Raw genomic sequence first — 72,089 nt, 5'->3', positions numbered from 1 at the left:
CAACACTTGACGTTCATAAGAACTCCCTGATGACATCATCCTAGAACACCTCAAATATGTTGATTTCACGGTTAAAAGTGGAATTTGAAAGATAGAAAGGTGGGGGAATGCATATAGATCAAGGAAGTACAAGATTTGAGGTAGAAACTTACAAGAATCACAAGAAATTGAGAGGAAAGAGCCCCAAAGTGTGCTGGTGGAGTGAGAGCTCCACATCAAGGCTATTGATGTGAAAGTGGAGGTATTTATAGGCAAGAGAGGAGAGGAGGTGGTGCAGTGAGTCGGATAGGTCGGCTGTCCGATCGAACAGGACGGTTGTTCGATCGAACAGGGCGGCGCCTCGACAGGACGGCGCTCCAACAGGACGGCTGTCCGATCGAACAGGACGGCTGTCCGATCGAACACGACGGCTGTCCGATCGAAGTGCCATTCGATCAAACGCCTCCGGCGCTTTAAGTTTTGGCGTTTCGTTTCAATCGTTAAGCGTTGCGATAGTTTGGTTACACATTTTCATATATTTATATTATTATTTATTTATTTATTATAATTAATCACAAAAAGGGTCGTATATACGTATCCATATATCCAATATTCGGTGCGATGATCGAGTTACGCGTGCATTCGAGTGTGTTCTTCGATGTGATGTGCCACAAGGATTATCGGGGCACTACTTACTCGTATTGCCGTCATCGTCACGATAACTGGAGTCATGGTACTCACCCGAAAGTCCTTGCTAGCGTTGATGGTTTATATTTTGATACCTCACGGTTATCGAGGAGGGTAGATTAAGTCCTCACTCAACACCATCGTGAGTGTTATTATTTACGAAAAAAATAGCTTGTAATAGTGATAGAATATGCGTAATTATTCGGTTATACTTCGATTTAGCGATGTATCCGATATAGTTACATTATGATCCGAATCTCTGGTGCTAGGCGTAACGAGTATAACGACTAGTAACAACGCACAAAAGTGCGGGTTGTTACAGTCTCCCCTGCTTTAGGAAATTTCGTCCCGAAATTAATCCAGTAGTAGGGTCGTAAGAGTTGATGCGAATGAAGGTAGCGATTAAAAGCGTCTAGATGAGCGAGCGATCGATTAAGATTTGACGAGCGAGAGCGGTGAGAAGATACAATTCGGACAACCAAAGGCGATAACACACACAAAAGCGATTCCATAGCGTTTTAAACTTACCGATAATCGATTAATCTTCGAAGATATTTAGGAAAATCCCCTCATGGCACGGCGCTAACTGCATCAATGTCCACACCAGCGCTATGGGAAGGGTTTTTGTTAGTTTGATAACAGATTTTGAGTCATACATTTTAAAAGAATTCGGCGACAAATTAAGTTTTAAGAAAGCTTTCCTACAACGTGGGTTCGAGCTGAAACTCGATTGTCGAACCATCGTTTTCGGGAAGATTTCTTTTTGTCATTGAAAAAGTTTTAAGGAAATACTGGACTTATGAAACTTCCATTGGGCACAGAGCTGAACTGATTTGATGTTCCCTCCATGTCGTAAGAAAATTTCACTTGTCCAACAGTTTTAATCAAAATTTTATAAAAATTGGTTTTCTTTAACAGTACAAAAAAATAATTTACATCGAGCCCCTACGTGGCACTTTCCCACGAAAGTTTGTTAATATGATTAAAACACTTATATATAGGAAGTACCAGCAGCATATCCACCATGTTTTGCCCATATTACCTCTGTTTCGTGAGGCGGTGTCACGCGCGCCGATAAGACACAGATAGAATTTCGTTCCCTCGGTCCAATCGATAGGATGCTAGATCGAGTCGTGAATAGATGCGGGTCGGATGCAAACAAAGCATAGATAGTGAGTGCGAGTAGTTCGATCATATGAAACATTGATATGGCACACTGGGTTAGACGAAGATTGATAAGCGATGCCGAATGACGCGATTTTTGATTCGATTCCACATAAAACCCACATGGCATGTTTCCACGAGAGTTGCTAATACGCCAAACACCACGTTTCCCATATTAGTTTTGTCTCGTGAAGCGATGTCATGTACCCTAATACTACACAACTGCGACGACTCCCAAGCGATGAGCGATGATTTGTATATCGATAAGCAATTCGACCCCAAATAATTGATAAGTGACGATTGTTGCGTTGCGAGTGATATGCGATTCGATTGAGTTGAATACACCACAACCATTAACTAATATTAGCCCGCATGGCCTTTTTCCATGAAAGTCTGCCAATATGGTTAAAACATCACCATGTTTTAGCCTTATTAGTTTTGGTCTCGTGAAGCGAGGTCGTGCGTTCTAACATAACATAGAAAACACGTACATCGATAAGTGGTAGCGACATGCGATAAGAGTGTCGAGTTGATGAAATAGGCGTGAAATGCGTTTAAGCGAAAAGTGGCAAGTGATTTTCGATACTTGTCTAGCGATCCACAATAAGTGATCCACACCAGGTGGTAGGAGTTCACACAATGGTTGATAACCAGCGGTAGAGATTGCGACATAAACACAAGATGCGATTGCGATTTCGAGCCATATATCGAGTGATTTAGATTGCGAGATAGATCTAACAAAACTGCGATCGAGTTGCGTTATAGACTTACGACCAGTCTTGCGTTGCTCCAATTGCTCTTCGGGGTGAACTTACCCAAGTCCATCGATGTGGCAATTGCGTTGCGTACGCAGACTTGCGTGAAGTCTCGCAGTGATGCGACTTAGTTTTGTTACGCCTTGCGATCGATTTGTATTGTGTCAAAATAATCATAATATTATAATAGGTCTAATAACGTCCAACCCCACATGGCACTTTCTTCATGAAACTTCGGTAGTATGGTAAAGCACACCTTGCGTTACCCCTACTACTTATGTCTCGTGGTTTGGTGTCATGCTTTGTTGACATGGCCAAGACGCTTATACCTTGGAGGTACCACGCTTGACCATGCTTTTAAACGTTATGTCACCATTAGAATTTCACTACGATCTCCGTGCACTGACCAAAATAATCCTGTGTGCACCCGCGATTAGTTGTTCCTTGCACGTCTATCGTACCTCGTTCTAAGAGTGTTGTAAGGGAAAAATACACTGTATAGTACATAGTGCTAGCGTTTAGATGGTGCGCGAGTATAAGAGAAATAGAATCCACATGCGACGATAGATGAAATAAGTCCCACACATAAAAGAAAATGACGGCGATAAGTCGTATTATTACAACAACATTAGAAGCAAAATAACGTTGCTGTGGAGGCCTTCTGGGGGGGACTGCGGTCGTTGCTGAAATTCCTCAAGGCTGCGGTCCTGTGCGGCAGTGCTGTGTATGATGACCATACCAGTTGCAATTTGTGCAATAACGACAATTTGCTTCTGGCGGGTGATGATACGTGCACGTGAAACACAGGGGATGAGGCCCATTGTAAGCACGCTTCTGTTGAACCGGGACTGCTCGGAGAGGTTCTGGTTGCAACAGTACAGTTGTTGCAGAGTCTGGGCTCACGGTCTTTCATTTGCGGTCGGGTTGATCTTCTCGGGATGATGCGGTGTTGTCGGCGGATTCGTCTGGTGATTCGACGGAAACATTGTCAGAGCAATCCTCAGAAGAATATTCAGAAAAGTTGTCAGACGAACCATCGACTGATTCGCCAGAGGAATCGTCGGATGAGTTGATGATGATTGCTTGATGAGCTTGTTTGACAGGCTTCTTAGAGAAAAATCCGTCCAGGACTCGTTTGTTGTTGATCTCTGCGGCTAAACGGTAGGCTTCTTCGATGGTAGCAGGTCTTGCAGCTTCGACAAAATCACCCACACACTCAGGTAAGCCGCGGATGTACTTTGGAATGCCTTTTTCTGAAGTGTCGACTTGACTTGGGCAGATTGCACTAAGCTGCTTGAACCTTGCAGTATAGCCAGCATTGTCACCTTCGGTTTGCTTGATTTCCCAAAATTCGTTTTCTAGCTTCTGGACTTCGTGAGGGGGACAATATTCTTCCTTCATGAGTTCCTTCAGCTCGTCCCAAGAGAGGGCGTAAGCTGCGGAGATCCCATGTTTGTTGCGTTCGGCGGTCCACCAGTCGAGTGCTCGCGATTGAAATACTCCGGTAGCACAAGTAGTACGGAAACTATCGGGACACCCACATTGTCGAAGGGTGACTTCGATAGAATCGAACCACTAGAGCAGTTGGGTCACACCTCCTTCACCTGTGAATTCCATCGGGTCACAAGCTTTGAAGTGTTTGTAGAGAAAAGTCGGTTGCGGCGATTCCGTCTTAGAGTCCTTCGTGGCTCGAGAGTTACTGAGAGAGTGCACTTGAGCGACAATTTGAGGAATGAGCTTGACCACTTCCCTGGTCACAAGTGAGGCAATCCTCTTATCGGCGCTTCGTTTGGCTCTTCTCCTAGCTGTTCGTCTCGAGGCAGAGTTATTGGAAGGCATCTAGACAGATAGATTTGGAATGAGGTTCGATCATAATGATTTTTTTTGAGTTTACGATGCGATGAAGCGCGATCAAAACTTGTAACGTGCAATATAAATAGACTTCACCTAGGAGCCACATAGGAGATACGAAACTTCCTAGATTCTCACACAATGTTTTGATTGTACTTAGATATCGATAGTTGTAGTTTATATTTATACACATTTATTACGGTTTAGAATGCGCGAGGGCGCGTTGAGAGAGAGAGAGTATGCGGGAGGAATTTGGACAATTTAGACATTAGTTTTGTTGCAAACATTCGGTCTTTGTTTTGGATTGCGGTGGCTGTGCGAGTTGTGCGTTTTGTAAAATAGGGAGCGAAAAATCGTAGTTAAACACACAAATGTGGCTAAGTTCATCGAAATGTAAGGCCAGTGAATCGTAGGCTTAGTAAAGTACTCGGAGTGCCTCGGGTGTTTAGGCGTCGACTGCCCAAGGTAACCCAATCATGCCCAACAAGTTTGTGTACACGCGTTGACTTTGAAGATTTATGCTTCCACTGGGATGCAGCTCATGGCATTCGTCCTCCTAGTCATCGCGTGGCCCAAGTCATTGTGATGGTCGAGTCCCTGGTGAGAACTTTTTGAAAAATATTTTAGGGAGTGGAACGGCTCATTAAGGTACGGGTTTCACCCCTGACTTAACGGTTTCGTTCCCAGTTGTGGTTGTGCTCATCGAATTAATCCGAGAGCTCCACTATAATTTCGAAATGGAGGCTTTCGTCGAGGTATGGATGTCAGTCCTAACTCAACGAAAGATTCTCGTGCTAGAAAAATGCGTTGAGTGAGCAATCCTATCGAGAGTTGTTGGTTTTCACACCTGGTCTCGACTGGATCACTCGGTTGTGAGATGCGAGTATTTTCGAAAACATTTGTATTGTGTCAGCCTTAGGAAAGGCTAGGTAGTATTTCAGCCTTAGGAAAGGCTTCTTTGTGTGAAATTGTAGTATGCGGGGTTCACACAAAGTCATAGTCTTTGCAATTCCGATCGAAAGCATTAGGTAGGCGCAATACAAACCCCACTGGGTTCGTACGCGGCAACCTGTGGGTGCTTAGACTATAGACTAGGTCATTCTCAAAGACCTCGACCCGGACTAGGTCGAGTCTTGCCTAATTCCTATAGTTATGGCTCTGATACCAATCTGTCACACCCCAACCGATGGCGGAATCATCGGGGCGCGTCACTAGGCGAATCAGATTGCTCAAGAGAATCCATAACAACTATATTGCGATAATATTTATTACATTTGTTATCCCATACTAACAAACAATACAGTCACATAAGTTATCACAGATTTCTTGTCCTCTCGAACAATTCAAATCCGACAACCTAGCTTTTAGGTGAGTTTCTAGACTTCCTAGCTTGATTTGATGTAGACTTCAACTAAACCTGCAACATACGTTAAAATATTGTCAATACAAAAGTATTGGCGAGTATACAGGTTTGATATGTAATAGTATAGTAGATTAAAAGTGCTGCGAATTTCCACATGCATAAACGTAATACACGACATATATACTCACAAAACTGATACTACCAGCTAGTCCTTGATGCTCGATTCTTCGATGGCATAACTAGACCCCGTCGGGCGCAATAGTACTATACTAGTCGTGGTGGGACGTCACGAGTATAAGTCCTAGCATACATGCAACTAGCATCACGTATATCTATGCAAACAGTTATTCGCAAGTGAAAAGTTTACTAATTAAATCATTCGTTTGATAGGTTTGATTTATACAGAACGTATGTTACACCCCAAAATTCGATAAAAAGGGGTCAAGTATACTCACCGTGCGTATTTGGTTGGATTGACGGGATAATGCCTGAGAATTGCCTGATTTCAGACTAATTTCATGAGTATTGGATAGCGCGTCAAATGATAACGGAATACACGAAAACGAGTGGTAATTAGATCAAAGGCTGGCCCGTTCGGAGGGGTTGTCCAATCGGCTAGCTTGTCCGATCGGCTGGCCTGTCCGATAGGCTGGCCTGTCCTGTCCGATAGGCTGGCCTGTTCTGCTGTATTCGACAATTTGCAAGTTTTTCGGTGGTTTTGGTCGAGAAGTTTGCTGGGACGCGTTAAACAACTGAAATTCCACCAAAACCGGCTTGTTCTATTGGCCGAGAATCACCCCGTTCCATCAGAACTCGCCGTTCTTGGCGGTTTTCCCTTGTTTAACCCGAAATTGGTTGTTTCATCGCTAGGAATCAGATCTTTGACCAACACGACACTAAGAATGAGTAGAAGGTCGGTTTAAGCTCCGATTCCACCGTTTTTGAATACTCTGAGAGTAAAAGAGTTGAAAGAAAGTTGGAAAACCATCCTTCAATTGTTTTATTCGCGTTTAGGTGTAGATCTGATGTGAAAATCTTGTTGATTCTTGTGGAAATCCTTTAGATCTGAGTTGTTCTTGGTGGAATGAGGCCAACACTTGAAGTTCATAAGAACTCCCTGATGACATCATCCTAGAACACCTCAAATCTGTTGATTTCACGGTTAAAAGTTGGAATTTGAAAGATAGAAAGGTGGGGGAATGCATATAGATCAAGGAAGTACAAGATTTGAGGTAGAAACTTACAAGAATCACGAGAAATTGAGAGGAAAGAGCCCCAAAGTGTGCTGGTCAAGTGAGAGCTCCACATCAAGGCTATTGATGTGAAAGTGGAGGTATTTATAGGCAAGAGAGGAGAGGAGGTGGTGCAGTGAGTCGGATAGGTCGGCTGTCCGATCGAACAGGACGACTGTTCGATCGAACAGGGCGGCGCCCCGACAGGACGGCGCTCCGACAGGATGGCGCTCCGACAGGACGGCGGTCCGATCGAACAGGACGGTTGTCCGATCGAACAGGACGGTTGTCCGATCGAAGTGCCATTCGATCAAACGCCTCCGGCGTTTTAAGTTTTGGCGTTTCGTTTCAATCGTTAAGCGTTGCGATAGTTTGGTTACACATTTTCATATATTTATATTATTATTTACTTATTTATTATAATTAATCACAAAAAGGGTCGTATATACGTATCCATATATCCAATATTCGGTGCGATGATCGAGTTACGCGTGCCTTCGAGTGCATTCTTCGATGTGATGTGCCACAAGGATTATCGGGGCACTACTTGCTCGTATTGCCGTCATCGTCACGATGGCTGGAGTCATGGTACTCACCCGAAAGTCCTTGCTAGCGTTGATGGTTTATATTTTGACACCTCACAGTTATCGAGGAGGGTAGATTAAGTCCTCACTCAACACCATCGTGAGTGTTATTATTTACGAAAAAAATAGCTTGTAATAGCGATAGAATATGCGTAATTATTCGGTTATACTTCGATTTAGCGATGTATCCGATATAGTTACATTATGATCCGAATCTCTGGTGCTAGGCGTAACGAGTATAACGAGTAGTAACAACGCACAAAAGTGCGGGTTGTTACACGTGCCCAAGTGTCTGCAGAAAAGACAAAGCTTTAGAAGCTTCTATCACCCACCACGGGGGCGTGCCCAGTGGACACGGGGTCGTGGTCAACTCTAAGATTCGCAGAATCTAAGGAAATCTTGATAGTACAGATACACTTCTGCACACGGGGTCGTGCCCAGGGGACACGGGGGCGTGGTCAACTAATGCAGACAAACTGGAATTAATGAAGAAAGAGAAGATGGGTGGACACGGGGTCGTGCCCAATGGACACGGGGCCGTGTCCGGGCTTGTGTGCAGGTTATAAATAGGGGTGCTTTGCTCACTAGCAAATCATCCCTTGGCAAACCACCTCTCTCACACTTCACCCACACTCCACCACCACCACAACACCATCATCCAATATCCATCATAGCGTGTGTGAGTAGTCTTGGGATCCAAGATTGATCGTAAGAGTTCTTGACAATCAAAGGCCATGTTTGCCTAAGTCTCTTACATCACTTGGTGAAGACAAGCATTTAGTGTAATACTTTTTATTTTTAATCTTTTCGCACTTTTTATTTGGTTATGTATTAATGACTTTAATAACTAGTTTCTGATGTTGAAGGTGAATCTTCCTTATCATTTGTCCGTGGTGTCTTGGCATCATTTTAATGTCTATATAAAATAAAAGATTTACACCATTCATATCTCCACGGTCTATATGGAGATATGTTGGCTACCTGGTCGGGGGTTAAGGGAATGGTTTGGTAAGAGTCTTGCCTTGTTCAGTGTATAGATCCTGCAAGAACCTGGTCAAATTTAGTAGGACCTCCTTCAATACCCACTGGTATTGGATGGCGAGGGTCCAAACTCTTTGATCCCCTCATATGTAAGCTACTATTAAAACTTTAACCCGGCTACTTAGGCCTGTATCCCTACTGACTCAGACTACTTAGCCGAGGGTAACGTCACATTCAAAAGAGGGGCCTACCACATTACGCATTAATAACTTAATTAATTATCTTTCAATAATCCGACCATTTAGGATTGTATCCTTGCTGACTCAATCTACTGGGTTGAGGGTAACGTCACCTTCAAAAGAGGGGCCTACTACAATAACTAAGATAATCTCTTAAAAAGTGCAAAAGTGCGGAAATAATCAAAGGTTACACTAAAGGTGAGTCGGATCCAAGTGATTCATCTTGTATATCTGTTTTTATTTTATTTTTATTTTCAACATTTTAGTTTTTATTTTCTAGTTTAAAAACATTTTTCTAAATTTTTGATTTGATTAGACGTTGAGGATAAACCGGTATTAAAAGCTCTTGTGTCCTTGGACGACCTCGGTATCTTACCAACACTATACTACGCTCACGATGGGTGCATTTGCCCATATGTGTGTCTGGTGTTAGTAAATATCATGTTTTATAAATTTAAAACTTGACTAAAGTGGTTAAAAAGGGCTAAAAATATACATAAAAATCTATAACACCACATGCGCATCACCTTCCATCTTCTCTTTCTTCATTAAATGCAGTTTGTCTGCATTAGTTGACCACGCCCCTGTGTCCGCTGGGCACGGCCCCGTGTGCAGAAGCGTAGCTGTACTATCAAGATTTGCTTGGATTCTGCGAATTTTTGCGTTGACCAAGGCCCCGTGTCCCGTGGACACGCCTCCGTGTTGGGTGATAGAAGCTTCTACAACTTTGTCTTTTCTGCAGACACTTGGGCACGCCCGTGCTCATTGAACACGGGGCGTGTTCAGCCTCCGGTTCTCTTGTTTTTGCTTGGGAAGATGCTGTCGAGGGGTCGGGCATGCCATGTTTATTCCTTTTCTTGTATTATTGTTAGATTTGGCTGCATTTTTGCTTCTTTTGTTCATTTGAGCTAATTTAATCCTGAAAATACAAAAGGAAGACAAAAGCACACTTTTTCCAACATTAGTACTAAAAAGGGTTAGTTTTATGCCTCATTTGATGTAATTTATATGTTGCATTTTACACACATCAAATACCACCACGCTTGAATCTTGGCTTGTCCTCAAGCAAAACTCTTTACAATGTGGCTTACACTCCCAAATGGAATGGGTAGAAGAGAAGGTTTTGGGCTTGTCTTGAGTGTCGGGATTCCAAGATCTTTATTAGGCTTTATTTTTATGTTATTTACAATCCTATTCTTTGTGATTTATTTAGAACAATTACATAAGAGAAATTATTTAGTTGGGCATAACATGCCTCTTTAAAATTCCATTTATATACAAGTTCACATACCTCACGGGAGATCACTCAACACTCGGCCGAAGAAGTATTTTTATGAAACACTCGAGAGCGGCATGGAACTTACTTCTACCATATGTTTGCCAAGCAATCAATCCTCCTCCTTTTTAACTATAAACCTTTGTAGATATCAAGAGGACTTTTGGGGAAGGGTTAGGCTTGGGTTAAAGGTAGGTGATTTTGGGTTAGTGGTTAGTAGAAAAGGGCGAAAAGCGTAAAAAGCGTCGGTTTTCGTAAAACTTTTTGTTTTTGTGACTTTATTTAAATGAAGCATTTTCAAACAAAGTTTCTTTTTGATGAACTTGTTTGTTTATTGCTAGGCTTCATAACACTATATATATTTTTTTATAAGGCATATCACAAGAAAACCGAGCTTGTTACTAAAATAAAGGGTTAAAATAAAAAGGGTTTTGGTGGGTAAATGGTGTTTATTTTGTGGGTTTAGAAATGAAAAGGTTTAGGCTCAAAGGGGGTAACTAGGGGGATTTTGGGTAGGTGGTAAAATAATAATAATAATAATAATAATAATAATAATAATAATAATAATAATAATAATAATAATAATGGTGTTGAAAGAAAAATGGTTAGTCCTAATGCCTCCATCATTTAATTGGGTTTAAGTTGGTAAGGACCGGGAATGTATCATCATGGCAAGTTCTAGAGTTGTAAGAAACCAAGCGGCTATTCACACAAAAAACGAAAAATGAGTATTTAGTTTAAAGATGTGTATTTGTATGCTCAATAAAGGCTCAAAACTCACTTTTTGTGGGAATGGGTTTTTAATGTGATCAAGTATATATTATCAAATTTTAACTAGATTTGTTATGCCGTTTCATAATCTTCTTATGTTGGTTCTTTTTACTCAACGTTGTTAGTTGTAAATTTATAAAGATAAAACCTTTCTAGAACTTGTTATTCCCAATTTAAACCAATAAAAGTAAAAAATAAAAGATTTTTGAAAAAAATTGGGGTGTTTAGCAATTCCAATAAGGTTTTGTGTAAGGCTTGTAATTAGGACTTGCAAAATTCAAGGTTTTAGCATCCCCCCACACTTAAATTACACACTGTCCTCAATGTGTCCCAAAAATAAGTTTTTAGGCTGATTGAATGTGTAAAAAGGTGTGAAAAAGCAAAAATTTATGTTACTGGGCGTCTGGACACGGCCCCGTGGTGACCGGGCACGGCACCGTGTTCAGATTGGCAGTAACAGAAAATAACATAAAGTAACAGAAGGCTGGGCACGGGGGCGTGTTCAGTGACCACGCCCCGTGTCCAGGTACCTAAACTGGGCATTTTTCTGCAGATGGTTGAGCACGGGGCGTGTTGGCTGGGCACGGCCCCGTGCGAAAACTACACTCACGACATTTTTTTTTTTGAATTTTTTTAACAAATGTGTATATAATACACGCATCTACGTTTATGAAAAACAATTTTGTTCCAACTCGCCCCGGATCAAAAAGTTCTCATGGTTCTTACAACTGGAGGTGGTTTTTATTTTAGCGGTCCCCTATATATATATATATATATATATATATATATATATATATATATATATATATATATATATATATATTTAGCCCCATCCTCCACCCCCTTGGTCATCCCCTTTAGGCCCATCTCCACTTTCGGTGACGTGGCAGGTGACATGGCGGCCCATCCTCCGTCACCATACCTTCCAGTCTAATAAAAATAATAATAAAAAATATAGAACTAGGTTATTTTTAATGACGAACTATAGACAAGTGTCTACAATATTAAAAGTATACTACTCCTACACCACTACAAATATGCTAAAATTACTCTAAGCCTAAATATTAAACCTAAGACCTCTCACCAAGAAGCAAAAGCCTCTATTAAGTGAGATATCCTCATATAGGTTGATGTGCGTTAGGTGTAATATAATTTAGATGTATATTTTAAGCTCTTTTTACACTTTTAGTCAAGTTTTAAATTTATAAAACACGATATTTACTAACACTAAACACACATATGGGCAAGTGCACCCATCGCGGACGTAGTATAGTGTTGGTAAGATACCGAGGTCGTCCAAGGACACAAGAGCTTTTAGTACCGGTTTATCCTCAACGTCTAATCAAATCAAAAAGTTAGAAAAGGTTTTTAAACTAAGAAAATAAAAACTAACTAAATGCTGAAAAATAAAATGAAAACAGATAGACAAGATGAATCACTTGGATCCGACTCGTGTATTAGTATAACCTTTGATTATTTTCGCACTTTTGCACTTGTTTAATAGATTATCTTAGTTATTGTAGTAGGCCCCTCTTTTGAAGGCGACGTTACCCTCAACCCAGTAGTTTGAGTCAGCAAGGATACAATCCTAAAGGGTTGGATTATTGGAAGATAATGAATTAAGTTATTAATGCAAATTATGGTAGGCCCCGCTTTTAGCAGTGACGTTACCCTCGGCTAAGTAGTCTGAGTCAGCAGGGATACAGTCCTAAATAGCCGGGTTATAGTATTAATAGTAGTTAACTTATGAGGGGGTCAAAGAGTTTGGATCCCCGCCATCCAATACCTATGGGCATTGAAGGAGATCCTACTAAATTTGACCCAGGTCCCTTGCATGACCTCTAAACGCTGAACAAGGGCAAGACCCTTACCAAACCGTTCCCTTAACCCCCGACCAGGTAGCCAACATACCTCCATATAGACCGTGGAGATATGAATGGTGAAAATCTTTTATTTTATATAGACAGTAAAATAATGCCAAGACACCACGGACAAACGATAAGGAAAGATCACCTTCAACATAAGCAACTAGTTATTAAAGTCATTAATACAAAACCAAATAAAAAGTGCAAAAGATTAAAAATAAAAAGTATTATACTAAACACTTGTCTTCACCAAGTGATGTAAGAGACTTAGGCAAACATGGCCTTGATTGTCAAGAACTCTTACGATCAATCTTGGATCCCGAGACGACTCACACACTCTATGATGGACAATGGGTGATGGTGGTGGATGATGATGTTGTGATGGTGGTGGGTGGTGGATGAAATGTGAGAGAGGTGGTGTGCCAAGGGATGAGTTGAAATGAAACCAAGCACTCCTATTTATAGGCTGAACAGAAGGCTGGGCACGGCCCCGTGTCCGCTGGACACGCCCCCGTGCCCGTCTGACACTCTCTCTCCTCATTAATTGTAATTCGCAATTACAATTAATGCGCCTGCTGTACTTTCGCCACGCCCCCGTGCTCACTGGACACGGCCCCGTGGTGGGCAATAGAAGCTTCTATAGGTTTGTCTTTTCTGCTGCTTCTTGGGCACGGCCCCGTGCTGGCTGAGCACGGGGCGTGTTCAGTCTTCTGACTTCTCTTTTCTGCTTGGGAGGATGCCGTTGAGGGGTCGGGCAATCCACTTTTGTTCCTTTTCTTGTATATATGTTAGAATTAGCTGTCTTTTTGCTTCTTTTGTGAATTTGAGCTCATTTCATCCTGAAAATACAAAAGGAAGACAAAAACACTCTTTTTCCAACATTAGTACTTAAAAAGGGTTAGTTTTATGCCTCAATTGATGTAATTTATATGTTGCATTTTACACACATCAAATACCCCCACACTTGAACTTTTGCTTGTCCTCAAGCAAAACTCTTTAATATGTGGCTTACACTCCCAAATGGAATGGGTAGAAGAGAAGGTTTTTGGCTTGTCATAGAGTGTCGGGAATCCAAGATCTTTTTGGGTTTTATTTACAATTCTATTTGTTATGATTTATTTAGAACGTTTCATAAGAGAAATTACTTATTTGGGCATAGCATGCCTTTTTAAAATTTCATTTATATACAAGTTCACATACCTCACGGGGGATCACTCAACACTCGGCCGAAGGTGTATTTTCAGTGAATCACTCGAGAGCGGCATGGAACTTATTCCTACCATAAGCTTGCCAAGCAATCAATCCTCCTCCTTTTTAACTATATACCTTTGTAAATATCAAGAGGACTTTTTGGGTTAAGGGTTAGGCTTGGGCTAAAGGTGGGTGGTTGGGTTAGTGGTTAGAAAAAGGGCGAAAATGCGTAAAAAGCGTCGGTTTTCGTAAAACACTTTGTTTTAGTGACTTTTTATTTCGAAGTATTTCTCCAAACAAGCTTTTTGTTTTAATAGCTTTGTTTGTTTATTTCTAACTTCATCATCATTTTTTTTTAGTCACACGAAAAACCGAGCTTGTTACTAAAATAAAGGGTGAAAATAAAAAGGGTTTTTGGTGGGTAAAAAGGTTTTAGGGTAAAGAAATGAAAAGTTTATGCTCAAAGGGGTTAACTAGGGGGATTTTGGGTAGGTGATAAAAAAAAATTGAAAAATAATGGTGTAGAAAGAAAAATGGTTAGTCCTAATGCCTCCATCATTTACTTACTTGGGTTTAAGTTGGTAAGGACCGGGAATGAATCGTCGTGGCAAGTTCTAGAGTCGTAAGAACCAAGCGGCTATTCACACAAGAAACGAAAAATGAGCATTTAGTCTTAAAGATGTAAATTTTGTATGCTCAATAAAGGCTCAAAACTCACTTTTGTGGGAATGGGTTTTTATATGATCAAGTATATATAATCAAATTTTAACCAAGCTTGTCATGCCGTTTCATAATTTTCTTATGTTGGTTCTTGTTATCACGACGCTCTCGGTTGTAAAATTGTAAAAATATAACCTTATTAATCTTAGGATTCCAAACTTAAACTTTAGACAAGTAAAAAAAATGAAAATTTTTGAAAAAATTTGGGGTGTTTAGCGGTTCCAATAGAGTTTTGTGTAAGGCTTGTTATTAGGACTTGCAAAATTTCAAGGTTTTAGCTTCCCCCCCACACTTAAATTACACATTGTCCTCAATGTGTCCCATAAATAAATTTTTAGGTTGATTGGATGTGTAATGTGGTGTTAAAAAGAAAAAAATTATGTTACTGGTAGTCTGGACACGGCCCCGTGTCCGCTGGACACGACCCCGTGGTGAACTGCCAGTAACGAAAATTTACAGAAGGCGAACACGGGGGCGTGTTGGTTAGACACGGCCCCGTGTCTGGCAAAAATTTGCAGGACAGTAACCAAACAGCAGGTCTGGGAGGTGAACAGGGGGGGTGTCGGCTGGACACGTCCCCGTGTGGACAGTCTGTAAGCCTGAAAACAGGTTTCTTCCCCTGGTTTCTTCATTTTGGGCCTATAAGTGCTAAGGTTTAGCACTCCTTAGCACTCCAAGCCTTGGTTTGTACCTGTTTCATCACTTAATACCACACCAAGCAACATAAACATCCTACATTACCACAGTTAATTGTCTTCAAGCATAAAGTAAAAGAAAAATAAAACGGAAAATAAAAGTAGTCAAGGAAAGTAAATTGTTCAACACTTGGCACGCAGGCCATAAACTGTTTGATAGAAAAAGGGACTTAAACCTGTGGGCTTGCCATCAACCCGCTTCTGTTCCTCCAAACCTCCTACTCCATGTCTTCATCGCTATCATCACCTCCATCCCCATGCCCCGCCATATACTCTCGGATGCTGCTGATATCGTCTTGTATATCATTGATGTTGCGTTCAACAGCTCCAACCCGGTGGTATGTGTTGTTGGCGAGGTTGTAGGTGTTCCTGGTACACATGAGGTTTTCCTGCAAAAGATCATGTAAGCTTTGGAAGTTAGGAAAACCGCCTCCTTGTGAGGAGGATTGACCCGGATCGCCATGGGGTTGGTACTGGTAGTGAGGAGGTGGTGTATGAAGAACTAGGGCCTCCTGTGGGTTCCATGCATAGCCTTGTGCCCTTTGGAAGCTCACCGTCCCGTCTTCCGCCTCATAAAGTAAGTTCATGGCTCGGCAAATGTGGTAGTCAACTCGTCCCGACCATGGACTTCTTTCAAAGGACCTCGGAATTCTCGTGAAATGCTTGAAAAGACGGTACACCCACCCCCCAAAGAAGATAGGTGTTAGAGCTCGAGCAAGGCGATTGAGATGCATGTTTCGTAACAGGAGATATGGAACATCGAGAGGCTTCTGGTTGTGGATACAGTGAAGGACAACCAAATCTTTCAACCCTACAACGCCACTACTGTTGTGACGTTGGTTAAGAGAGTAGGTGAGGAGCCTGTGAATGTAGCGGTAGAGCGGGTCCCTCAGCTTAGTACTCTTGGTGCTGCTAGGGTTGTAGATTCCTTCACCGATTTGCGCCCATGCGGCTTGACGTTCATTTTCATCCAAGTCTCGTAATCCCCCGGTATTTTCCTCATTTCTCGATTCCTCTTCCCCGTACAGTCCTATTATAGCTCCAAACTGTGCCATGGAGATCGAGTACTTTGTCCCGCCACACCGGAATGCGACCCCTTCATTGTCGAACGGGACACACCTCGAAGTGAAAGTGAAGGTACTGTAGAACTCCATGGTGCATTGATGCACCGACCGAAGCCGAGTGTTCAATGCAACTGCTAGTGGTCTCGTACCGATGTTGTTGAATCGGTCCAGCTGGTTCACCATGGTTAACAGGTCCGTGCATGCTCGCCTGGGGTACTCCTCGGGTCTTGTTTGAAGTACTTCGTATCTTGCCCGAGCATCGAGTTCGCTTGCATTGAACCTTGTGAACCTTGCCATCTGAAAGAATACACCAAAAAATTAGCACGAAACAATGAGATTTTTAAAGAAACTGCAAACAGTAGGCTGGACACGGCCCCGTGTTCAGTGGGCACGGCCCCGTGTCCAGGCGTCTGTAACCCAAAAACTTCATTTTTCGTCCCGGTCCTGAAAATCTGAAAATTTTTAGCCAAGTAGTTGCGGTTTCCCCCGAAAATGAAACCCTAAGTGTCGTTTTTCCCAAAACAACCCGTTTACCCTTCCAATTTTATCTTTTTCGGTTCAAAAACAAGGGTTTGAGGTTTTAGTGAGAAATCGGACAAATCTATCAACAATACAAGTGTATTTACTTCCTATTATACTAATCTAAACTAATACTAACAGATTGCATCAAAAATTTGAAGTTCGATCGGGATGAACTTGAAGAACCCTAGATTTTTCCCCAAATTTTTGATGTTTAACTACATGCAAGTAACTAATCTAACTACTAATGATGATAGAATCATACCTTGATGTTGTTAAACGTGGAGGTAACGTCGAAAATCTGCGGAAAATCGCCTGGAACCAGAGCGTTTTCGGCAAAACGGGGCGTGTGGAATGAGGTAACTGTTATGAAAAGAAGGTTTTATCCCGACAGTTGTCTCGACACGGCCCCGTGTCCAATGGACACGGCCTCGTGACGAGCAAAATTTTTTTTTTTGTTTTTTTTTGTGCTCGTGTGCATGCCCCTTTTTCCGAAAAATGGTTAGAAGACTTACCGGTTTTTTTGATGTACACTCGCTTGTTCGTAACATGTCGGGTATGATGTGGATGCTTTTCATTCGTTAACCGTTTGAAGTGAGATCTCCTCTTCTTCATCCTCAATGGATCCTCGGTAGAGTTTTAGCCGTTGGCCATTGACTTTAAATGGTATCCCATTTCGAGCTTTAATTTCTACTGCACCGTGAGGAAAAACATGGGTGACGGAAAAAGGTCCTGACCACCTAGATTTTAGTTTACCAGGAAATAATCGAAGTCGCGAATTAAACAACAGAACTTGATCTCCTACCCGAAATTCATTAGACTTAATATATTTATCATGTAAATTTTTCATTCTTTCTTTATAAATTTCGGAGTTAGAATATGCGTAGTTCCTTAATTCGTCTAATTCATTCATTTGACAAAATCGATTTTTACCGGTAGTTTCTAAGTCTAAGTTTACATTTTTTATTTCCCAGTAGGCTCTGTGAGCTATTTCTACCGGCAAATGACAGCTTTTTCCATAGACGAGCTTATACGGGGTTGTGCCTATAGTGGTTTTATAAGCAGTTCGAAAGGCCCATAAAGCATCGTCCAATTTGTCAGCCCATTCCTTTTTATTTAAACCTACGGTTTTTTCAAGTATTCGTTTTAAACCTCAGTTAGTCACTTCGGCTTGCCCATTTGTTTGAGGGTGATACGCTGTTGAGACCCGGTGATAAACCCCATACCTTGTTAATATTTTTTCGAGTTGATGATTGCAAAAATGGGTACCTCTATCACTTATCAAAGCTTTTGGTGTTCCAAAACGAGAAAATAATTTTTTCAGAAATTTTACCACTACTCTTCCATCATTCGTTGGAAGAGCTTTGGCCTCTGCCCATTTAGACAAGTAATCGACTGCCACAAGTATATATTTGTTTCCTTTTGACGGTGGGAAAGGTCCCATAAAATCGAGTCCCCATACATCAAAAATTTCACAAACGAGAATGTCGTTTTGAGGCATTTCGTTTTTGGAAGAAATATTACCTGATATTTGGCAAGCATCACATGCCTTTACAAGGTTTTGTGCATCCTTGTAAATGGTTGGCCAATAAAATCCTGAATCAAATACCTTTCGTGCGGTACTAGTGGCACCATGATGTCCTCCGTATGGACCTTCATGACAATGACGGAGAATTCGTCGTGCTTCATTACCATGGACGCACCTTCGGATGAGCTGGCCGGCACACATTTTGAAAAGATAAGGGTCTTCCCAAAAGTAATGCTTTACATCAGCAAAGAATTTCTTTCTTTGGTGATGCGGCCATCCTTTGGTGACTATACCGCTAGCTAGATAATTAGCATAGTTGGCATACCATGGTTCTTGTCTACTCTCCATCATCTCCAAGGACTCTGTGGGAAATTTCTCGTTGATTTGCTCGTCCCTGGTCGCCTCCAAAGCTGGGTCTTCTAGGCGTGAAAGATGATCTGCAGCAGTGTTTTCTGCTCCTCTTTTGTCCTTAATTTCGATGTCGAACTCTTGGAGGAGTAGAATCCATCTGATCAAACGGGGTTTTGCGTCTTGTTTCTTGAAGAGGTATCTGATGGCTGCATGATCTGTATAGACTACAGTTTTAGAAAGAACCAAGGTAAGAACGGAATTTATCAAAAGCAAATACCACAGCTAGTAATTCTTTTTCTGTAGTTGTGTAATTTTCTTGTGCATCGTTAAGCGTTTTACTAGCGTAATAAATTGGGTGGAAATGCTTTTCTTTTCTTTGTCCCAAGACTGTTCCAACGGCAAAGTCATTTGCCTCACACATGATTTCGAAAGGAAATTTCCAATCGGGCGCTATCATGATAAGTGCATTGACTAGCATTTCCTTGAGGGTTAGAAATGCTTGATTGCATTCCTTGTCAAAGATGAAAGGTGCATCTTTTTTAAGTAATTTTGTTAGAGGTCTTGAAATTTTTGAAAAGTCTTTGATAAACCTTCTATAAAATCCGGCATGCCCTAAGAAACTTCTGATTGCTCTAACGGAGGATGGTGGAGGTAATCGAGAAATAGTTTCTATTTTTGCTCGATCAACTTCCATACCTTCGCTTGAGATTTTGTGACCGAGTACTATTCCCTCTGTTACCATGAAATGGCATTTTTCCCAGTTAAGGGCGATGTTAGTTTCCTCACATCGGGATAGCATTCGTTCGAGGTTATCGAGGCATTGGTCATATGAGTCTCCAAAGATAGAAAAGTCGTCCATGAAGACTTCCATTGTCTTTTCTATCATGTCATGGAAAATGGCTACCATACAACGTTGGAATGTTGCAGGTGCATTACATAGACCGAATGGCATGCGTCGATAGGCGAAAGTTCCGTAGGGGCATGTGAAAGCTGTTTTCTCTTGGTCTTCTGGTGCTATTGGTATTTGAAAGTACCCTGAAAAACCATCCAATAAACAATAAAATTTATGACCGGATAGTCGTTCTAACATTTGATCAATGAAGGGCAAAGGAAAGTGGTCTTTCCTTGTTACTTCATTTAATCGCCTATAGTCTATACAAACTCTCCATCCTGTGACGGTCCTTGTTGGTATTAATTCATTTTTCTCGTTAGTTATTACGGTCATACCTCCTTTCTTTGGGACTACTTGGACGGGACTTACCCATGGACTATCGGAGATAGGATAGATTAGTCCGGCGTCAAGTAGCTTGATGACTTCATTTTTAACCACTTCTTGTACATTGGGATTTACTCTTCGTTGTGGTTGAATTACTGTTTTGTAATCATCATTCATTAAAATTTTGTGCGTGCACATGGAAGGACTTATTCCCTTAATATCCACAAGCTTCCAAGCGATCGCGTTTTTGTGTTTTTTTAAGGAGACTAACTAATTTCTCTTTTTCTATGCTACTTAATTTAGAAGAAATAATTACAGGTAAACTACCATCTTTGTCTAGAAAAGCATATTCCAAACCTTTAGGAAGTTCTTTGAGCTCAATGGGTGGGTCTTTAGGAGACACCTTATTTTGTGGCTCATTTAGATCAAGAACCTTAAAGGTTTGTTCTACGGCAATTTCTTCTTCAACAAAGTGGTTATCTTCTTCAATTGTATCAGGTGGTTCATCTTCATCTTCAATTAGGGGGTCATTATTGCCAAAAGGATATTTCATTGAACGCTCAAGATCTATGCTCCTTTTGAATGCCACTAACTGAAGAGGTAGATTGTTGAATTTCCGGTTTTTCAAAGCTTTATAAGTTTGTACAAAAGGTTTTCCCAAGACTAAAGGAGCGTCATCGAGGATGACAAAGTCGGTTGGGATTACCATTTGATTTGCTTGAACCAAGACATCCTCAACTACACCGATTGATTTTATAACTTTCCGATCGGATAGAAAAATGGGTATTTGAAGTGGAGAAAAATCACTAATACTTAATTTTTCAAAAATGTAGTTAGGCATTATGTTAACACAAAGATCTTTATCAATGGTGATATTACTAATAAATGAATTTTGAAAGAAACATGGAACCGGTGTAATGTTAATTTCAAAAGGATCTTCTTTTATTAGTGAGGTTTGATCATTAGTTAACTTAACACTTACCATTTCTTTGATTTTAGCACTAGTGTTTAACTCTTTTAAAAACTTTGCATGAGGGGTTACTAAACAATGATTTTTGAAAGTAGGTGACAAGACATCAATTTTTTCAAAATTAGACTCTTCTTGTAGTTTAACATTATCGGCCTCACCTTTTTCGTTGTTTAACTCATGTGTCGGTTTTTCACTTTCTTGTTCTTCCATTTTTACATTTTCAACTATCTCTACGTTATTATTACAATTTAATTCTTCTCTTGCGCGGGATTCCTCTTCCCTTGCGCGAGATTCTTTTATGCAACGTTCGATAGTTTTAATGTGTTCTAATATCCTATTGGTCACTTCGGTGAGAGAAAAAGAATTGGGATCCTCAAAGCTTGAATCCGGTTGTTCGATCATTGGTTCCTCATAGTACTCATATGAAGTAGATGGTTCATACCATTGTTCTTCATTGTAAGTATATAATGGATAAGGGTCGAAACTTTGTTCTTCATAGTACTCATATGAGGTGGGTTGTTCACGCCATGGTTCCTCTTAATAAGTGTATGAAGGTGGTGGCTCATATCTTGAGTCATCAAAGTATGAGTATGAAGGCTCATACCTTGGTTCATCAAAATATGAGTATGAGGGAGGAGGTTCATACCTTTGGTCTTCATAGGATGTATATGAAGTTGATGGCTCGTACCTGGGCTCCTCATAATGGTTGTATGAATTGGATGGTTGATATGAGTTACTATATTGAACCGAGCGTGTGTTACGACAATTAGTGCAATAATTACCCCTATAATCATCCTCATCATAGGTGTAGTTGTAACCTCCTGAGTATTGATCCATAAGAATCACTCAGCAGACCACAACTGAGTCTCGGGACCAGAAAACAAAAATAAAGACGGAAACAGAGGCTGGACACGGCCCCGTGTCTGGTGAACACGACCCCGTGTTCAGACTCTGTATCTGGGTATCTAACTAAAAATATGCAGCACGGGGGCGTGTTCAGCGAGCACGGCCCCGTGTTCAGGCTACTGTAAATGCAAACTAAACTAAAATGCAGAAAAATGTGCGCGCGTTTTTTTTATAAAGTTTTGAAAAACTGATTAGGCCGTCGATTTTAAGCTTTCTTAAAATCCTTGTGTCCCCGGCAACGGCGCCAAAAACTTGATGTGCGTTAGGTGTAATATAATTTAGATGTATATTTTAAGCCCTTTTTACACTTTTAGCCAAGTTTTAAATTTATAGAACACGATATTTACTAACACTAAACACACATATGGGCAAGTGCACCCATCGCGGACGTAGTATAGTGTTGGTAAGATACCGAGGTCGTCCAAGGACACAAGAGCTTTTAGTACCAGTTTATCCTCAACGTCTAATCAAATCAAAAAGTTAGAAAAGGTTTTTAAACTAAGAAAATAAAAACTAACTAAATGCTGAAAAATAAAATAAAAACTGATAGACAAGATGAATCACTTGGATCCGACTCGTGTATTAGTATAACCTTTGATTATTTTCGCACTTTTGCACTTGTTTAAGAGATTATCTTAGTTATTGTAGTAGGCCCCTCTTTTGAAGGCGACGTTACCCTCAACCCAGTAGTTTGAGTCGGCAAGGATACAATCCTAAAGGGTTGGATTATTGGAAGATAATGAATTAAGTTATTAATGCAAATTATGGTAGGCCCCACTTTTGGCGGTGACGTTACCCTCGGCTAAGTAGTTTGAGTCAGCAGGGATACAGTCCCAAATAGCCGGATTATAGTATTAATAGTAGTTAACTTATGAGGGGGTCAAAGAGTTTGGATCCCCGCCATCCAATACCTATGGGCATTGAAGGAGATCCTACTAAATTTGACCCAGGTCCCTTGCATGACCTCTAAACGCTGAACAAGGGCAAGACCCTTACCAAACCGTTCCCTTAACCCCCGACCAGGAGCCAACATACCTCCATATAGACCGTGGAGATATGAATGGTGAAAATCTTTTATTTTATATAGACAGTAAAATAATGCCAAGACACCACGGACAAACGATAAGGAAAGATCACCTTCAACATAAGCAACTAGTTATTAAAGTCATTAATACAAAACCAAATAAAAAGTGCAAAAGATTAAAAATAAAAAGTATTATACTAAACACTTGTCTTCACCAAGTGATGTAAGAGACTTAGGCAAACATGGCCTTGATTGTCAAGAACTCTTACGATCAATCTTGGATCCCGAGACGACTCACACACTCTATGATGGACAATGGATGATGGTGGTGGATGATGGTGTTGTGATGGTGTTGTGATGGTGGTGGGTGGTGGATGAAGTGTGAGAGAGGTGGTGTGCCAAGGGATGAGTTGAAATGAAACCAAGCACTCCTATTTATAGGCTGAACAGAAGGCTGGGCACGGCCCCGTGTCCGCTGGACACGCCCCCGTGCCCGTCTGACACTCTCTCTCCTCATTAATTGTAATTCATAATTACAATTAATGCGCCTGTTGTACTTTCGCCACGCCCCCGTGCTCACTGGACACGGCCCCGTGGTGGGCAATAGAAGCTTCTATAGGTTTGTCTTTTTTGCTGCTTCTTGGGCACGGCCCCGTGCTGGCTGAGCACGGGGCGTGTTCAGTCTTCTGACTTCTCTTTTCTGCTTGGGAGGATGTCGTTGAGGGGTCGGGCAATCCACTTTTGTTCCTTTTCTTGTATTTATGTTAGAATTAGCTGTCTTTTTTGCTTGTTTTGTGAATTTGAGCTCATTTCATCCTGAAAATACAAAAGGAAGACAAAAACACTCTTTTTCCAACATTAGTACTTAAAAAGGGTTAGTTTTATGCCTCAGTTGATGTAATTTATATGTTGCATTTTACACACATAATAGGTAATGAAATAGATTATTATCATGTGAAAATGAAATGAATCGTTACTTCATGTTGTTTGATAGGTAGGAAAAGACAAGAAATCAAATCGGTGGTGAGTGATGATGGTGGTGGTGGGTGGTAGTGGCGGGTATCGGGAGATGGTGGTAATGAAAGGTGAAAAGGGAATGCAGTGAAAAAATAGCGGGGATGGATGGAATGAATGAATTTGGGTATAATTTCTTGTGCAATAGGTGATTCAATTTAATTGACTAACCAAACACCTTTTTTTTATTTCCTTACAATGGTTTATTTTATTCCGTCACCTAATTATGCATACCAAACATTACCATAGAAATAGATACGAGAAATTGGATGTGAAGATTTTTTAATTTAAAGAAACTTTTTCCTATAATAATGGTTTTTTGTTAAATTATATCAAAAGGATATTAATCCTCTAATAATGCTATTAGTAACTGCGTGATTAACTCCACTTACGCATTTTTTTAACTTTTTACTCCTTCAAGCAAGTTTTTTATATTGCTACTTGAGAGAATAATATAAAACTGCAAATCATGTTCGTTTGTTGAAGTCTAATTGAACGAGCACGATTTAAACATATAAAAATATTTGTTCAGGTTCATTCGTTAAGAAAATAAGTGTGTTTGTTCACTCATTTGTATAACTAAACATAAATGAACTTTTCATTGAAGATATTAAGTTTCAAGTTTCATCATCATACTAAGTATATTCCACCAATATCAAAGCTAAGGTGGGCTAAGGTGGGATCTGAGAAGAGTGAGATGTAGACAGTCTTACCTCTACCCCGTAGGAATAGAGAGACTGTTTCCAATAAGACCCCCGGCTCGATAGTAGTTTTGCATCAAGTCTTGGACATAAGGCACATAACGCTCAGCAATTGAGAAAAACGTCGATTAGTGCATGTACCTAAAAAAATTAGTAAAATAACGTCGATTAGTCCAATAAGACTCCCGGCTCGATAGTAGTTTTGCATGATTAACCATCCCCCTCTTTTAACGTTATTTTCACAAAATTAGTAAAATAACGTTAAAATTAGTACACTTTCACTTTTGTATCCCGAGCTCCCACACATATCAAGACTCTAGATGATATGTTCAAGACTCTAACCACAAAGGGGATATTTGTGAAACTTTACAAATCATTGAGGATGCATATGCAATATATTCAGCCACCACAATGGTGGAATAAATATTAAAGACAAAAAAAATCCCAAATTCGGACTTGATAGTTCTTGATAAAATTCTAAAAAAACCCAAAATTAAAATCTTTTTTATTTTTATTTTATAAAAGTTCCCCCTTTTCTTGTTCTTCTTTAATCTTTTGATTGGAATCCCATTTGAAATCTAAAAAAAATCCTTTTTTATTTTCAATTTTTAGTAAAAATTCAATTAGGGTTAGATCAGATCAGATCTGAAGAGGGGTTTGTGTTTTTGAGTAGAGAAAATGCAGAGAAAGTTGATGGAGAAAAGGGGATTAGATCCCAGTAGTAGTGAAGAAGGTCAACCTGAAAAGAAAAGACCAGCTCTTGCTAGGTAATTTTCTTTAATTTATTAATTTATTTATTTTTTTTTCAAAATGTTTGTAAATTTTAGAAGTGGGGTTTTGTTATTATATATTTTTTTCTGGAAAAAAAGTATTATGTTAATTGTTTAAGTATTGTGCTAATTCTTGGTTTAGTTCTGTAATGTTTGGTAGTGGATATTGTTCCTTGTTGGAGAAATTAATGTTTAGTTATGTGTTTATTTATGTTATTTTGACTTAAATAAGTCAATGGAAATCTTAAATTGCCATCAAACCTGCAAAAAAATGTTTTTCTTAACATTTTTACAATTAATGGAAATATCAAAGCGGTGAAATATAATTGCTATTTTGCAAGATTTATTAGTGTACAGGGTTATAATCCATTTAATAAACATGTTGCGTCAGGGTTGAACTGTTTAACCCGTTTAACTAAACGGGGGTTGACGTGTTTAACCTTTTCAATTAAAAAAGTCAACCTGCCAACCCGTTTATTACGAGCCGCCAATCTGAACTCTGTCTGTCAACCCAATGAGTAAAAGCTCAACAGTATATTTGTAAAGATGGAGTTTTTTTAGGCATTATGATTTTTTGAAATAGTCATATTTATAGTATATTTTATATGAATTATTAAGGGATCTGTTTGTGCAGCGTCATTGTTGAAGCTTTGAAAGTGGATAGTTTGCAGAAATTTTGTTCATCATTGGAGCCGATTCTTCGAAGAGTTGTAAGATCGTTTCTCCTAAGTGAAAAGTGTAAATATCTGGATCAAAAGTTGAATGATCAAACAACGTATAAATTGACCTTAATTCTAAATTTGTTATTGCGTATGCATGAGAGAGTTTAGAAGGAAAAAAGAAGAGGTTAAAAGCAATGCATGCATCCTAACTCCTAACCGTTCTATATGCATTCTTTGTCCTGTAAAAACCATGATATATGCTGTTTGGCAACATCTGAATGGTTAAGTGCTGAACCATTAAGTGTTGAACTTGTAAGAGGTCTGAACCATTAAGAGCATATATAATGCTTAACCGTTTAGAGGAAAATGTCTGACCAATTCAGATTAGAGGTCTTAACCATTCAGACTCTGTATAAATCTTAACCATTCAGAGGCAAATTTCTGAACCATTCAGACATCTGCTCGTGAAACAAACAGCCTGAACCATTAAGTGCTGAACCAGTAAGAGGTCTTCTGAACTATTAAGAGACTCATTAAGAGGTAAACAAACAGCCCCTTACTTATGAATTGAAGCATATCATGCTAAATAAACCTTGTAAATCGTATTAGATTGTATGTTGTGTAATTAGGGTTACATGAGGTGGGTGTTTATATAGAACACCATATTACACATCTAGTCCCTATACTATGATACTTTGTCTAATAACGCTCATTTATATCTGAAGTAGGGATGGCAATGGGACGGGTTTTATATCTGATTGTAAAACTGTGTCTCATACCCATTGCTCATTACCTGTCAGGTTCGCGGGTCCCGTATTGGATATTGGTCGCTTTCCTAAAAGAAAAAAAATAAAAGAGCTATTAAACTTTTTTTTATATTTGCTGCATAGTAAAGTTTCTATGAGATATAACTTGTGGACTTATTGTTTGATTGTAATTAGTTAATTACTATTAACTCTATTTGGCTTTCTGATTAAATAGGTTAGCGAAGAAGTGGAGCGCGCCTTGGCAAAGTTGGGCCCGACGAAGCTTAGTGAAAGGTACAAGATTACCATCTTTGTTTGTCATGATTGAAGGCTAATAAATTTCGTCTTGCTTTTGGTTTATCATGTTTTTCTTTCGGCTTTATAGTTTTTACGAAAGATTCTTGATGATAATAGTGTGAGAGTTCTTTATCTCTTATTGTAAGTTGTTTGTTACTTTTTTTTTTGGGTATTTAAACAGGGTTTCTCCTAAGCGAATAGAAGGGCTAGACGGAAGAGACCTACAGCTACAATTCCGGTCCAAAATTTTACTCTCTCTTTTTACAGGCGGAAAAGTAGAAGGAGAAAGAGGTGTGGCGATCCATGTGGTGTTAATCGATGCCAACACGGGTCATGTTGTGACATCCGGCCCCGAATCGTCGGTCAAACTAGATATTGTTGTGCTCGAAGGTGATTTCAATAACGAGGATGAACAAGGGTGGACTCAAGAAGAATTTGAAACGCATATGGTAAAAGAGAGAGAAGGAAAACGACCAATTTTATCTGGAGATTTACAAGTGGTATTAAAGGAAGGTGTGGGGACGTTAGGGGAGTTGACTTTTACCGACAACTCTAGTTGGATAAGAAGTAGGAAGTTTAGGCTCGGGCTTAAAGTTGCCTCGGGATACCACGAATGTGTTCGTATTCGTGAGGCCAAAACCGATGCGTTCACTGTTAAGGACCACCGAGGAGAACGTGAGTTTTTATATTTATATAGGTGACAAAATGTGTGTTTGGTAACGGGTCGGGTTGGGTTGATTTACACAGTTTTAATCTAATTTTAACAACAATATTAAAACACAAGTCAAAGTTACTGTAGCATCCGTCACATTGGTGCTACAGTAACTTTTTTTTCCTTTTGATACTTTTGCCCCTAACTTTCAGTTTTTACACTTATACCCCCTTAACTTTCTAAAAACTAAATGAAACGACATATTGACCCCCCTCGAGTTTTAAGTGCTTATTTTTATATATGTACGTGTCGGTATAAATTCAAGTTGGTTTACGTTTTGACGTAAATTGTTTCGGAAATGAGTCAAGTCAAATATAATACGTTTTTGTTCTTATTATTATGTATATTTTCAGTTGGTTTACATTTGACGTAAATTTTGATAACGTTTTGGTTGTACTACCACTTTATATTTTTAGTTCTCTTTCGGTTGCTAACGGTACCGTATTTAGGTATCTTCTTCCGGTTACTATGTCGAGTTTCTGTACCGTACAAACCAAATGATAACGACCAAATTCACCCGCTCGGCTTGAAGAGCATAAATATTGCTTTTTCTATATCATTACAAACAATGTTTTATTTCGATTACCATCTAAATTTTCGAATAAAACCGTTTAAAATGTTGTATCGATTGAACATACACTTTAGACTCTCAACTGGTTGATCTCTTAAACCCATAAGTGAATGAGTCTGTCTAAATGACCACCTTATTTATAAATTAACGGTAACATATGATTTAAAGAAATTTACATTTGGATCCATAGTGTACAAGAAACATTATCCACCCGTTTTAACGGATGAGGTTTGGAGATTGGAGAAGATTGGGAAAGATGGATCATTTCACAAGAAGTTAAACAAAGCAGGCATATTTAGCGTAGAAGATTTTCTTCGCCTCGTAGTGAGAGATCAAAAGAAGTTGCGAAATGTAAGATTATATATATATATATTTTTTTTTGAGTAAACTTCCATTTTGCTCCCTGTGGTTTGGTCATTTTAACGGTTTTCCTCCAATAGTTTAAAAATAGCCATTTTCCTCCCTGATCTTTCTAGTTTTTCGCCAATTTGCTCCCTAATCTTTCGAGTTTGTCGCCAGTTTCCTCCCTGATGGAGTTAGAGGCAGGGAGCAAAATGACGATAAGTTAGAAAAATCAGGGAGGAAAATGGCTATTTTTAAACTATTGGGGCAAAACCGTAAAAATGACCAAATCACAGGGAGCAAAATGGAAGTTTACTCTATTTTTTTTCTTACTTTTAATTATCTAACAAGTAATTCCATAATCTTTTGTAGGTATTAGGGAGTGGCATGTCAAACAAAATGTGGGACGTTCTCGTAGAGCATGCAAAGACTTGTATTTTGAGCCACAAACTATACGTTTACTATTCCGATGATGTGCAAAATGTTGGCGTTGTTTTCAATAACATCTACGAATTAAGCGGTTTAGTAGCCGATGGCCATTTCTATGCAACCGACGCCCTTTCCGATAACCAAAAGGTCAGTAACCTATAAATCAACTTAAAGAAACCATGTTGAATGTTGTTGAGTTATGGAGTCTCGTGGTTGCCAAAAGGACGACCGCTGCCAGGTCAGCGCAGACAAGGGTATTTATGGAATGCGAATCTTTTTTATATGTGCAGATTTTTGTAGATACGTTGATGAACAAGGCATACGATAACTGGATGCATGTAGTGGAGTATGACGGAAAATCATTTTTTGGAGCACATCATGCTACACAAGTTGATACGGGTACGGCTCCGCAAAACTATCTTAACTCGTTTGATCATCAACTCAGTCTACCACCAACCGTCACTCAAGAACAACCGATATTAAATCCAGTTGTCTCCGGTGGAGGTAACCGCTTATTTTCCTTTTCTAATGTCTATTAGTGAAACGTCTAAAATACCCTTGAGAGTACTCTCTTGTAATTAGGTTATGAGGGTAGTGCACCTGCTCAATTCCATACAACCAACACGTTGAATTTGAGTTCTTCGTTTAGAGGATTAGAAGATTACTTTCCCGAAGAAGAAATCCGTATGAGGAGTCACGAAATGCTTGAAAACGAAGATATGCAACATCTGCTACGGTTATTCAACACGGGTAGTGGTCAAACCTCGGGTAGTCATGTGAATGAAAGTTATTATCCGGGTTATATGCCAAACACACCTAGTTTCGGGCGCTCGTCTGGGAAAGCTGTGGTGGGGTGGCTGAAACTTAAGGCGGCTTTGAGATGGGGAATCTTTATAAGGAAACAAGCGGCGGAAAAACGGGCCCAAATAGTCGAGTTGGAAGATGACCCGTGATTCTAATGGGTAACCCTGTTGTGTATAGTGGTAGCTGATAACATTACTCGTGGATTAGGAATGATGTTTGTTGTGTCATAATCACGAGCGAAGCGGTTCTTGCTTGGATGCCCAGATAAAGCTGAAAGCTTAACAAAAGGAGCGATATAGTGATTGATTTTCTGTATTAGTTGTGTTGTGGTGGTTCACTTCAGATGTAACATAACAACCCTTTGTTGTATGCTATGTTACAGTTTTTAATTATGGAACAACCTTCGTAAAAATGTATACAAAGATGACAATTTTAATATAATATAATATACAGTAAGGATGAGCATTTGGTACCGGTACTGGCACCAACTTTCCCTGTTTTTCAGTACCAGTACTGGTTCAGTACCGAATAGGTACCATGCTCATCCCTAATATACAACATGATTCCAACGCGTTATGTTTAATAAAACTTGACAAGAGTAAAACCAGGTTAAACGCATTTTACACCATTTCTACCTTAAATTTGGATATAATCAAATTGGCGAAATTCATAATTTACATTTTTTTTCTTTTTGGTTTTAGGGATTCTAGGCTCATATAAAAAGAGTAAATTGTGGTTTAGTGCTTATTGTTATATCTTACAAAATCTAATAGTCTTGCAATTTACATACCAAGGTTTCTATTTTATTGTAATTTAAGTCCACCAGGCTTACTCCGTCCAACTTCATGTTAAATTTTGGTTACATGAGAGGCATGTGGAGTATTTTGGTGAATAACCATATCAAATGAAAATAGGATTGAAACCCGAGCGGCAAACACACTATATATGTATATAGAGAGCCCAACAAAATACAAAAGATCGAAACCCCTAAAGTAAGAAGTGCAAAGTAAATATATGAAGATGGATGGAGTTACTATGGTGAGCTTGAATTGCAATAAAATAGAAACCTTTGTATGTAAATTGCAACAATTTTGGATTTTGTAAGAAATAACAATAAGCACTAAACCACATGGACCAAACCGCAATTTACTCGCAATTATTAAGATGTAAATACGAACATATAAAAACAAAAAAAAATGTAAACCTCACGAGACATGAACTGCTTCAAAACATGTTTGCTAGATTAAAATAGGGGTTTAAAGGTCCTTAATGATATGATTACTCCAAAAAAGTCCACAAGCCTGAAACTAAAGATGTACAACAGGTGATTCTACCCTATCACTTGATATACAAATTAGATGTGAATTAATTAGTTACTCGTCGAACAAAAAAGAAGAAAAAATACATAAAAAATTACAAAAAAAATAAAAATAAAAATTATGGCATAATGAAGCTACTCCGCGTCTGAGATTTCATCTTCATCTTCATCCAGAATATAAACTAGAGCGCGCTTTCTCGTTGCAAAGACACAAGCAACACCTCTAGATGCTGAAACATTTGATATTAACAAAGGTCAAAAACATATCATATAACATTCTTAAAGAATATACCATAGAGTAATTGGTTTTCCTCTAAGCTAGAGAATACATGGATACACGATGTACATGTACATATCACACGCGCATACAAATTACATGGATATACATGATTATACATGTACCAAGTGCACATAACTAGGGATGGGATTGGTATACTACCAAATACTGTACCGAATATATTGATACAGTATTGGTACAACTTTGTTTTTATTTCAGTTTTTGAGCACCTGTACGAGTACTATATAGGTCAACTCAGCACGAGTGCCAATATAGTAAACAGGTAAAATCAATACGAATACCATAATACGAAATAAAACATAATATTAAAAAAACTTTTAAAGGTCTGTATAAAATTCGGTACCAGTACCCTTTTTTATACCGAAATCAATAAAATTGGGTACCTATACATGTACCATCTAATACCTAAAATCAGTACGGGTACAGGTACTGGTACGGTTATTTGGGGAAAAAAAGCTCATCCCTACACATAACTAATGAAAACATGGATTCATGAATATGTATATACCAAATGCATATAACTAAACTACATTGATACATCATCATCATCATACTCGGTAAATCCCACCAATAGCAAAGCTAAGGTAGGGTCTGAGGAGGGTAGATGTACACGGCCTTACCTCTACCCCGTAGGAATAGAGAGGCTGCTTCCAGTGAGACCCCCGGCTCGATTGTAGTTTTGTATCAAGCCTTGGACCTAAGACACATAACACTCAAACAATCGGGACAGAGACTGATTGGTGCATGTACCCCCGTGTCTTTCAGCTATCAACGTCACCACATGATGCATGATTAACCATCCGCCGCTTTTAACGTTATTTTCACGAAATTAGTAAAATAACGTTAAAGTTAGTACCATCTCACTTCCGCCCCCCCCTCCCCCTATATGTGTACACCGCAAGCGAGACATTAAACTACATTGATACATGAGAATGTATATACCAAATGCACATAACTACAGAGCACAAGAAAACACGAGGACGTCTATACCAAGTGCACATAACTAGAGTATACGGATACATGATGATGTATATACTAAGTGTATAACTAGAGACGGGTAAAAGGCATAAAAATTGGGACTTGTTGGAAGAGGTACTTACCACTAACAGCTAGAGGGGCGATCACAGAGTGAGGAATTCCTCGCACTTTCAAACTATCCACTTCTAAGTATACAATAGAGTCCTGAAAATTAACATCATATCAGTATTTAGAACACAAAACGAAAATGTCATCCTAAAAGAATGATAGCCATTCCTCTTGAGATCAAACTTCAAAGTGGAATGAACAATGCAGTTACATTCTTGTAACTTTTAGAGAGATATGTACCTTAAGTTCATGCAATTTCCAAGGGCTTGAATCATCTGAATTAGGTATAGATACAAACGGAAGATCATCGGCTTGCACAATTGTCATACAAGCTTTCTCCAAGTTTTCGGAAGACGGCCCGTTCAATAGTAGAACAAGTTGACATTCCTGTTACCAGAAAAAAAATGCTAATAAACTTGTTGTGTGATGCGTATTGCAACTATTTTGAAACGATGTAAAGACGTAACTTGGACTGCAAGTATAGTATACCTTATATAGAGACAAATCTACGCAACGATAGCCATCAGGAACACATAATAACACAGCTTCTAGATCATTGTTCATCAAACACCTCATAACGACTACACAATTTGCAAGCTCTGATGAAGGCTCATCGGGTAATATGAAAGTTATATAATCCACAAAACTGTGTTGTTTGGAGTGCATTGCTTCCTGAAACATTCAAGTAGCAAATCATTAGCAGAAGAAACTAGGGGTGTGCACAGCTCGGTTTTCGGTTATTGAAAACCATTCAGTTTCGGTTTTTTCGATTTTAGCAACGGTTCGGTTCGGTTTTTGGAACAAAATTACGTAAGATTCAAAAATAAAAAGTATAATCCAAGATTTAATAGTCTTTCTTAGATGTTTAAATTTAAATTATTATGTTAACCCTTTTAATTAATATTTTTCACATAAACCTAACTTCTAATATATTTTTATGTTTCTCCAAAGTTTTTATCAAGACATTTTCTTTTTATAATACTTTGAAAATCATTTAACTTTTATGTTAAATTTTGTTATTTCTTGTAGGCAACGGGTAAATCATTTTAATGTTTTTATTATAAATACTTAACATTCAAGAATAGAACTAATAATCCCCAAATCAATATATAAAAAACATTTAAAAATGATTTTTTAGGTTATTCAGTTCGCTTTTCGGTTTTTTTTTTTTTTTTTGGTATTCATAAAATGCAAAAGTGTAAACAAACCGTAAATTTCGGTTCGGTTTTTACGGATCAGTTTTTTGTGCGGTTCGTTTAAATCAGTTTTCTGCTCACCATAGAAAAAACAGTGACGAGCAATGATTGCTTTTGGAGGCATAACCGTCTATTAAGTATCAACATACCTTGTAATATGATATGGATGTTGGAACAGTGGAGGATGCAGATTTTGATATCGATTCGATTGGAAACAATGGCGACAAGTTTTGGCAGAGGATCTTTTTGGAAATTGTAGTGAAGGGCATCCGGAACGCCTCTTTGAAACTGCATAGATTAAGTCATTAGTCATTATTAGGGCTGCAAACGAACCGAAGGAATACAAACAAGGCCTTGTTCGTGTTCGTTCGTCAAGGAAATAATGTGTTCACGAATTGTTCATGAACACTTACCGAACGAGATTTGATGTTCGTGTTCGTTCATTAAGGAAATGAACTTGTCTGTGTTCATTCATTAGTTTTAGGTAACGAACACAAATGAACAGAAACAAACACAAGCAGGCTTTCATGAACAGAAACACTAATATTTATTATATATTAGTGGGAATTTTGAAGTATATAAAAAAGATATAAAAAAAGCTAACGAACTATCAAACATAAACGAACACGTTACCGAACGTTCATGAACATAAATGAACGAACGAGGTCTCTGTTCATGTTCGTTCATATAACTAAACGAACGAAAGTTCTTGTTCGTGTTCGTTCATTTATTAAACGAACGAACACAAACGAACTTCCAGCCGAACAGTTCACATAGTGTTCGTTTAACGTTCGATTCGTTTGCAACCCTAGTCATTACTATAGGATTGCAAATTTTAAAATAAAACATGTGCTATATAATTGCCAATTAAAGCTTGTTATATACTTAACATCAGCATAAAACTAGTTAGTTTGACTCCAAAAGTCAAACAAGAATCGAACGCATACCAAGACTCCATTTGTTGAAATTCTTTTGCTAACGTTCTTCGCAGGTAATCCAAATCTGTGAAGCCCCCAAAATGAGCCAATTCTTCTACTCTTTCCATCGTCTCCCTGAATAATAAACGGTATTACTTTGTAATTACTACTTGAAGGGCAAAAAGGTAATTTCAGACACTTTTCCACAAGGATAAAGTTTCAAATTCATTTTTAAGAGAACCCAAAAAGGTAATTAATTCTAGTTTTGATAGAAGGGTACTATGTAAATAAAGATAATATATTGTTTTTAATATATAAAAAAAAGTTGGACAAAACATGTTCTGAACCAAAATCACATGAGGGTGAACTTTGAGTTAAAAAGATCCATGTTTGTTGTTTAAAATGTCTCCCAACTAGAACTGAGTTTGTAGGATAAGTTACTTACGAGTCAACTTCAATGCTATGGTCAACTTCAGTTGATTCGAGCAACCGCTTTACTGGATCTTGATCATATAGATACTTCAAAAATAAAATAACCAGTTCACTGCCAAAACAAAGTGAGATGAAGATATAGTAAATTCTTGATGATTACTATAAGAAAGATAACACGAGTACTTTTAATGCGAGAAAAAGGGTAGCTTGCGTTGGTCAGCCAGCTAATTTTTTCCCTTTTTAATTCTAAAAATGATTAATGTATTAGATATTGTTTTATAAAGCGTACAACTTGCTAGAATTATATCAAAATTATAGGAGGTTGAACAACAGTTTGGGCAAATTTCAGCCTGTTTGACACGTTTTACGATTAAATACGTCATTAAACTTTGACTGTCTGATCGGTTAGAGATATAATCTAACTTAAATCAACAACAAACCTATTAAAAGCCAAAAACTGGTGCTGGTCACTTGGTTCCGACATTAACATTTTCACACATTTGTGAAGCCAATTGAAGAAATTTGAAAACTGCAAAAAAAAAAAAAAAAAAAAAAAAAATCGAACTTAGTCGTTTTAACTTTTATCATCATTGCTCCAATTGTCGTAAAAATGTTTTGAATTGAAATAATCACCTGTTGAACAGAAGAGGATAAAACCCTCATAAAGCGTTGAACTTGAATGAGCAGCATTCCCGATTTCTCCGTTGCATGACTTATTAAAGTCTCGTCCAAACCGATACCTTGATAACGTGAACGCCACTTAGAAAGTCCTCTCAGTTCTCCTATTCTAAATCCAATCATCTCTGCAGCAGGCTGACCACCAAAACATTCTTCTTTGTAATAAGCAGGTCAAACAGGTTAAACACGAAAATTCAAATGGTTTAAGCAGGTCAAACAGGTTGAGATCCCTCATAATTCGGAGTGTTCAAATGCGTAAAAGACCCGTAAATCGCTTCACTAAGAACGGCAGATTATCTTTGTAATAATACAGGTTTTTATAATCATGATTTGTAAATTACTAAATTTATAACTTCACGTTTATAAAAAGTGTATCAAAAAGTGTTTGTGGGTTACCCACCCAAAACGATCCAATTTGACCCGTCACCAAAGTCGTCCAAGTAGCAGTTAATGCGGTAAAAAATTGGATATCGGTCAAGGACCGATATTTGAGATATAGGTTATCGCGGTGGGATATCGGTAATTTTCATATCATGTAGAATGTATATATATAGCAATTTAAGACTAGCAATTCAGTATACTCTCCTACCTTTAACAAATCAACCTTTTGCAACTTGCAAAACACTAACAATTGTAGCAAGTACGAACTGGTTAAGACTTAAAACACCAACATTTAACACTAACAATTAACAACTAAGACTTAAAACACTAATAGCAGCAATAAGAAAAAAAGGGTAGAAGTTCAGTAATATGTCGGTCAATATCGCCGACAATAACGGTACTGATATTCTGACCGATATTTGACATGGGGACCGACAACCGATATATCGCTGATATTAACTGCATAGCTACAAACTTGAGTAATGTTAGGCTACCTGTAGATGTTCAAGAACAATAACCTGAAGCTCTTTTCCCGCTCCACAGACCACCTTTGATATCCGCTTGAGACCCTGATGAGCAATAGCCATTCAATAATAGGGTTAGGTTAACGTACAAATGCCCTTATCGTACATTCCGTACGCTACAATCTCAGCCGTCCGATCATCTTCCCGCATTGAATTCGCATGTTTTTTTGTAACAATTTCGCATGTTGGTTTTTTAACATGCGATTTCATCAAAATTACCACATGCGAAATTGTTACAAAAAAACAACATGCTATTTCATCAAAACTATCACATGCGAAATTGGTACAAAAAACAACATGCTAATTCATCAAAAATTATCACATGCGAAATTGTTATAAAAAAAAACATGCTATTTCATCAAAATTATCACATGCGACATTGGTACAAAAAAACAACATGCGAATTCATAAAAAATTATCACATGCGAAATTGTTATAAAAAAACAACATGCGATTTTAAAATGCGGGAAGATGATCTGACGGCTGAGATTGAAGCGTACGTAATGTACGATAAGCAATATTGTACAGTACTCTTTACCTATATATATATATAGGACTAGGTTCAAGAGTGAACACTAGTGTAGCTTGCGAACCGAGTGAACTAATCCTGGCCATACACGTGTGTAGATCAATGGCCTGGATTTGATGTTGAAATACACTAGTGTATTGTATGATTTGATGATAAGATCCTGGCCATAGACGTGTGTAGATCAATGGCTAGGATTTGTTCACTTAGTTCGCAAATACACTAGTGTTCACTCTAGAACCCCACCCTATATATATAGTGCTTAACAAAATCAAGTAAAGATTAATGTACCACTTCACCAAGAGAGTTGACTAAAAATTGGTGAACAGCTGGACTTGTGCGGGCACCACCAATAAGGCTAAGAAACTCCTCTTGTGGGGTTGAGTCCAATCCTATGTTTGATAGGTTAGTAAAAGTCAAAAATCATGATAACAAACTTTAAAACATTTGTGATTAATTTTTAAAGCTTTTACTAGTTACCATGGTCATGAATGAGACTAGATAGGGAACCAAATTTGTCATGAAATGTATGCATTGCATCGGACCATTGCTTAGACATGACAGATAGTGAAGCTCGGATGACTTCTGTTAAATCCTCAATGTTTGAAGCCTGCTGAGCAACTTGGTGAAGCTCGTTTCTCCTGCAAAATTTAGAAATTACATACGTATAAACTTTCAAAATTAACTGATAATTGGTGATTTTAGCATTCCCTAACACTGTTAAGCTTAAATAAAAATCACTTAATAATAAATTTCCTTTTCAAAGGGCTCAACTCAAGCTTGACTCAAAAGGCACGATTATTTATATAAAAATTATATTCGATGAAGTAACTTATTTTAAATACATGTAAGGATTATAATTAATAGCAAAACTCATCCCAGATATATATATAATAATTAAAACATAACTTGAGCACAAGTCAAAAACACTTTTAGACAAGTCTTAACAGTATAAAAACCAACAATAACATCATTTGTAGATTTTACTTTACACATATTAAGATATAAATATACATATGACTGAAGGCTTGAAAAGCTCGATAAGAGCTGTGCCGAGACTTCATAAGCTTGGCTTGGCTCATTGTATATTTTGAGCTCACTTTTTATGCTCGAACTCAAACTCGATAAGAGTTCGATTCGATCAAGCTTGAGCTGCTAAATGAAAGCTCCACTCGCTTACAGCCATGAATAGAGGTGTTTTTAGGTTTATAAATCACAGAGATGCTTAGTTGTCGTATAAGCTACTTAACAGATGAAAACTGTCAAATATTATGACAAGTAAGGACATTATGTAGAAGGTAAAAAGCAAAAAAAAAAAAAAAAATATATAGAAGTGTCAAATAAAGATTACCTTTTATAGAATATTGAAGTGTCAAGTGTTAAGCAATGGAACCCATGCAAATCATGTTCCGGAACTTGAAGCTCACCAGAGCATAACACTGTCAAATGGCAAAGATCTTTGGATAACACTACCTGTATACATGACCAAGTCAGAAAACATTTGCGTAATACCGTAATATGTTAGATATTTTAGTGTAATCGGGATTGACTTGGTGACCAAAGTGAATTAGAATTCTAAGTGTTCAAGTGGAGCCCCGAACAGCCCTTGGCGGGTGTCCAGGGACAGCGCCCCTGGGAGTAGGGTCCAAGGAGCGGCAGCCCCTGGCTAGGGTCGAGATGCCTTAGAAAACTTATTTTATTAAAATTACTCTTATTTTCGAGATGCAAAATTAAGGCAGTTTTGAGGCACTTTAAATTAAAAGAATAATAACTGCCTAGAGGCAGTTATCTGCAAGATCATCCCCAAATTCGAAATCAAGTTTCTTGGTCACACTCCTGGTTCATACGAATTTACATACACACATACTAGAGTTCGATTTCTCAATCTGAGTTGTATCCGATTGAATTATTCGGGAGAGTCACCAAAATAATTTGATCTGAAAGTGATCACACGCCTCTCGGATTATCCGTTGTTTACAAATTTCCCCAACATAAACATAATATTGATCAATTAAAAAAAGTAAAGCTCCTATATATTGGGATTGAAAGATATTCATTTAGGCTTGATCCTGTTTCGAGCCGTTTACTTATTAACGGGTTGATTCATGTTACGTTTTATTTGGTTGAACAAAATTGTGAAATAGCTTAAGAAGAAACGGGTCAAAATGTTCAAAATGATCGAAAGTCTCCCGAAATCATTGTAATCCAGAATAAAATTAGATTAATATTGGAAAAATACTTATTTTGTCATCATATTTGACACAATGAATATTTACACAAAAGATAATGCTTTCGAACAAAAGGTGGTACAGGTCAACCCAAGTACCCAACCACACGCCTTGGTTTAAAATAGCGTGAGGCGCTCCAAAGCGTTTTGGTTCCAACTTCCAAACGCTTTAAACGAGGCGAGAGCTTCACGTATGCAAGGCGCTCAAAATAAGAAAAATAAATATTTGTACACATCAATATGACATATTATACTTGTTAATCAATAATAAACACAGAAACATGATTATCAAACACATAATTAAAACATACATTGAAGTCGAAACACATTTAAAATGTAAACATAAAAAATAGTCTTCAATCAACATTCGACACAAAAGAGTGAGGAGGAGGCGGCTGAACAAAAGAGGTCGTTAGAATAAAGAATTCAAATCTGACGTGATTAAAAGCCGTTGGGCCCCTTATGAAACCCTATTGGAGCTGATTTAGAACGTTGGACCCAAATAAAACCCAAATCTGACCTAATTGGGCCTGAAGCATCGCTTCACACACCTAGCGCTTCAGGTAAAAGAAAAAAAGTGTTTTTCCTAACGCCTTGGCCGTTTCACGCTTCAAGCTCACTTTTTTAAACCAAGCCACAAGCCCTTATGCCCAAACAAAAAATACCTGTTTTGACATGTTACCTATCCATCTTGCCACCTCCACTAACTATAAATAAAACTGAAACAAAAGTAATCTACGTAACTAAGTGGTAAAGGAATTACCTTAGAAATTGAAGCATTCAGCAATTTGCAGTCAACATGCTGGTTTGCAAGTGGACAAGAAACTGAAAAGTCATGAATATCCTGCAATCCAACAAACAAAAACAAAAACATGCAAATCAAGATACCAACCCATACTTATCTTTAAATATCAAGGCTACATTATTTTCATCATTTATTTTTCCAATTTGTGGCTCATATTTACTTGAGTGAGGAGAAAAGAAGATTACAATTTTCCCAATCGGGAATATGCCAAATATACTGAAGCTTATAACACCGTCTTTATCTGCACTGCATAGAATGTTAAACCGCTGATGTGAAGAGTTCGATAATTCTTGTGATAAATTTTCACTTTCATCCATAAAACCCGTTTCTCCGGGCACAAGTCCGGGCACCCGAGGAGCTCTTGGGGCAGGAGGAAAGAAACGAGAGGTTCGATCTTCATATTTTGCGACAAAGTTGCCATCCTGAACACATGTAGATAGGGATTATAATTTTCGTTTTTGCCATTAAAATACAAAAAAAAAAAAGCTTAAAATGTTTTTAGAAATCATACTGAAACTTCTTCGCCTGCGTCATCCTCCCAGTTAAGGCATACAACAGCAACAGTGTGAGGTTTCATGCTTCGTAACAGCTTCCCATTCTGCTTAAACAAATGCGTAAGTTTTTACTAACGGGATTCATTGCTTTTCACTATGAACTCGATAATATCATAAGAGCTTATTTAGATACGAAAACAGCTCACTTCAACATCATGCAATGAAATTGTTCCGTCTTGAAGCCCGATGGCTATTGCTTTACCATCTGGACGCCAACATAGAGATGTTATGCACCTTCCTGTAAAATCAATATAAAAAAAGTAACAATCAAACGCTTATGTCTAGTTAAAAGTACGACAAGGCAAAACATAAAGCCAAAAGTTAAAAAAAAAATAGGGAAATTGGATTTTAATAATCCCACCTAGAGGTGGTTGGCCAATATTGGTTCCACCTTTGAATATTCCCACTGGGAGTCCCACCTTTTAAGTATTTTGTTCTCACTGGACCTCTGGCAGTCCCACCTTTTAAGTATTTTGTTCTCACTGGACAGTGAGAGAGCTCATTTGGTATATAAACCCCACATTGGTTGCCCATACAACCGATGTGGGACAAGTCCCATACCTTGCAATGGTTTCAATTCATAACAATCGACCCTCCTTAAGGGCCAACGTCCTCGTTGGTCACGGATGGCTCTTTCCAGGCCACCACTCTGAGCCTCGTTGGTCACGGCTGGTTCTCTCCAGGCCACCACTCCGAGTTCTGATGCCAATGTTACATACCATTATACCAAACAAGAGAACTCTACCCAAAAGACTAGTCTGGTGGATGAGATAGCCCATTTGGTATATCACATCAATTGCTCATACAACCGATGTAACTGAAACCATTGACAAGTCCCATACTTTGCAATGGTCTCAGTTACATCGGTTGTATGGGCAACTGATGTGAGGTTTATATACCAAATGGGCTCTCTCACCCACCAAACTAGTCTTTTGAGTTGAGTTCTCTTGTTTGGTATGTAACAACTTACCTCGAAACGCTGCTCCAAATGACGAAAATGGTGCTTCAATTCGGGTGTTTAAACTTCCAATTAACAAAAATCAAATCATTTGGAGCACCAATTCGAGGTAAGTTTTACATCAATCGACTCGTATCATTGTTCTGATCAAAAGCCCTAAACATCAGTTCGAAATTCAGAAGACAACTTAACTCCGTTAAGTTTTTTAAACGAAGGTCCAGTGAGAACAAAATACTTAAAAGGTGGGACTGCCGGTGGAAATATTCAAAGGTGGGACCAATATTGGCCAACCACCTCTAGGTGGGATTCGCAGCGATATTCAAATACATGTTCTATTTACCAGGAGAAAAGAAAAGTAAATCCCATACATGATCTAGACTAAAAATCAGCCCTACTTGTAACCAATTACCCAAGCCAAACTAATAAAAAAAATACATATTATGCCAATTTGCATATATATACACAAATCAAAGACTAAATATAACCATACAGCTCAAATACAATAACTGAATGAAAATACTAACCTGGAGAGATGGTCCATAGCCTCTGCCAATTAAACCGATGCAACAAAATCTTCGAATCCTCGGTAACCATAGCCAGCAGATCTTTCTCCGGGTTCCATTCAGCTATTTTTATCTTCACAATTTGAATATTGAGGAAAACAATTACTCTCTGAATTTGATACATTTGGCTAATATTGAACTTCAAAAACTTAAGAAAAAACACAAATTCTAGGTTTAGAACAGCTCAATCAATGTTGTAAAATTCGAAACTCATGGTGCCCTAACTAACACTCAAAATTTGAAGTTGATAGCACAAATTCAGATAATAGAGAATGTAATGAATGACCTGTGAGGCTAGTGGCTTGTCGAACTGAAGCTGAAATGGGACGATTCTTGACACGTCTTCTTCATCTGTTTCCATGTTGATTAGGAGTGATTTTTGAAACCTGACTGAGATTTGGAAGGGAAGGGAGGGCTTTTAAAACCTTGAATCGATCGGTTTTCTTTATTTGGCGGTTTACCGCTTCCGTTCGGTCTGGTTTTATACCTTAGACCGGCCGGTCTAGAGAATCCACACCAACCCAACCTTTTTTTCTTTGGAAAAATTATAAGTTTTGTCTTTTATCTTTATACCACTTTTCAAACGGTGTCCTTTTTAACAAATGTTGATAGGTGGTGTTTTTTATTAGGTATTTTGTTGCAAGTTTAGTCATTTACACCCAACCCAGCTAAAAAACTCTGTTAATTGTTGGGTGTAAAGGATTAAACTTGCAACAAAATACCTAGGTAAAGGACTAAACTTGCAACAAAATACCTAGTAAAGGACACCGCCTGTCAACAATTAACAGGGGTTTTTACTGGGTTGGGTGTAAAAGACTAAACTTACAACAAAATACATAGTAAAGGACACCGCCTGTCAACATTCGTTATAAAGGACACCGTCTGAAAAGTGGTATAAAGATAAATGACAAAACTTGTAATTTTTCCTTTTTTCTTTTTCTATCTCCCAATTACACTAAACATCCAAATGGCCTAATACCATGACTCTTTAGTAAACATCACCAACAAGCCCATTAGTAATTCTTACTCTTTTTTTAACGTCCATTAAAGCCTTATCATCCGAGTACACCTATTAGCAAAAGGTCAATTAAAGCCTTATCATTTGAGTACACCCATTGGCAGAAGGTCAAACACATTCACGATTGCAGACAGAGATAGTCTATCATCAATTTAAGAGGAAACTCGCTGCCTAAAGGCCATGATGGTAAAACCCTTAACTTACGTATAACATTTTGTCACGAACAAGACTCCAACCGACATCCTTATCTAGATAAAGACATCGGGTACTACTAGAGCACTGCCCCTTTGGTGTAATTCACCCTTTTAACATATGCCCTTCTTTAGCTACAAATTCCTTTTTTTGTTATTTGGTTTTTGAGTAAAACTAAATTTAATTTATGGGTTTCTAATTCTATACCTTACATTTTTAAAGAGGGTGTACAGTACCTCTTTTAATTGATTATTTTAAACTATGTATATTTTTTCTTTATTTTTCTACATGAAACTAAACTTTGACCTTTTGTTTTATTTATATAATAATAATCAAGATTGTAATAATCAAGATTATAATAATCAAGATTATAATAACATTCATTGTATTCCAATACAAAATATAGAATTTCTATTCTTTTAACCATCTATTTAGTAAAGTAATTTTAAAGTTATTGTTTGATTAGAAAAAAAATTCAAATTACATAAATAACTACATTATATGAGAACTTTGAATATAATAAATACTTATAGTTATAATCCTTTATTTTTCTACATGAAACTACGCTTTAACCTTTTGTTTTATTTAGTGTAATAATAATCAAGATTGTAATAATCAAGATTATAATAACATTCATTGTAATAGCATTCCAATACAAAATATAGAATTCATATTCTTTTAAACATTTATTTATTAAAGTAATTTTAAAGTTATTGTTTGATTAGAAAAAAATTCCAAATTACATAAATAAGTACATTATATGAGAACTTTGAATATAATAAATAGTTATAAGAGGTAAATGAGAATAAATAATTCACTCTTTACACTATAAACAACACATGTTAATATATGTCGATAACTCATTTAAGTTTAGTAATTTTATTTTTCTCACATAACTTAAGTGAAAATAAAAATAACAAAGTACGTATTAGTAATCAATTAATTTTCTCAACGCTCCGATATAAGTATTTTGAAAAAAAAAATAGAGTTATGTTTGAACTAAAGTGTGTTTTTTTCTACTATCAAATTATCCGGATTGGTATTCGTTTTTATGGATTTCAGCTCTCATACTACAAACTACATATATATTTAACCCAATTATTTTTAGTAATTTTATTTTACTCTAACAACTTACTTTTTTTATTTTATAATAAAAAATAATAATAAGCACACGGTTAGTTTTTTCTTAACATTGAGATATAAATTTTGTTAAGAATGAGTTGTAATCGAAGTACAATGCTTTTCATTTGGAACAAAACAAACTATAAAGGCATGCAACTTCTTTGGTTATCGTAATGTCGTATATGTGACAGGTTGTTACAAAAATACGCTCATCATCTTTTTTTACCGGACGCCCCGCCGCGTAGCGCGGGTGTTTCACCTAGTTTAGTTACAAGTTTATGATTTTTTTAATGATGGAAATCAAGTGAGTTTTTGTCTTTTCAAATTTCAATTTGATTGGATATAATTTTGTTGTTCAAATTAGTATTAAGAATGTGGGGTATGGGGCGGGGTTAGGGCGTGGGTTGGTTGAAAACGCCTAAACCACCACCTCGGGTGGGTTTGGGTTTGGGCGTGACCCCTTGGCGGAAGTTTAAGGCCGGGCGTGGGGCATGCTAGCGATCCTATGTGGCCGGCTCTTATTGACTTGTTGGCTAGGCATAGCGGGCCATTTAAATTTTAAAATATAACCGTTGGCCAAGCCAAACGGTTCACCCACCCCAACTGTCCCCATCGCTATATAACCCCCAACCCCACTGGCTGTTCCCCATCGCTACCCCAACCCAAGTCACCTACCCGAACCGCTACCCACAAACACTTGATCGATGGCCTCTTGGACACACGAGGAAGAGCTAGCCCTTGTCACGAGCGTCGTGAACGCGATGAAGGGCCGCCAACACGGTGAGACCCGTTACTGTCACACCCCCAAAATCCACACGCGGAGTATCACCACTCGGAGGCGTGACTGACCAGGATCAAGCCACCGATCATATTGAACAATGTAAGTAGTAAATATAATTCAACCAAACAATATGAAAGGTGTTCAAAACCAAAACATAGTTAAGTGTTTAACGGAAGCATAAATGTAAAACCCAATGTAAGTATTAAGTACGAAATAAGGTAATGTACTTAGCATGGCACACACTGCCATGTCCCACAACGACCGCGCCTCCCTGTGCAAGCTCCATGAGTACCTAACGACCTGCAAGGCATGTAGCAACGAATCAACAACAAAGTTGAGCGAGTTCACAGTGGGTTGTTTAGTTATAGCATTCGTTTCGTAAATCGTATGTTCGTTTGTAACCCATGTATCGTGTTAATTAGTATCGCGGTCTCCTAGAGACATGTTACGAAGATTAGTAGGGGCTTCCCATGTATTACTAGACCACGCGTATCGACTGCTACGAAAATGTAAGAGGTGCCCTAAGTCAATGTCTATCAGCATTGACCCTTTACCCATAGTCCATTAGTACACGCCCGTTCGAACGACACGGTGTGAGGTTTGTTAAACCTAATAGCGTTATCTACTAATGACCCGCTCACCATAGGCCTCGGCGATTAACTCGATAATTGAGGGACTTCAATTGATAGAGTTGATGGTCTTATCGTCGTGTACATAGGTTTTACGTACGTGCCCTTCAATCCGAGGACAGTAGTAAGTAGTTTAATAGTAATGATAGTTCGGGTAGTTATTCAATCCCATTCCCAACCCCTGGGAATCCCATGCCTTGGAAAGAGTGTGAACTCACCTTGGTTTGCTCGGCAGATTACACGAAAAGATTACTTGAGCTATAAGGGGTCAACCACGTCCTAACATGGTTACCATAAGAGTCAGGTCTAGGTTCAAGTAATGCACGTATGTCTTACACACGGACTAACAGGTTACAAAACATAGTGATCATGGTATACATGGCATACACTTAGAATACGTTAAACAGTAGCATAAGATCCATTAGTGCGATTCAACAGATAAAACCCATTTAGAAGTCCGGCCCAACCTATTGTGCGATCAACACAGTCTTGTGCGATCCGCAACGGGTTGTGCGACTCATCATAATCCCGGCCCAATAAAACATATGCAGCCCATGAATCATACAGTCCAAACACTTAAACAGTTCTTAACTTGTGCGATCCGAGAATACTTGTGCGATCGAATTAGGCCGTATGGCCCAAAACACATACGATATGCAGATAGTTGTGTGTGTGGCCCAAGACTTGTGCGATCGGCACCACCTTGTGCGATCCACTTGTCTTGTGCGATCATGCATAACCTGATTGTACACTGTGCTAAATGTGATTGTACCCAGCTTGTGCGATTCCCTTGTGCAACCAGTCTTGTGCGATCAGATCAGATTCTATGTGATCTGATCTTGTGCGACCGAAAGGAAACTTGTGCGATTTGTTTTAATATCTGAAAGTTATGCTAATCAGTTACACGATTTCCATATTTGCACACAATCCATCAACAACTAATGGTTTTAGATTATGCAAATTATCAATCAAACAAGGGTTTTATCATCTAATTCGTATAAACCCTAATTATATTCAAAGAACAAACAATAACTTATCAAATCATTGGTTTCAAATCATCATACAACACCTCATGTTCGATCATAAAATGGGTCCGATTACACGAACACACAGCCGATTACATTGCATCTAATCGGTTCTTATTTGACTTTAACAACCTTTAAAGCATTCATCAATCCTAATCTGATCCGTGTATAACCTTCATGTGTGTCGATTACAAGAACATCAAATATTAATAGCCTACAACGCTATCAATCATATATCAACCCTAATTCATCATGTAAAGTATATACATCACAACATCACGCAGCACACAACCTTACAATCAGTCATTAACAAGTATATATAATCAACAACACCTTATGCATCGATTACTAGGGAAAAACAACAAGGATCAATACTAACCGAATATAAGATGAAACCGAAGAGAACTAGAGAGAGGTGGGACGGTCGTCGACTTCGAGGGGAATGGAGGGTTCTGCCGTCGAGTTTCCAAGAGAAAAGAGAGCTTTAGGGTTTCGTGTGTTTTCTTGTGTTTGCAAGTTATGAGAAACAATCCCACCCATTGGGTGTTTGTACGCATAAGAGAAGTGGGCCAATCCTAGCTTTGGGTTGCCCTTGGTCTCGAGTATGAGGAATGCAAGATTGGGCCGAGAGAATGTAAAAGACAAAGAACGAGTTGTGCGGCCCAAAGGGCTTGTGCGATTGAGTCACATGTAATTACATACACACATTCACACAATATAAACATAATATTCAATTAATCAACAAGTTCACATAATCACATAATCAAAGTACAATGAGAGGTTTGAAACATGAGTTGTCACAGTTACTGGCCGGAAGCTTTCACAAACTATCGGCACAACGTGGGAAACGACCGGCACAATTAAACGCGTGCCAACACAAGTGGCGCGAGCTACGACCGAAACTCGATCATTTTAAAGCATACTACGACAGCGTCCCGGGCGGTGAGATAAGTCACGAAGACCGGGTGGCGGTGGCAAACATCGAGTTCCGGGGCAAGGAGCGGAAGCCGTTTAACAAGCTCCCCTTTTCGAAATCTACCTAACGCTTTAGGGTTTTTTTTGTAGAATTTTGTAATGTTTAGGAAATTTTAATAGAATTTTAGGCTTTTTTTAAATGTTGTGTGTATTTTTTAATTTTAGATTTTTAATTTTTTTATTTTTATACACATGGCCATGCCACGCCGGGCTAGCCACACCCCGCCATACCCCACGGACACGTCGCTCGGCGCGGGGGGGTCGAACTCCACGTGTCAACCCATGCCCCAAACCCCCGCCCCACCATACCCCACGGTTTGAATAGAGTTGTCTTTAAAACATCACAAATTGAAAAAAAAATTGATATACTGAACCAAAAACCAACTTGATGAATACCTATAGTGATATTTACTATTCAACGTTTTGCTTCAAACACAAACCAAACCTAGCCGAAATTATTTAAAATCGAACCGAATTACATATTTGATTTTTGGTTTCAAGAGTCTCAATTCGATTCAGATCGAATAACCCAAATTACACATATATAGATATACACATACACGCACATAAATACAGTATAGTGTTAGAATAAAAAGGGTAATAATTGTAGGAAGGAAAGGAAGAGATATTGGGCATTGATCTTGAAAGGGGGGGGGGGTTAGAGACGCGTCCTATCCATGAGGTTGGTGGACCATTGACAAAGGCAAAGCCTTCAGAAACACCTAGGTTAGGAGGTTTTGAGTTCAAGTCTCATAGACAACAAGGATTGAAAGAAATTCGCCTTAAAAACATATTTGATTGCTGAAATTTAATTCGAGCTTTTGTCAAAAGCCGGTATCACTACAGAAGAAAAGAGACGTATCACATTACAAAGGATGGGAAAATAAGGGAAGGGTATAACGAAAATAGCCAACCACTGAACATAGTTGATCAGGCGGCAGTCACTGGCGACACTCGCAATGTCGCCAGGTATTTGATTTGTATTTAATATTCTGGTTATCCCCGTGGCATCGTGGTGTCACCGGTGCATCTAGGATCGAAGGAATAGAACGATCATATCTGACAAAGACTCAAAGACTTTGTGATGGTCGGCAAAACTGAACGAATACATGAGTGTTGGTGGAACACTAATCGAGTGTCACCCGACGACACAATCAAAGTGTCGTCGGCGTCCATGATTATTCATCTGACGCTGAGTCATAGTCGTACAATCCAATATCAACGTGTAAGTGAAGACGAGAAGATTGAGCAAAGGGACGTCGAGTGAAGGTCAAAGATACGAGGGAACGTAACTTGCGATTGAAGAAATATATTTTGTTTAGATAAATATATTTTACATTTTTGACACATAGTTTACTTGTTTAAAAGAGAGTTTTGGTGAGTTATTAAGTTTACGGGATTAAAGTGTAATTAGCCTTATCTTGGTAAGGCTATAAATAGAAAGAGCAAATTAGGGTTTTAAAAAAACACACATTAAGGATATTTGGGGGTTTATTGTAAACATCAATATACAAATCATTTAGGGCTTTTAAAGATTAAATAGTGTGGTCATCATAGTTCTTCATCATGTTCTTCATAATTTCCATAAAATTTGGTCCAAACATCAAATCAATTGATGTTTTGGATCTAGATCTTCACTAGAAACATCATTAGCATCATAGATCTGGATTTGGGACTTATAATAACACATATCCAACTAGGGCAAAACCACTCATTCTTTTTTGGAATGACAATTATTTTATTTAGATATCATAAAATAGAACAAGAGGACAACAGGAAGCTGGGCGACTCGAAAACAAAACACACAAAGAAAATTACATAATCATGTCTCGTAAATTAAAGTATCTCAATCTTTCCCACTTGATCTCATTGAACGGGGTTCTATTTTTTATCCATGTGAACAACTCATCTTTTATATACTTCACGACTTTAACAGCCGAGAATTGTTTTTTTTTCACCCCGTTATGGGCATTCCACATTCTCCACATCGCTGCCGTGAAAATCATCTCCAAAACTTTTTTTCCACTTAGACGAACCCTTGAGGTTATGAATGACATCCCATAAATCTCTCGTCAACATGGCGCTGATAAGAGTATTTACCGGGAGCTTCGTTTATCCTCCCACATGCTACCATATGGATCTCACCAGTGGCGAAGCGTGACAATTGATGTGCACAAAATGCAACATATAAATTACATCAATTGTGGCATAAAACTAACCCTTTTTTAGTACTAATGTCACACCCCGATTTCCACGTGTCTCACCGGTGGGCCCGATGGGGGATTACCGTGACGTAGTTGGCAACAATATAGTCAAACCACACAATTATATGAATGCACAGCGGAAGCAATAAGATAATGTATTTCAACATTTAAGTGTATATCAATGTATCACCATTATTGAAATAACAATCCACAGGGGATCAAAATAATACATAAAAACATTGTTCAACAGACAAGGCATCAAGACGCTACGGAGCTATAGCCAGCCGATTTCGTTTAGTACCAGCATTTAATCTTTTTGGGAAAATACGTCAGTTTACACTGGTAAATAGCCAGCCGATTTCGTTTAGTACCTGCATTTAATCTTTTTGGGAAAATACGTCAGTTTACACTGGTAAATACATTCAATCGACACTTTTGTAAAATGTTTATTAAAATTGATTTGAATGCACAAGGCACAAATTCTTTTATAACTTGGGATAATTTATAATTAAATCTTGTAAAGAATTACATACTTGCTATGCGTTCGGTCGCCCGGGTCGTGCCGGGTTAAAGTTTAATAGACACACCACATAGCGTAAAACCGAGGTGGGTAAACCAACTGTTACACCTTTAATTAATATAGACACAATGCCGGGTGTACGCCTACACCCGGATGTCGAGGTCGTGGCCATTTCGTAAAATGATGCCAAGGATATCCGGGACATGGTCATTAAGCCCCCAAAGGCGTTAAGCCAACAAAACAAGTTTTTAAATGGGTCACATTGATAATACCCAACTACAAATGAGTTGGGGTCAATTGCCCGACCAAGCGGTATTTTAGATACCGCACCCCAAGCCCGTATAACGGAAAATAAGTTAAAAGTATTTACCTTTGCAAGTATAGTCCTTAATTGATTAAATCACAGATATCTTTTACTGGGCTCCTATTCTGGAATGAAGGTTTCAAAGTAACCTATTAGAATCCTAACGGGTCTTTATATTAGCCGTAGCCTAGACCGGTCAGTTTCAAAGGATAGATACGGTTTAATCGCGTGAAAGGCGAAAACCGGGAATGGAATGTGATTCTGCCCCAACAAGTTTGAAGGCTTGTTTTATGTGGGTTTAATATTCACACTCTGGATTTTGGGGTCAAAACAATATGGTTTGGCCCGTATCGGCTAATTTATGTAAACTAGTTACATAAGCCGAACCGTGCGCGCAAAAGGCGCAACGGGTAACCGTAAGAGTCCTACACTGTTTTCCTAAGTCAATATACTTTAAAGAGGTTGTGGTATCAGTAGGATATCTTCCATAATGCACGTAACGAGTTTAAGTTGATATTACACCCCGTAGGGGTATTTCGGTCTTTTTAAAGATTAAAAAGAGGTTTTTAGAGTTCTACAGGAAATCTGAGTTTCCCGAACAGTTTATAAAGTCTAAAATACTTTATTTATTATTTAAAATCAGTAGCAACTAGAATCGGGTCAAAAGACCTTGTAGAACTCAAGTTATGGCCGAAAAGGGGCATATTCGGTATTTACCGAACCGTAGCCATAACCGCAGGTTATGAGCAGGTTAAAAATAATTAAAAATCTTTAAAAATCCCAAAATATTATTTTACAACAGTGAGTAAAAGGTTTGGTGTCGAAATCTGGGTTTAGATAGGCGTTATGCTAATTGCGCTATTAAATTACTAAAGTTCCGTAATTTGCGCTATTTAGCATAACTCTTATTCTGGACCTCGGATTGACATTAAATTTTAGGGACATGTTTAGAAATCAGTAACTAGGGTTATGATTCCTTCACATGTCCGAAATTCTCGTTTTAATTTAAAAAGGGCGTTACGGTCAATTTTTAAGCAATTAACGGAAACGCGTAAAAGACTCGGACAAACAACGAACCGGTCACAAAGGGTTATACCATCATGTAACCTGGTCCTAAGAGAGTCCTAAGGCATATTTAAATCGAACTTTAACGGGTCAGAACTGAAGTCAAAGCAAAAGTCAAACTTTTGCGATATTCGGCTCTGAACCGGGTCAATATAGCAAATGGCCGGATCAAACAAGCTTAGACGTGTTAATATACTTATTATCATGTTTTATGAGTGTTCAAACAGGTTGCATACCGTCTACATTACAGATTACATGTAAAATCGCAAAATAGCTTTCTGTTGACTTTTTCTAAATACGTTTGACTCGACATTTGAACTAGTTAGAGTGGTGATCAGGGGGAACCCTTTTAGGGGTTTATTACCCACATAGATACCAACTTATAACTACTTTAAATTCGAGATATGACTGAGCCATTGTAGACTAATCTCGAAGTCAAACCGTAATTACGACGGTTTGATTTCTAGCTAAATAACTAAGCTAAACTCAATTTAGAAAGGACTTGAATACTTACTGAAGTCCTAAGCTTGATTAGAGAACACTTGAGAGGAATGTTGAGCTCCAGAAGTGATCAATGAAGGCAGAACAAGGTGTGAGGAAAACTTGTTGCACAATGAGGCCTTTTATAGGCACTTTGATCCATTGTGATCATGACAACAAGGCCTAAAATGATTCTAGATCATGTACAAGTGTCCCCTGATGTCTAAGAGGTGATTAGGGGTCGCCCATATCTCTGGGAGATCTTTACATTTATGATTTACCGCTTAAAACAGCCAACAGCCAACTTTCTGTCGCTGGGCATCGCTTACGGACCGTATGGCTTGGTCCTTGCGGTCCGTAAGCCTATGGCGGAAAATGTTTTACCCTTTCACCCCCTTACGGTCCGTAAGGAATGACCCTTACGGTCCGTAAGCGTTCATCAGTGGCAAAAAAAAAAAAATTAACCTTTCATGCATTGAACGGTCAACTTGCATTATATAATTTTGGGTATGGGATATGTCAGTATGAGGCCCTATTTAACCCATGCTTGATCAGATTTTATAATGGGTCATGGGTTTGCATAACTAATTATTTGTGTTGCATTTCTCTTAAGACCCAATTTAACAACTTGTATGCTTTTGATTATTAATAATGACCCGATTAAGATTAGGTGCTTATAAATTTGCTTGGGGTCTCGGGATTTATAGTGTCGAAGTCGCTCAGAGGTATAAAATTAACATGTCGACATATTCGAAAATCCTACCACGTATCTTAATTTAATTCCGGGTTTGTATTATTTTGTCGTATTTGACACGTGTTATTTATTTATTGAACACAAAATTCCGAGGTGTTACGTCCTCACCCCCTTAAAATAAATCTCGGCCCGAGATTTACTCAAACAAATAAGGGTATTTTTCTTTCATCATGGATTCAACTTCCCACGTGAATTCGGGACCTCTCCGGGCATCCCACTTGACCTTTACTATCGGTACATGTTTCCTTCGAAGCTTCTTTACTTGTCGGTCTTCAATTGACAAGGGCTCTCCACAAACTTCAAGCTCTCATCTATATGCACATCCGTATGTGGTATCACCAATGATTCATCAGCGAAGCACTTCTTTAGATTGCAGATGTGGAACACATTGTGAATTCTATGGAGCTCTTCCGGTAAGTTCAACTTATAGGCAACTGACCCGACACGTTCGATAACCTCGAAAGGTCCTATGTATCTCGGGCTTAGCTTGCCTTTCTTACCGAAACGCATCACCCCCTTCCAGGGTGATACTTTTAATAACACCTTATCACCTACTTCGAAGTGAAAATCCTTACGCTTTGGATCGGCGTAACTTTTCTGCCTATCACGGGCAGCTTTGAGACGCTCTCGAATCTGGACAATCTTGTCCGTTGTTTCGAAGACTATCTCAGGTCCTGGTAATTGGACCTCTCTAACTTCCGCCCAACAAACAGGCGATCTACACTTCCTACCGTATAATGCCTCGAAAGGCGCAGCCTTTATGCTGGTATGGTAGCTATTGTTGTAGGAGAATTCGATTAGTGGTAGGTTCTTATCCCAACTACCACCCAAATCGATAGCACATGCACGCAGCATGTCTTCTAACGTTTGAATAGTACGCTCACTCTGACCGTCTGTCTGAGGATGGTAAGCCGTACTAAAATTCAAGCGTGTGCCCAAAGATTGCTGGAAGCTTTTCCAGAAATGAGACGTGTACCTAGTATCTCGATCAGAGATAATAGACACAGGTATGCCGTGTAAGGCTACAATCTTATCAACGTATAACTGGGCTAACATGTCGGAGCTATACGTCTCCTTGATGGGTAAGAAATGAGCTGACTTAGTCAGTCTATCGACTATAACCCATATTGTGTCATTTCCTTTCCTCGTCTTGGGTAACTTGGTAATAAAATCCATAGTTACACATTCCCACTTCCATTCAGGAAGTTCAGGCTGTTGTAGCAAGCCAGACGGCTTTTGATGCTCAGCCTTGACTTGCGCACAAGTCAAGCATTTGGCTACATAAGCGGCTACAGACTTTTTCAAGCCTATCCACCAATAATTTGCCTTTAGATCCTGATACATTTTATCTGCTCCAGGATGGACAGAATATTTGGAGCTATGGGCTTCCTGGAGGATAACATCTCGTAGTCCTCCATAAATTGGAACCCATATTCGCCCATTCAATCGCAAAATTCCATCCTTGCTAAGAGTTAACTGCTCCTCAGTCATTCCCAGCTTTTCCTTAGGATAGTTAGCTTCCAACAGAGCTTCTCTCTGTGCAGCTAACACCCTTTCAATCAGATTATTCTTTACTTCGATGCTCTTAGCATTGATTCAGATGGGTTTCACCCTTTCTTTTCTACTCAGGGCATCAGCGACTACATTCGCCTTACCGGGATGATATCTGATTTCACAATCATAATCATTTAAGGTTTCCATCCAACGGCGTTGCCTCATGTTTAATTCCTTCTGATTAAACAGATGTTGAAGGCTCTTGTGATCTGAATAGATCACAAACTTGATTCCGTACAGATAATGCCTCCACAGTTTTAGTGCGAACACAACGACACCCAACTCCAAGTCATGGGTGGTGTAATTCTTTTCGTGCACCTTTAACTGTCTTGACGCATAGGCAATAACCTTGCTTTTTTGCATGAGCACACACCCCATGCCAGTGTGTGACGCGTCGCAGTAAATCACGAACTCTTCGGTACCTTCCGGTAGTGTCAACACAGGGGCGTTGCTTAGCCTTTGCTTTAAAATATCAAAGGACTCTTGCTGCTTAGGGCCCCAAACAAACTTTTCCTTCTTCTTGGTCAAGGAGGTTAAGGGCGCAGCAATCCTTGAAAAATTTTTAATGAATCTCCTGTAGTACCCTGCTAACCCCAGGAAACTACGAATTTCGGTAGGCGTCTTTGGCTCTTGCCAATTCATGACCGCCTCTACCTTAGCGGGATCCACCTGGATACCACGCTCGCTGACGACATGTCCAAGAAATTGGACTTCTCGTAGCCAGAATTCGCATTTAGAGAATTTGGCATAGAGTTTCTCGCAATGTAGCAATTTGAGAATACAACGAAGGTGTTTCTCATGGTCAGCTTTGTTCTTTGAGTAGATAAGAATGTCGTCGATGAACACGATGACGAATTTGTCTAAGTACGGCTTGCAGACGCGATTCATGAGATCCATGAACGCAGCCGGTGCATTTGTGAGCCCAAAAGGCATCACTAGGAACTCGTAGTGACCGTAACGAGTCCTAAATGCTGTTTTATGTACGTCTTCATCTCTGACTTTCAGTTGATGGTAGCCTGACCTCAAGTCGATCTTTGAGAAATCACTTGCCCCTTGTAACTGATCGAACAAATCGTCGATCCTCGGCAAGGGATATCTATTCTTTATCGTGACCTTATTAAGTTCGCGATAATCGATGCACAGACGCATCGATCCGTCATTCTTCTTAACAAACAGGACAGGTGCTCCCCAGGGAGATGAACTAGGTTTGATGAAACCTTTCGCTAACAGTTCATCCAGCTAGGTCCTCAACTCCTTCATTTCGGTTGGTGCTAGCCTGTAAGGTGCTCTTACAATAGGAGCCGCGCCAGGGATGATATCGATTCTGAATTCCACTTGCCTATCTGGTGGCAAACCAGGTAGATCTTCGGGGAAAACTTCTGGATATTCCAAAATGACGGGAATGTCTTCTATCTTCGGTTTGGGCTCTTCAATAATCACCTGTGCCATGTAGATGACACAGCCTCTTTTTAAACATCTTGAAGCCTTGAGCATTGTTACGTTCTCGGGCAATCCATACTGCGTATCTCCTCGAATGGTAAGCGATTCACCAGTCGGAGTCTTTAGCACTATATGTTTTCTGTTGCAGACGATCTGGGCCTGGTTGTGGGATAACCAGTCCATACCCAGAACTATGTCAAAACCAGCCAGTTTAAAGGGAAGTAGAGATAGAGGAAAAGAGTGGTTCTTAATGGATATCACACATCCATCTAGTATAGTGGAGACGGTTTCTACTGTGCCATCTGCTAGCTCTACCTCGTAATTCACATTTAAGGTTTTGACAGGCATATTCAGCAATTTGCAAAATTTTTGGTGTACGAAGGACTTATCAGCGCCTGAATCAAAAAGTACTCTTGCAAAGATATTATTTACGAGAAAAGTACCTGTGATTACGTTATCGTCTTGCAAAGCTTCCTTCACATCCATCTTGAAGACTCTTGCATTATTCTTTTTGGCTTCTTCAGGCTTCTTGGCGTATTTGGGGCAGTTGCTTTTAATGTGCCCCTTTTCATTGCAGTTATAGCAGGTTGCATCTTTTATCTTCTTGCAGTCCACAGTCTTGTGGTCCTTGGACTTGCACAGTCCACAAGTATACGACCTCGACTGGGACTGTGAGTTTGACCCGAGCCTACACTTCCCAAAGTGATACTTCTGGCAGTTTTTGCACTTGGGCTTCTCTCCAGATTGTTGCCCATCTTTCCTCGACTCTGACCCTCTCTTGTTATCACCGTTCCCACGGTGTTTCTTGCCCGACCTTCGTGAGGTATCGTCCTCACGCTTCCTCTTCTCGGCCTCTTTGTTCCTCAGCGACCGTTGCCGGACCGCATCCTGGGTGAGGGACAAAGATAAGTCGGTCACAGATCTGGAGGTCGTTGGCCGAGAGGCCTTCACGCTTGCCTTAATCTCGGGGGCTAACCCACCGATGAAACGGGCGATTCTCTTTGGCTCCGGGGTTACCAGATATGGAACCAACCGAGACATCGTGTTGAAGCTCGTTAGGTAAGCTTGGCAGTCAAGGTTTGTCATCACCAATGATATAAAATCAGATTCTATCTTTTCCACCTCATGTTGAGGGCAGTAATTTTCTTTGATGAGAGAAATGAATTCCTCCCATGTCATGCTGTATAGAACAGCTTTTCCCGAGGCCTGAACCAGCGCCCTCCACCAAGCCAGGGCCTCGCCCTTGAAAGATTACGACACAAACTTTACCACGTCCCTTTCCGCACAGTCACTGATGTCCACCACAGTGTCCATCTCATCCAGCCACGTCATACAATCGACTGCGCCTTTCTCCCCAGTGAAGTCTCGGGGTTTACAAGACACAAAGTACTTGTAGGTGCAGCCCCTGGCACGGGATGCATCAGTATACTCCCTCTCACGACGAACGCTGTTTTCATTGGATGAGTGATTATCGTCGTCCTTTTTGGGCTTGGACAGTGGTTTGCTGTGGGATTTTGAGTGTGTTTTCGGCTTTGAGAGTGGTTTGGATATGGTTCTGCTCCGAGATTCGGTATGTTCCTCGTATTGTCGATCTAGAGCTGCCTGAACAGCGTTGTCGACAAGAGCTTTTAATTGAGCGCCCGTTAAATGTACTTGGGCGTTATCATATTCGTCTTCATTCGTATGACTATTTTCTCCATTAGGGTCAACCATGGTAGCTTGAATCTGTTACAGAAGATAACGAAAATTTTATTTAGGAGTTTATTATTGAATTGTCTTTTATGGCAATTCATTAACCATGGTAACAAAGACCATATCTGGTTAATTTGTTACTCACTTTTTATTTAGGATTTGAACATACTTATCCTAATTACAATTAATATTGCTAGTGGCATAAAAGCCTAGTCACGAGGACGTTATTCTAATATTAGCCGAGATTATAGAGAATCAAGGTACGAAGGTTTGAACCGTAGTCCTTTTACCCTTTTTGACAGAGAGTCATAGACCACCACTGTCTTTTGTCTTATGTGACTAAAATTATGGCCCATAGGCACTACATCACTAATGGATGCTTAATATTTGATCATCTTTATTGATGATTTAACCCATGATTTATAATCATTAACTTGGGCTTAGAAATCCATAGAAGGATGCTTATACAGGAATGACGCGTGCGATTTTTAACGAATCACACCAGCCACGAACGTTAACATGATTACAGAGGTTAACAGAGAAGCTGAATCTTTTAATCAGGTCTTACCATCTTGGCCGGATCTTATAAAGACACCTGGCTAGGTTTCACTCTTAAGATTCTTTATTTAGGCAGATTTAATTTAAAAGGAATGATTTTGATTTATTTCATATATAGTAATAACAAAAATGAAATTATAACATAACATTCCATAACTTCAAATACGATTACACGCTGCCCTAAATGGGACTTTTAAACAAGTACGTACCTACATAGAGGTTAATAAAGAGACAAGTCCACGCAGGGACCAATACAAGATAGATGTCCGCGCAGGGACTAAAAGATAAGTCCACGTAGGGACTGAAATGTGATAAATGTCCACGTAGGGACTTGATTTAAAATAGACACTACATTAGAACATATATAAGGGCTAATGGTCACGTTTCTTCTTCTTGCCTTTCAACAGGTTCGCTAGACCCTTAAGGAATCCCCTGTTGTTCTTTCGTTCTTCCTCGAAATCCCGTTCCACACTAGTTAAGCGGTGGAGGATTTCTTCTTGTTCGGGCGGAGAAAAACGTGGTTGTGGCGCCGGTTGCGGAACTGGAGGTCTAGGAGGTGCTGGATACCCATGAGCTGAGTAGTCCGGTATCCCTAGGTTTCCAAAAGCTCCGTCGGGATAGCGGGCATTATATCTAGCCGCTATCACATATGGGTCACGATCATAGTTGTAATTGTAATGCGCGTGCGACGATGGTTCGAACGGGTTGTATGCCGTTGGACCCGTGTATGCAGGTATTGGGTGGTCATACCCAAATGGTGGCGAAGATGGTGCAACTGGTGCGGAGTTCGCCTCCTGTACTGGACTTGAAGGTCCTTCTTCAGGTACTGACGGATAGTGACTAGCACTCGAGTGGCGAGGGGTGCTGAAATGAAATTCCCCTCCTCGGGTAGACATCCGTGCGCCTAATCTTCTACGCCTTGGCGGATCTGGAACTACTGGTTGAACCGGTGGCGGTGGTGGTGGCGTAACTGCCACGAAACGTGGATCCTCGGAGGGATCTTGTTGTTGTTGCTGCTCGTGTTGCGATGTCTGATGGGAGGGGGTGAAGTACCACTCGTGCTGGTTGAACAGCGCTTGAAAGCTATCTGGCCCTTGATAAGGTGTGCCATGAAAAGAAGATCCATCAGAGATCTCGATAGGATGTGTGGGCGTACCACGAGCAGGTTCTATGGGATCTGTGTCCTCATCCATATGGTCTTCTGAGAAGTGATCTCGTGGTCCTAACGGGACAAAGCCTGCAGGTTCCTGAATGTAATCTGCTGGGTTAAACTGACCTCTGAAGTAAGGAGTGGGATCATCAAAAGCACGGTGCGATGCAGATCGCTGTAAAAAGGATGGTTGAGGGTTATTGGGATTATTTTCGGAATCTGGCCCGAATGAGTGACTGTACGATGGCGTAGAGCTATGCGAGGTAGAATATCGAGCAGGTTCAAAAAGGTTTCTCCGTCTCTGGGGTTCTTCACTCCTTGTGCTGGAAGGAGCTCGCGTGTTCGAAGGTCCAGCTTCGTGATCATTGTGAGTAATGATCGTTCCTCTGCCTCTTCTTCCTCCTCCTCGTCTGATTGCAGGTGGCATTTTCCGACTTTCAAAACTTTAAATAATAATAATAATAAAAAGACAAACTTGGAATAACAATTCGAATTTGTCCTAGGTTCTTGTCTAGACTCAAGTATGTGCAATTTTGTCACTGAGATTAAACACATTAGGATAGTGTTTAATTCACTCAATGTTGGCTCTGATACCAACCTGTCACACCCCGATTTCCACGTGTCTCACCGGTGGGCCCGGTGGGGGATTACCGTGACGTAGTTGGCAACAATATAGTCAAACCACACAATTATATGAAGGCACAGCGGAAGCAATAAGATAATGTATTTCAACATTTAAGTGTATATCAATGTATCACCATTATTAAAATAACAATCCACTGGGGATCAAAATAATACATAAAAACATTGTTCAACAGACAAGGCATCAAGAGCTTGCGAGACTCTTTAAGACGCTAAGGAGCTATAGCCAGCCGATTTCGTTTAGTACCTGCATTTAATCTTTTTGGGAAAATACGTCAGTTTACACTGGTAAATACATTCAACCGACACTTTTGTAAAATGTTTATTAAAATTGATTTGAATGCACAAGGCACAAATTCTTTTATAACTTGGGATAATTTATAATTAAATCTTGTAAAGAATTACATGCTTGCTATGCGTTCGGTCGCCCGGGTCGTGCCGGGTTAAAGTTTAATAGACACACCACATAGCGTAAAACCGAGGTGGGTAAACCAACGGTTACACCTTTAATTAATATAGACACAATGCCGGGTGTACGCCTACACCCGGATGTCGAGGTCGTGGCCATTTCGTAAAATGATGCCAAGGATATCCGGGACATGGTCATTAAGCCCCCAAAGGCGTTAAGCCAACAAAACAAGTTTTTAAACGGGTCACATTGATAATACCCAACTACAAATGAGTTGGGTTCAATTGGCCGACCAAGCGGTATTTTAGATACCGTACCCCAAGCCCGTATAACGGAAAATAAGTTAAAAGTATTTACCTTTGCAAGTATAGTCCTTAATTGATTAAATCACAGATATCTTTTACTGGGCTCCTATTCTGGAACGAAGGTTTCATAGTAACCTATTAGAATCCTAGCGGGTCTTTATATTAGCCGTAGCCTAGACCGGTTAGTTTCAAAGGATAGATACGGTTTAATCGCGTGAAAGGCGAAAACCGGGAATGGAATGTGATTCTGCCCCAACAAGTTTGAAGGCTTGTTTTATGTGGGTTTAATATTCACACTCTGGATTTTGGGGTCAAAACAATATGGTTTGGCCCGTATCGGCTAATTTATGTAAACTAGTTACATAAGCCGAACCGTGCGCGCAAAAGGCGCAACGGGTAACCGTAAGAGTCCTACACTATTTTCCTAAGTCAATATACTTTAAAGAGGTTGTGGTATCAGTAGGATACCTTCCATAATGCCCGTAACGAGTTTAAGTTGATATTACACCCCGTAGGGGTATTTCGGTCTTTTTAAAGATTAAAAAGAGGTTTTTAGAGTTCTACAGGAAATCTGAGTTTCCCGAACAGTTTATAAAGTCTAAAATACTTTATTTATTATTTAAAATCAGTAGCAACTGGAATCGGGTCAAAAGACCTTGTAGAACTCAAGTTATGGCCGAAAAGGGGCATATTCGGTATTTACCGAACCGTAGCCATAACCGCAGGTTATGAGCAGGTTCAAAATAATTAAAAATCTTTAAAAATCCCAAAATATTATTTTACAACAGTGAGTAAAAGGTTTGGTGTCGAAATCTGGGTTTAGATAGGCGTTATGCTAATTGCGCTATTAAATTACTAAAGTTCCGTAATTTGCGCTATTTAGCATAACTCTTATTCTGGACCTCGGATTGACATGAAATTTTAGGGACATGTTTAGAAATCAGTAACTAAGGTTATGATTCCTTCACATGTCCGAAATTCTCGTTTTAATTTAAAAAGGGCGTTACGGTCAACTTTTAAGCAATTAACGAAAACGCGTAAAAGACTCGGACAAACAACGAACCGGTCACAGAGGGTTATACCATCATGTAACCTGGTCCTAAGAGAGTCCTAAGGCGTATTTAAATCAAACTTTAACGGGTCAGAACTGAAGTCAAAGCAAAAGTCAAACTTTTGCGATATTCGGCTCCGGACCGGGTCAATATAGGAAATGGCCGGATCAAACAAGCTTAGACGTGTTAATATACTTATTATCATGTTTTATGAGTGTTCAAACAGGTTGCATACCGTCTACATTACAGATTACATGTAAAATCGCAAAATAGCTTTCTGTTGACTTTTTCTAAGCACGTTTGACTCGACATTTGAACTAGTTAGAGTGGTGATCAGGGGGAACCCTTTTAGGGGTTTATTACCCACATAGATACCAACTTATAACTACTTTAAATTCGAGATATGACTTAGCCATTGTAGACTAATCTCGAAGTCAAACCGTAATTACGACGGTTTGATTTCTAGCTAAATAACTAAGCTAAACTCAATTTAGAAAGGACTTGAATACTTACTGAAGTCCTAAGCTTGATTAGAGAACACTTGAGAGGAATGTTGAGCTCCATAAGTGATCAATGAAGGCAGAACAAGGTGTGAGGAAAACTTGTTGCACAATGAGGCCTTTTATAGGCACTTTGATCCATTGTGATCATGACAACAAGGCCTAAAATGATTCTAGATCATGTACAAGTGTCCTCTGATGTCTAAGAGGTGATTAGGGGTCGCCCATATCTCTGGGAGATCTTTATGTTTATGATTTTCCGCTTAAAACAGCCAACAGCCAACTTTCTGTCGCTGGGCATCGCTTACGAACCGTATGGCTTGGTCCTTGCGGTCCGTAAGCCTATAGCGGAAAATGTTTTACCCTTTCACCCCCTTACGGTCCGTAAGGAATGACCCTTACGGTCCGTAAGCGTTCATCAGTGGCAAAAAAAAATTAACCTTTCATGCATTGAACGGTCAACTTGCATTATATAATTTTGGGTATGGGATATGTCAGTATGAGGCCCTATTTAACCCATGCTTGATCAGATTTTATAATGGGTCATGGGTTTGCATAACTAATTATTTGTGTTGCATTTCTCTTAAGACCCAATTTAACAACTTGTATGCTTTTGATTATTAATAATGACCCGATAAAGATTAGGTGCTTATAAATTTGCTTGGGGTCTCGGGATTTATAGTGTCAAAGTCGCTCAGAGGTATAAAATTAACATGTCGACATATTCGAAAATCCTACCGCATATCTTAATTTAATTCCGGGTTTGTATTATTTTGTCGTATTTGACACGTGTTATTTATTTATTGAACACAAAATTCCGAGGTGTTACAACTAATGTTGGAAAAAGTATGCTTTTGTCTTCCTTTTGTATTTTCAGGATTAAATGAGCTCAAATAAACAAAAGAAGCAAAAAGATAGCTAAATCTGACATAAATACAAGAAAAGGAACAAACGTGGCATGCCCGACCTCCCGACAGCATCTTCCCAAAGCAAAACAAGAAGACAGAAGACTGAACACGCCCCGTGCTCAGTGAGCACGGGGGCGTGCCCAAGTGTCAGCAGAAAAGACAAAGTGATAGAAGCTTCTACTGCCCACCACGGGGCCGTGCTCAGCGGACACAGGGGCGTGGTCAACTGTTGCAGACGCATTTAATGAAATTGCGAATTGCAATTAATGAAGAAAGAGAGTCGGATGGACACGGGGCTGTGCCCAAGCTTCTGTTCAGCCTATAAATAGGAGTGCTTGGAGCTCTTGCAACTCATCCCTTGGCACACCACCTCTCTCACACTTCACCCACCACCCACCACCATCACAACACCATCATCCACCACCATCATCCAATGTCCATCATAGAGTGTGTGAGTCGTCTCGGGATCCAAGATTGATCGTAAGAGTTCTTGACAATCAAAGGCCATGTTTGCCTAAGTCTCTTACATCACTTGGTGAAGACAAGTGTTTAGTGTAATACTTTTTATTTTTAATCTTTTGCACTTTTTAATTGGTTTTGTATTAATGACTTTAATTACTAGTTTCTTATGTTGAAGGTGATTCTTCCTTATTGTTTGTCCGTGGTGTCTTGGCATTATTTTACTGTCTATATAAAATAAAAGGTTTTCACCATTCATATCTCCACGGTCTATATGGAGGTATGTTGGCTACCTGGTCGGGGGTTAAGGGAACGGTTTGGTAAGAGTCTTGCCATTGTTCAGTGTATAGATCCTGCAAAGGACCTGGGTCAAATTTAGTAGGATCTCCTTCAATACCCAACGGTATTGGATGGTGGGGGTCCAAACTCTTTGATCCCCTCATAAGTTAAACTACTATTAAAACTTTAACCCGGCTACTTAGGACTGTATCCCTGCTGACTCAGACTACTTAGCCGAGGGTAACGTCACCTTCAAAAGAGGGGGCTACCACATTATGCATTAATAACTTAATTAATTATCTTTCAATAATCCGACCCTTTAGGATTGTATCCTTGCTGACTCAAACTACTGGGTTGAGGGTAACGTCACCTTCAAAAGAGGGGCCTACTACAATAACTAAGATAATCTCTTAAACAAGTGCAAAAGTGCGAAAATAATCAAAGGTTACACTACACACGAGTCAGATCCAAGTGATTCATCTTGTCTATCTGTTTTTTACTTTTATTTTCTTTTCAGCATTTTAGTTAGTTTTATTTTTCTAGTTTAAAAATCTTTTTCTAACATTTTGATTTGATTAGACGTTGAGGATAAACCGGTACTAAAAGCTCTTGTGTCATTGGACGACCTCGGTATCTTACCAACACTATACTACGTCCACGATGGGTGCACTTGCCCATATGTGTGTTTAGTGTTAGTGAATATCGTGTTTATAAATTTAAAACTTGGCTAAAAAGTGTAAAAAGGGCTTAAAATATACACCTAAATTATATTTCACCTACGCAAAAGGATTTTAAGAAAGCTTAAAATCGACGGCCTAATCAGTTTTACAAAACTTTTTCAGAACGCGCACACATTTTTCTGCATTTTAGTTTAGTTTGCAATTACAGTAGCTTGAACACGGGGCCCTATTCACTGAACACGGGGCCGTGCTGCATATTTTTCACAAAACACCCATATACAGAGTCTGAACACGGGGTCGTGCTCACTAAACACGCCCCCGTGCTCAACAAGACCAGTAACCTTTAATAAAACGCCCAGATACAGACCCTGAACACGGGGCCGTGTCCACTGAACACGGGGCCGTGTCCAGCTTCTGTTTGCGTCTTTATTTTATTTTCTGGTCCCGAGACTCTGTTGTGGTCTGTTGAGTGATTCTTATGGATCAATACTCAGGAAGCTACAACTACACCTATGAGGAGGATGATTATAGGGGAGACTGTTGCACTAATTGTGGAAACCCACACTCGGTAAAATATTGTAACTTATTTCAACCATCCACTTCATACAACTATTATGAGGAGCCCAGGTACGAGCCATCGACTTCATACACATCCTATGAAGACCAAAGGTATGAACCTTCTCCCTCATACTCATATTTTGATGAACCAAGGTATGAGCCTTCATACTCATACTTTGAGGAATCAAGATATGAGCCACCACCTTCATACTCTTATTATGAGGAGCCATGGCGTGAACAACCCACCTCATATGAGTACTATGAAGAACAAAATTACGACCCTTATCCATCATATACTTACAATGAGGAACAATGGTATGAACCATCTACTTCATATGAGTACTATGAGGAACCAAGGATCGAACAACCGGATTCAAGCTTTGAGGATCCCGATCCTTTCTCTATCACCGAAGTAGCCGATAGGATAATAGAAAAACTTAAAACTATCGAGTGATACATAAAAGAATCTCGCGCAAGGGAAGAGGAGTCCCGCGAAAGAGAAGAATTAAATAAAAAAACAATAGTTGAAGAGTTAAAAATGGAAGAACAAATAATTGAAAAACCGACACATGAGTTAAACAACGAAAAAGGTGAGGGCAATAGCGTTAAAATTCAAAAAGAGTCTAATTTTGAAGAAATTAATCTCTTGTCACCTTCTTTTGAAAATGATTGTTTAGTACCCACTCATGCTAAGTTTTTAAAAGAGTTAAACACTAATACTAAAATTGAAGAAATGGTAAGTGTTAAGTTAACTAATGATCAAACTTCGCTAATAAAAGAAGACCCTTTTGAAATTAACATTACACCGGTTCCATGTTTCTTTCAAAATTCCTTTATTAGTAATATCACCATTGATAAAGATCTTTGTGTTAACATAATGCCTAACTACATTTTCGAAAAATTAAGTATTAGTGATTTTTCTCCACTTCAAATACCCATTTTCTATCCGATCGGAAAGTAAAAAAATCAATCGGTGTAGTTGAGGATGTCTTGGTTCAAACAAATGAAATGGTAATCCCAACCGACTTTGTCATCCTCGATGACGCTCCTCTAGTGTTGGGACGACGTTTTGTAAAAACTCATGAAGCTTTGAAAAACCGGAAGTTCAACAATCTACCTCTTCAACTAGGGGCATTCAAAAGGAGCATAGATCTTGAGCACTCAATGAAATATCCTTTTGGCAACAATGACCCCCTAATTGAAGATGAAGATGAGCCACCCGATACAAGTGAAAAGATTGACCACTTTGTTGAAGAAGAGGTCGCCACAGAACAAACTTTTAAAGTTCTTGATCAAAATGAGCGACAAAATAAGGAGTCTCTTAAAGACCCACCCCTTGAGCTCAAAGAACTTCCGAAAGGTTTGGAATATGCTTTTCTAGACAAAGATGGTAAATCACCTGTAATTATTTCGTCTAAATTAAGTAGTTTAGAGAAAGAATAATTAATTAAACTTTTGAAAAAACATAAAAATGCGATCGCTTAGAAGCTTGTAGATATTAAAGGAATAAGTCCTTCCATGTGCACGCACAAAATTTTAATGAATGATGACTACAAATCGGTAATACAACCACAACGTAGAGTAAATCTAAATGTGCAAGAAGTGGTTAAAAACGAAGTCATCAAATTACTTGACGCTGGACTTATCTACCCTGTCTCAGATAGTCCCTGGGTAAGTCCCGTCCAAGTAGTTCCAAAGAAAGGAGGTATGACGGTAATAACTAATGAAAAGAATGAATTAATACCAACAAGAACCGTCACATGATGGAGAGTATGTATAGACTATAGACGATTAAATGAAGCAACAAGGAAAGATCACTTTCCCTTGCCCTTCATTGATCAAATGTTAGAAAGACTATCCGGTCATAAATTTTATTGTTTCTTGGATGGTTTTTCAGGTTACTTTCAAATCCCGATAGCACCCGAAGACCAAGAAAAGACAACTTTCACATGTCCCTATGGAACTTTTGCTTATCGACGCATGCCATTTGGTCTGTGTAATGCCCCCGCAACATTCCAACGTTGCATGGTGGCCATCTTCCATGACATGATAGAAAAGACAATGGAAGTCTTCATGGACGACTTTTCTATCTTTGGAGATTCATACGACCGATGCCTCGATAACCTTGAACGAATGCTATCCCGATGTGAGGAAACTAACCTCGCCCTTAACTGGGAAAAATGCCAGTTCATGGTACCAGAGGGAATAGTGCTCGGTCACAAGATCTCTAGCGAAGGAATGGAAGTTGATCGAGCAAAAATAGACACTATTTCTCGATTTCCTTCACCATCCTCCGTTAGAGCAAGCAGAAGTTTCTTAGGGCATGCCGGATTTTATAGGCGGTTTATCAAGGACTTTTCTAAAATCTCAAGACCTCTAACAAAATTACTTGAAAAAGATGCGCCTTTCATCTTTGACAAGGATTGCAATCAGACATTTCTAACCCTCAAGGAAATGCTAGTCAATGCACCTATCATGATAGCGCCTGATTGGAAATTTCCTTTCGAAATCATGTGTGATGCAAGTGACTTTGCCGTTGGAGCAGTCTTGGGACAAAGAAAAGAGAAGCATTTTCACCCAATCTATTATGCTAGTAAAACACTTAACGATGCACAAGAAAATTACACAACAACTGAAAAAGAATTACTAGCTGTGGTATTTGCTTTTGATAAATTTCGTTCTTATCTTGTTCTTTCTAAAACAATAGTCTATACAGATCATGCAGCCATTCGATACCTTTTCAAGAAACAAGACGCAAAACCCCATTTGATCAGGTGGATTTTACTCCTCCAAGAATTTGATATTGAAATCAAAGACAAAAGAGGAGCATAAAACACCGCTGCAGATCATCTTTCGCGCTTAGAAGACCTAGCTTTGGAGGAAACTAGGGATGAGCAAATCAACGAAAAATTTCCAACGGAGTCCCTAGAAATGGTGGAATACAAGGAAGAACCATGGTATGCCGACTATGCTAACTACTTAGCTAGCGGTATAGTCGCCAAAGGATGACCACATCATCGAAGAAAAAATTCTTTGCTAATGTGAAGCATTACTTTTGGGAGGATCCTTATCTTTTCAAAATGTGTGCCGACCAACTCATCCGAAGGTGCGTACATGGTAGTGAAGCAAGAAGAATTCTCCGCCATTGTCATGAAGGTCCATACGGAGGACATCACGGTGCCGCTAGTACCGCACGAAAGGTATTTGATTCAGGATTTTATTGGCCGACCATTTACAAAGACGCGCAAAGTCTAGTTAAGACATGTGATGCTTACCAAAGACCAGGTAATATTTCTTCCAAAAACGAAATGCCACAAAATGGCATTCTCGTTTGTGAAATTTTTGATGTGTGGGGACTCGAGGTTATGGGACCTTTCCCGCCGTCAAAAGGAAACAAATATATACTTATGGCAGTAGATTACCTGTCTAAATGGGCCGAGGCCGAGGCACTTCCAACAAATGATGGAAGAGTCGTGGTAAGATTTCTGAAAAAATTATTCTCTCGTTTTGGAACACCTAAAGCATTAATAAGTGATAGAGGTACCCATTTTTGTAATCATCAACTCGAAAAAAAATCTTAACAAGATATGGGGTCTATCACCGGGTCTCAACAGCATATCACCCTCAAACAAACGGACAAGCCGAAGTGACTAATAGAGGTTTAAAACGAATACTTGAAAAAACCATAGGATTAAATAAAAATGAATGGGCCGATAAATTAGATGATGCTTTATGGGCTTTTCGAACTGCCTATAAAACAACCATAGGCACAACCCCTTATAAGCTCGTCTATGGAAAAAATTGTTATTTGCCGGTAGAAATATCTCACAAGGCCTACTGGGCAATAAAAAAATGTAAACTTGGATTTAGAATTTGTAGGCAAAAATCGATTTTGTCAAATAAATGAATTAGAAGACTTAAGGAATTATGCATACTCTAACTCTGAAATTTATAAGGAAAGAATGAAAAATTTACACGACAAACACATTAAACCTAATGAATTTCGAGTGGGATATCAAGTTCTATTGTTTAATTCACAACTTCGATTATTTTCGGGTAAACTAAAATCTAGGTGGTCAGGACCTTTTTCCATCACCCATATTTTTCCTCACGGTGCAGTAGAAATTAAATCTCGAAATGGAATTCCATTCAAAGTCAATGGCCAACGGCTAAAACTCTATCAAGGATTCATTGAGGATGAGGAGGAAGAAATCTCGCTTCAAACGGTCCAAACTCTACCTGGTAGGTTACGAACAAGCGGATGAACATCGAAACTGGTAAGTCTCCTAACCGAGTTTTGGGAAAACGGGGCACTCACACGAGCACTATATATATAAAAAAAATTCAAAAACTCTGCACGGCACGGGGCCGTGTCCGCTGGACACGGGGCCGTGTCCGCGCAATTGTCGGGATGAAACCCCTTTTTCATAACAGTTACACCATTCCACACGCCCCGTTTCCCTGAAAACGCTCTGGTCCAGGCGATTTTCCGCATAATTTCGATGTCTCCTCTCATTCTAACAACATCAAGGTATGATTCTATCCTCATTAGTAGTTAGATTAGTTACTTGCATGTAGTTAAAACATAAAAAATTTGGGGAAAAATCTAGGGTTCTTGAAGTTCATCCGGATCAAACCTCATTTTTTTTGCATAAATCTGTTAACATTAGTTTAGATTAGTGTTATGGAAAGTAAACCCACTTGTATTGTTGATAGATTTGCCCAATTTCTCACAAAAACCCCAAACCCTTGTTTTTGAACCAAAAAAGATAAAATCGAAAGGGTAAACGGTTTGTTTTGGGAAAACGGCACTTGGGGTTTCATTTTCGGGGGAAACCGCACCAACTTGGCCAAAAATTTTCATATTTTCGGGGCCGGGTCGAAAAATGGAATTTTTGAGTAACAGACGCCTGGACACGGGGTCGTGCCCGCTGAACACGGGGCCGTGTCCAGCCCACTGTTTTCAGTTTTCTCCAAAAAAATTTCACTATTTCGTGCTAACTTTTGGTATATTATTTTAGATGTCGAAGAAGTTCACAAGATTCAACGCAAACGAGCTCGATGCTAGGGCCAGATATGACACACTTCAAACAAGACCGGAAGAATAGCCAAGACAAGTGTGCACAGATCTCTTAGCCATGGTGAACCAACTTGATCGGTTTAACAACCTCGTTACCGGCCCACTAAGGATTGCCCTAACCACTAGACTTCGTTCCGTCCATAAGTGCACTATGGAGTTCTATAGCACCTTCACTTTCAATTCAAGGTGCGACCCTTTCGACAATGATATGGTCGCATTCCGATGTGGTGGAACGAAGTACTCGATCTCAATGGCACAATTCGGGGCAATAGTAGGGCTGTATATGGAGGAAGATTCAGGTAGTGAAGAGAACACCGGAGGAGTGCGAGATTTGGATGAGAACGAGCGCCAAGCCGCGTGGGCTCAGATTGGTGAAGGGTACTACAACCCAAGCAGCACAAAGAGTACCAAGTTGAGGGACCCACTCTACCGATACATCCATAGGGTCCTCGGTTACTCTTTAAGCCAAAGGCATGATAGTGGTGGTGTTGTTGGGTTGAGAGATCTGATAGTCCTTCACTGCATTCACAACCGAAGACACCTCGATGTTCTATTTCTCCTACTCCGAAACATGCATCTGAACCGGCTAGCTCATGCACCAACCCCTATTTTCTTCGGGGGATGGGTGTACCGTCTCTACAGGCACTTCGTGAACATACCTAGGTCTTTCGAAAGAAGCCCATGGTCGGGAAGAGTTGATGTACACATCTGCCGCTCCATGAACCTAATCTATGAGGCAGAAGACGGGTCGGTAAGCTTTCAGAGGATGCAAGGCCATGCATGGAAACCCACAAGAGGCGCTAGTCCTTCACGCTCCACCTCCCCACTACCAGTACCACCCTCACGGTGAACCGGGCCAATCCTCCTCACAAGGAGGTGGTTTTCCTAACTTTCAGAGTTTGCATGATCTTTTGCAGGAAAACCTTATGTGCACCAGGAACACCTACAACCTCGCCAACAACACGTACAACCGGGTCGGAGCCATTGAAAGAAACATCTCTGATATCCAAGATGACATCGGAAGCATCCGGGAGTACATGGCGGGGCATGGAGGAGGAGGTGATGACGAGGACAGTGATGAAGACATGGACTAGGCGGGTGGAGTAGGAGCATGAGCAGGTGGTTGGTGATCCTACAGGTTAAATCCCCTTTTCTATCGAACAATTTTCGGCCTGCGTGCCGAGTGTTGAACAATTTACTTTCCTTAACTTCTTTTTATTTTTGCTTTTGTTTTTAACTTGATGGTTTGGATGTTGAACTTGGTAATCTAGGATGTTTGGTATTGTTTGGTGTGGTATTTATTGATAAAACA

The 72,089-nt window shown here is 39.3% G+C and overlaps 2 protein-coding genes across 2 annotated transcripts; one reads left to right on the top strand and one right to left on the bottom strand.

The window, feature by feature from the left end:
* Window positions 1-25,099: 25,099 nt before the first annotated feature.
* Window positions 25,100-30,420, top strand: LOC110926289 (calmodulin-binding protein 60 C). The gene is made up of 8 exons (XM_022170038.2): window positions 25,100-25,413; window positions 26,051-26,126; window positions 27,060-27,118; window positions 27,303-27,796; window positions 28,595-28,755; window positions 29,119-29,322; window positions 29,466-29,679; window positions 29,758-30,420. Exons 1-8 carry the CDS (start codon window positions 25,325-25,327, stop codon window positions 30,126-30,128), a joined length of 1,668 nt encoding a protein of 555 aa, XP_022025730.1. The 5' UTR covers window positions 25,100-25,324; the 3' UTR covers window positions 30,129-30,420.
* A 779-nt stretch (window positions 30,421-31,199) lies between these two features.
* Window positions 31,200-42,886, bottom strand: LOC110921285 (anaphase-promoting complex subunit 4). Its single transcript, XM_022165577.2, has 19 exons — window positions 42,729-42,886; window positions 42,404-42,515; window positions 41,068-41,159; window positions 40,879-40,965; window positions 40,553-40,789; window positions 40,326-40,406; window positions 38,687-38,808; window positions 37,816-37,976; window positions 37,627-37,727; window positions 36,780-36,854; window positions 35,860-36,039; window positions 35,667-35,755; window positions 35,240-35,338; window positions 34,825-34,929; window positions 34,027-34,165; window positions 33,171-33,353; window positions 32,922-33,068; window positions 32,696-32,777; window positions 31,200-31,527 (listed from the first exon to the last, which is right to left on the bottom strand). The coding sequence occupies exons 1-19, from the start codon at window positions 42,801-42,803 to the stop codon at window positions 31,433-31,435; spliced, it is 2,262 nt and encodes a 753-aa protein (XP_022021269.1). The 5' UTR covers window positions 42,804-42,886; the 3' UTR covers window positions 31,200-31,432.
* Window positions 42,887-72,089: the final 29,203 nt, after the last annotated feature.

This window comes from Helianthus annuus, chromosome 17 (assembly GCF_002127325.2).
Source record: "Helianthus annuus cultivar XRQ/B chromosome 17, HanXRQr2.0-SUNRISE, whole genome shotgun sequence".
In the NCBI taxonomy this organism is placed as follows: Eukaryota; Viridiplantae; Streptophyta; class Magnoliopsida; order Asterales; family Asteraceae; genus Helianthus; species Helianthus annuus.
Note: the sequence above shows the minus strand (reverse complement) of the source record. Positions and strands in the feature narration are given on the sequence as shown.

Excerpts from the sequence above, each read along its gene's own strand:
- LOC110926289 (XM_022170038.2), top strand. The coding sequence starts at position 25,325 with ATGCAGAGAAAGTTGATGGAGAAAAGGGGATTAGATCCCAGTAGTAGT. Across the intron at positions 28,756-29,118 it reads ATCAAAAGAAGTTGCGAAAT|GTATTAGGGAGTGGCATGTC; the intron begins GTAAGATTATAT and ends AATCTTTTGTAG. Across the intron at positions 29,323-29,465 it reads CCCTTTCCGATAACCAAAAG|ATTTTTGTAGATACGTTGAT; the intron begins GTCAGTAACCTA and ends TTATATGTGCAG.
- LOC110921285 (XM_022165577.2), bottom strand. The coding sequence starts at position 42,803 with ATGGAAACAGATGAAGAAGACGTGTCAAGAATCGTCCCATTTCAGCTT. Across the intron at positions 42,516-42,728 it reads ACAAGCCACTAGCCTCACAG|ATAAAAATAGCTGAATGGAA; the intron begins GTCATTCATTAC and ends CAAATTGTGAAG. Across the intron at positions 35,756-35,859 it reads TATCCTCTTCTGTTCAACAG|TTTTCAAATTTCTTCAATTG; the intron begins GTGATTATTTCA and ends TTTTTTTTGCAG.